We start from the raw sequence: 60,948 nt of genomic DNA on the forward strand, positions 1-60,948 counted from the left end.
GAAGACCGTAGCAAGCTAAGTCCATGTTTTCGCTATTCTAACTCATCGATCAAACTTCGCGGATTACAAACCGCGGAAAATTCATAGTAAACGTGTCGAGTTGGAAGACGGCCCAAAGGTACCTAAAACACGACTCGAGGCCCATCCTACGATTTCCTAACCAAAAGCTCGTAAAAACAGCATGGTTTACGCTTGGCCCACAAGGAAGGATAAATGTCAAGTTTCCGCGGATAAATATGGAAGTTTTGAAGATAATTGTGAAGATCGGGAAAAATGGAATATCTCCATTTTATGCTATGACGGCTTAAGGGCAGAAGAGTAAAAGCGTAAACCGACCTTGGAGCTAGTATATAAGAAGTCATAGGCGAGGAGCATGAGGGGGGGAACTCTTTTAGACTCAGAACTCTCTGCACTTAGAAACTTTGGCTTATTTCTCGACAAGTTCGGTTTCTATGACTGGCACTCAATCACTAGACGAACTCGCCTAGGAAGTTCGTTCTCTTGTCCAGCTCTACCAATTGAACTACGTTCGGCTTGATCCTCGAAAGGGGTACGTAGGCAGCCTTTCATAAGGTTCAGTCCGAAATCAATCAAAGCCTTTTAGATATCTTTTTCGTCTTTTGTTATCGAGCTGCGACTCAACTAGGATTAGGGTTTTATGTTGCTAGAACTAGGTAACTCGTTGACGGCCCCTGCGGCCAAAGCCTTTGTATTCTCTTGTAATGATCGCAACGCTCTTACGCGAATTCGAAATAAGATCTACTTTCTTTGTAAATTCGTTTTATCATGTTTTCTCATATTTTCCGCATTTATTTGGTTACTTGTCGTTGGCTCTTGCAGAGATCCGGGTCCTCTGGAAAATTATGGTTTTCCTAAGTTTCCTTATTTTACGGAAATCGACAGTGTGAATTTCGGTTCCCACATAGACTCTCTTTCAAAGAAAGGAATCCAGCAACGAAAGTCAGAGTGGCTTTATGAATGGCCGGAATCGGTAGAACCGGGCTGGCCTCACCCATCTCGACGTCGGAGTTCTTTTTTTCGTTTTGGGAGGAAGACATTCTTGCTTGAGAGAATGAAGAGAGAAAAGTTTGAAGGAATAAGATGTGTGAAGAATGGTAATTGATGAGTTGCTACTTATAAGGATATGAGGGTGACGTGGATTTCCGCAATAAAATAATCTCAAAAGACAATCTACGAGAAAACGTAATCTTAACCAAAAATTCCGATTAAAAACACTTCACTCGCCCGCAAAATCGTCTCGGAGTCTTGCAGGCTGGGGGGCTAACTGTTGGGGTCGAAAACGGTTATCTAAAAATCAACGGCTAAAATTATCATTTTAGCAAATTCTTTACGAAAGACTTCTCGAAAGAAAGATCGGAAGAATACAAATACTTATGGACGAGGGTCTCCGGAAAGATCGGTACGAAAAGAGACAGGTCAAGACCCGAGAGCCGGACCATTCTCACAACGTCACCTCACCCATGGGCGAGGACGACCAGCACCACGGTCACCTCGCCTATGGGCGAGGACGACCAGCACCACGGTCACCTCACCCATGGGCGAGGACGACCAGCACCACGGTCACCACGGTCACCACGGTCACCTCGCCCATGGGCGAGGACGACCATCACCAAGGTCACCTCGCCCATTGGTGAGGACGACCAGCACCACGGTCACCACGCCCATGGGCGAGGACGATCCGCGCCCGGTTCACCTCGTCCTAGGGTGAGGACAATCCAATCCTGGCCAGTCCGACTCGTTTCGACTCTCGTGTCCTCCGTATAGTTGTGATATCCGACTTTTGGATCATATACCTCTCATTTCATCTCGATCAGAGTTACTCTCGAAGTTTTACGACTAAAATCGTAGAAAAGCCCGAAGGCCTAAAAACGGCCCGAGAGGATCTAAACGTGTCTAGAGGCCGATCTACGATTTAGAAGGGACCTGAGCCCAATGGTAGTTATGACGGTTTATCCTAACTCGCGGAAGTAGGATAAACGTTAAGTTTCCGAAGATAAATATCAAGATTCGAGAATAACTACAAAGATCGACGAAAAATGGAATATTCCCAAAAGAGATAAGCTTGGGCCCAAAGGCAAAGGAGTAAATGCGCCACCGACCTAAAACAACTATATAAGGAGAGCTGGAGTAGAAGAAAAGGGATCCGAGAATTTAGACTAAGAGAACTCCTGCTAGCTTAGGGAACTTAGAACTTAGGTGGTTAGACTAGCAAGGCAAGGCTTATAACGTTTTGCCGCCTTTCTGTTCTGCTTTTGTCTAGTTAGCATATATCTACTCCTCTCGGAGAAGTCATGTATTTATTCTATTTCATTAATAAAACGCCTCCGAGTGACTATTTATCTTTATCTTGCTATCTATCTTTTTATGCTTTGAAAGTGATTACGCAGAGAATTCGGACCTTCAGGGAAAATCGGGTTTTCCTGGTTTTCCTCCATACTTATTCATTAAAATCGACGGTGTGAATTCCGGTTCCCACAAAAACGTATCGCACTGATGTGAAGAGAATGGAGTCAAAAGGCACCTTACCGCGCCTTACACCCCTCAACAAAAAGGTGTTGTCGAGAGAAGAAACCAAAATTTAATGGGAATGACAAGAAGTATGCTGAAGGCAATGAAGATGTCGAACTACTTGTGGGGGGAAGTTGTACGTCATTCAACTTACCTCAGCCAAAGAGTTCCTAAAAAAGCCTTGAAGAATCAAACGCCATACGAGTGCCTCGCATCAAGGAAACCAAATATCAAGCACCTAAGGATATTTGGTTTTGTAGCTAATGCGAAAATCACTGGACCTTATCTGAAGAAGTTGGATGAGAGATCAAAGAGTGTGATCAATCTTGGAACTGAGCCGGGTTCCAAAGCTTATAAACTCTATCCAGTCGTAAGAAAGGTGATGGTGAGTAGAGATGTGATTTTCGATGAGAAGAAAGCTTGGAATTGGATGTCTACAACAATCCAAGCTGATTGTGAACCAAGCATGCTTAAGCTTCCGCATGAGGGTGATAAAGAAGAAGGTAGTGATCAAGGTGATGATCATGCACATGAAGCTATAAACCAAGATGAGGAAGAAGAAGAAGATGCGGATCATAATGCAAACCAAGACGGTGGAGGTAAATTGTTGGTGACTAGACACGGCCGAACCATAACAAAACCAATATATCTCGATGATTATGTGTTACTTGCAGATCAAGAAAGTGCAATATTGTTGCTCACAATGAATGGCGAGCCAAAGAACTATCTTGAGGTTGAACACGTACGAGAATGGGTTGAACCGATGGTGGCCGAGTTGGAGTCTATCACAAGAAAAAATACATGTGAGGTTGTGGATCGACCAACTGGTGTTAAACCTATAGGGTTAAAATGGATCTACAAGATAAAGAGAAAGGCGGATTGTACAGTGAGCAAGTATAAGGCGAGACTTGTGGCAAAAGGCTATGTACAAAGAGAAGGAATAGATTTCGATGATGTATTTGCACCAGTGGCACAACTCAAAACTATTCGGCTATTAATAGACCTCACAGTAACAAACGGTTGGGAGATGCATCACATCGACGTGAAGATCGCTTTCTTGAATGGAGATCTAAAGGAGTTAGTGTATATAACTAAACCTGACGGGTTTTGAAAAGGAAGGAGAAGAGGATCAATTTTATGTGTTACATAAGGCTTTATATGGGTTACGGCAGGCACCCAGAGCATGGAATGTGAAATTCGATCAGGTTCTGAAGGAGATGATATTTAAGAAGTGCACGAAGAACCATCAGTGTAACACAAGACTGAAGAAGGAGATGTTTTGATCATAGCCATCTATGTTGATGATTTATTTGTGACGGGAACTTCGTTTAAGGTGATTAAGCAATTCAAGGAAGAGATGTCTAAGAAGTCCGTGATGTCAGGTCTAGGTAAGCTAACGTAATACCTTGGCATAGAGGTGATTCAAGGAGCAAACAGAATCAGAATAAAACAAGAAAGTCCCGCTCAAGGAATCATGTGTGATACAAAGATGGAAGCGTGTAAAGCGACTCAAGTTCCAATGGAGTCGACTTTGAAGATCTCAAAAACTGAAGATGAACGAGAGATAGATGCTACAAATTTCAGATGAATCATAGGATGTTTGAGGTATCTGCTTCAAACAAGACACGACTTGTGTCACGGAGTGGTGTTCTTAGTATATACATGCACAATCCGAGAGACTCTCACGAACAAGCCATCAATCACATATTGCAGTATGTGAAAGGAACAACAAACTTTGGTTTGTTCTTCAAGAGAGATGGGTCAAGGACCGTCGTTGGTTATAGTGACAGCAGTCACAATATTGATGTCGATGACGGGAGGAGCACACCAGGACATGCATTCTATTATGGTTTATCATTGGTTACTTGGAAGTCGCAGAAGCAGCAGACAGTTGGATTGTCAGCACGCGAAGCAGAGTTCATGGCAGCAACATAAGCAGCAAAGCAAGCTATATGGATGAAAGAGTTGTTGTGTGAGATACTAAGTGAAGAAGGCGAGAAGGTTAAGCTTAGGATCGATAACAAATCAGTCATTGCTCTCACTAAGAATCCGGTTTTCCATGGAAAGAGTAAGCACCTATTTTCAAGATATCATTTCATTCGAGAGTGTGTAGAGAATGGGCAAATTGAAGTGGAGCATGTCTCGGGTGTTGAGCAGAAGGCCGATATCCTTACCAAGCTATTAGCAAGGATTAAGTTCAAGCAAATGAGGAGCTTAATCGGAGTTCATGAAATTGATCTCCGTAATTCAAATTGGAATTAAGGGGGGTAATGTTGGAAATTTCCAAGCTTGTGGAAATTTAACATATTATTAGATGTTTTATATGTTAAGTTAAACATAATAAAGAAATCTAGAAATAGAAAAACAAAGTTTTTTATTTAGGTTAGGGTTATGTTTTTCATATCCCACATATTAAAAGGAACGGAGAAGTGTTCCAAAAAGATAAGATCTAAGAGAAAAACTTTGTGAGTTTTAGTTTTGAGTAGTTTTTAAAGTTAATAAGAAAAGTTGTTATTATAATTCTTGTGTTTCTAGAGATTTGATAAAAATAATGAAATTCATAAACAAAAAGTTGAAGTACAAAGAATTAAGCAAGAACATAAAATATTATTTGTGGATATGAAATATGTAGCTGATCTAGCGTCTCTTGCGTATATTGAAAATGAAAGAATAATAATTTTCTGAATAAGAGAATCGACAAACAAACATGAAGAGCATGGAGAACGGAAGTTTTGAAAACGCTCTCAGGCACGAGAAGCTAGAAAGGTCTTTACCTTTCTGACTTTTTACACAGTTACCCCTTACCCGATAGTCATTTCCCCTTTTGGTACAGATCTACTGTAGTTCTCCAAATCCTTCAAAATTTTCTCTTTTGGGTTTGGACCAGCGAATTTCACTACCCTCGAACTTCAACCCACCGGGTTCTTTCCCCGATCCGGGTCGGAGGGACCGTCTTCTGATATCACTCAAATTATCCTAAGGAGTGATTTATACTCTCTCAAATAAGAGGTCGAGTTATAGTACTTAGGGATCGAATCCACAGAGAGCTAGGGCACACAAAATATCTAATAGTTATACGATTAATCTAGGCTAATAGTTTATAAAACAGTAAAAATAGTAAATTGCAGTGGTGAGCAAGGTAGTTGCTCGGCTGATAAATTGAGGGTTGTTTGATGGAACGATGGTTGCTAGATCTAGGGTTTCTATTCAGGTAATCAGGATTATAATGATATAGAGGCTAATTGTTGTATGCAAGATATTAAAGAGCTCAACAATTAAGAACAAATCGATAGGCTCTCGCTTCTAGATTCGTCTATTGACTAGATCTAATGATCTCAACTATCGTTTGTCGATCAATTAGAAAGTGTCGATCAATGATTCTAGAGGAATATCGATCGATACACCTTTCACGACGTCGATCGATTATTCTATTGGAATATCGTTCGACACACTTATAGCAAGCTTTGCGCGCGGGTTGATAAAGTACTCACTAGGGTTCCTAGATCAGTTATCACATGTTTCTAGCAATCCTAGTTCAATGAGGATCTATTCAGAGAAAAGAGCAACCTATCGCGTGTACCTAATGATTCTAAGATCAGGGTTCTAGTTCGCGACTCTAGAACACAAGCAGTAAGAACATCCTAATGATGAATATCATAACCTAGCAATTCTATGTTTGGGGCTAATCTCTCATAACCTATTTGAACCCTAAGCCTAACATGTGGATCTATTCAAGCATGAAATTTGTCACAGAAATCATAGATGAATAGATTTAAAACTGTAATAGAATATATAAAAATCCAAAGGAGTTCCAGGAGGACTCTGAAGGAGTTTCTCCTTTCTCTCCTAACTTAGAACTATGAATTAAAGAAAGCTTAGATAGCGTAGCCGTCAACAATGGCTTATAAATAACATAAATATGGTTTTTGATCGTCCATGGGTATTTTGGTAACTTTGTGTGGCTTCTGGGCTTCACTCGGTCATAAAATATTCTCAGCGCATATTCTGGCATCACCGTCGATCGATGGCAAGGGTGCTTCGTCGATCGACAGTCCTTCATCTCCTCAACAGCTTTCTCTCGCGAGGCAGACTGACCACTCTTCAGTAAAACATGCATAAATTCTGCTACAGGATGCTGATTGACCTCAAACCGGCAGCATTGGAAAGCTAACTCAAAGCTCTATGTTGTGTCAAAAGATGGACTCAATCTAACGGTGGAAAGGATCCATCCATAGCGAAACGTCTGTGCAGTTCTGCACTCAAAAGGCTCCAAAATACACCAAAATCACCACTTTCCTCCAAATCGTCTCTGAACCTGTAAATACTCTAAATTGACCCTATATCCTAGTAAATATATATTAAAACACCTATATACCATGGCTAATAATGGGTAAAATCCATGGTATATCAACTTCCCCAGATTTACCCTTTTGCTTGTCCTCAAGCAAAACAGACGGACAGTGTCTCTGAAAGAGGTTTGAAAATAGCAGGGACTCACATGATTTAAAACTTAGAATCATCACCTCTGCAATATTGCAATCCACATATAAGAAGTCCTAATCACAAAAGCACATTATACCATATCTTAGCTTAGCAACCAAATTCACCTAGCCAACAACTTAGCAAATCATGTCTGACATTCCCTTCTACCAACCTCATTTCTTAACATAAATAAAAGTGCAGGCTTTACCTTGGGAGTATCGATCACATGATGCAAGGATTTTCAAACAAGTATCTGGATCTGCAGGTAAAAGTTAGTTCCTATCTTTTCTCTCTACTATTTTCTCTCTTAAGTCAAAGTCTGCTTGCATTGCAGGATCATTGACAAAGATTGGACATACTTCCATGAATCCAGCCTTAATGGTACTTTCCACCAAGTCCTGTTCACTTCTTTTTGACCAATATCCAAGAATTCATGTGAATCGAACCTTGATGATTGCCCCCACCAAGTCCCGTTCGAATTCTTTCTGTTGGAATCCTTATGAAGCAAACCTTAATGATTGTAGCCACCAAGTCTTGTTCGGATTCCACCTAACTAACACCTATTATATATATATATATATATATATTTCTTTTTTTTTATTTATATATATTTTTTTCTTTTTCTTTCTTTTTTTATTGGAAAATAAATATCTCTACCTATAAATCTAGGGTCGAAATAGAGAGAGAAAATGTGATAAATCTACACAAGGTTTTACCTTTCAGACTTGTTTGAAGAATCTGATCCCATGTATACCAAGCCCCAAGACAAGCAGTTGTGTCAGGTTTAGTGTTGGAGGTTAGCTTTGGTTCCTTCAAACAATCTCAGCAAGTGTGAATAGCTGACAGGTTGATCCACTTTAGTATCTTTAGTACTATCTGCAATCAGTAAGTCTAGAATGGTACTAAAGAGTGGTTAGATAACAAGCAAAAATCTAATAAATTCGTTATCCCCTTCTTGACTCAATAAATATATTTTTTTTAAAACATTTGATAAGACTCACAATAAACTAGGTATCAGTAAACCTCCTCCCAGACTTAAATTACACTGTCCCCAGTGTATATCTAGTCGGAGTTATAGTAATAACATAAACATAAGGACAGAATTTAACAAGTAAGAACGATAACCTGCTCGCTGATGTCAGTGTTGATCGACACAATGAAGGGAAAATCGATCGTTGTTGCTGAAGTGATGTCGATTGATGTCGACATGGTCTCATCGGTCGATGGCTAGAGCAATCATTCGACACAATGAAGACACAATCGATTGTTGGATCTGGAGTGTTGGCAATCCATATCGAGCTGGTCTCATCGGTCGATGTGCTGAGGAATCGTCTACTCGGATCTGTTGTTTTATTTTTTTTTATTTTTTATTTTTTTAAGACTCATCATAAAACACAATATTAGTAGAACCTACCCCAAACTTAAACAACACTATCTCCAGTGTTATAAAGTCTAAGATCAGTGGGGAAATAAATCATAAGGACAATATTTAATAAGGAAAAACGGTATACTTGACTTTGATGTGAGTGCCGACCAACATAGTTAAGTGGCGATCAATACTCGTGAAGCTCTGTTGCTTGACACAGTTAAGTGGCGATCGATCGATGCTAGTGATGCTCTGTCGATCGATGCTGCACAACCATCGTCGATCCTCATGCAAACTCGTCTTCCTCGGATCTTTTTTTTTTACCTGCAATAAATAAAAACTTTAATCAGTAACAATCTAAACTAAACAGAAAGAAATTACCTAATAGTGGGTTGCCTCCCACTCAGCGCTTTGTTATAGTCATTTAGCTTGACTTTGGATATCTGATTTAGTCCGGATGAGGATGAGAAATTGCTCCAAAACAAGTATCAATTTCTACTCTCTGAGGCTTTATCATTCTTGTGTGAAAGCATCCTCTATAGACTCTTCTATTTTGTCTATCATCTCAGCAATAAGGGCTGCTCGAAGCTTTGCAAATGGCTGTGAGAAGCATATGCTGCGCACTCTGGATTTCCTGACACCATCTGAGAAGTGAGGGATCAATGATACCTGAGGACCGTCCTTGATCCTTTTTCTCTTCTTCCAATTCCTCCTCTTCTTTCCCCCAGACTTGTCTGATCGTGTTGTGGTTTCTCCATCCCTAAGATTTCCACACACATCGAACTCCTTATGCTCTGATACGCGTCCAGTGTCGATCGATGGAGAAGTGGTAGCGTCGATCGATGTCGGCTTGTTGATGTCGTTCAATGGTATCCGGTTAGTGTCGATCAATGCTGCTTCTGCTGGGCCATTATCGACTTCATCTCTAAATCGCAACCCTTCTCTGAGAAGCTTCTACGTGCTGATGATCATCCAATACCCCATGGTAACTGCATACTTCTATCAGGTGGAATAGGAGGTTCAGCTTCAAATACAGTGCATGGAACCACAATCTTCACAGGATCATGTATCCTCTTCACTCTTTTGTGAAACCCATCAGCTTCTTCTGTCCAGATAGGTGGTCTCTGATGTTTAGGGAAAGCAAGGTGTGAGGCCTTAGACATGTACATCCTTTCCTCAACTTGTTCCAGCTCGACTATGTATCCTGGCAGTTCTTCCAACGATGGGTGTCGACCGATGCAATCGGGTGGGTGCCGATCGATGATGGAGGGTGGGTGTAGATCGATTCTATCTGCTGATTGTCGATCGATGATATAGGGTGGGCGTTGATCGATGATGTGGGGTTGTTGTCGATCGATCTCATCAGGTTGTTGTCGATCGATGCTAGCCTTTGGTGAAGTTTCCAGATCTCCTCTCGAAGTATGTTGATCGTCATCAAGCTTCTTCTTCGAATTCTGATCCATATCATCAAGCCATTCCTCCAGTTTTAAGAAGTCTTCCATAGTGACTTCTCTACTCGAATCCAAGTCTTCAAGCTTTTCTCCATCCTCCAACTCCAAGAACTCTTCTAGCTCCAAGAAATATTCCGTGGTGATTTCTCTGTTTCCATCTGAGGTAGGATCACAACTTGATATATCAATGCTCTTCAGTGTCGAGTCTGCAATGTCCTGAGGACAACTTGATTTTTCATAAATTACGAGTAGTATCGATCGATGACAAAAGTCGGTGTCGATCACTGCTGAGGTGCTGTCGATCGCTTCTGAGTTCGTACCGTCGATGGACGTTGAGGTCGTGCCGTTGGTCGATGTTGAGGTCGTATCGTCGATTTACGTTGAAGTCCTGCTGTCGGTAGACGTTTAGGTTGTACCGTTGATCGACGTTGAAGTCGTGCCGTCAGTAGACGTTGAAGTCGTACAGTCGATCGACATTCGGTAGACGTTGAGGTCGTACCGTCGATCGATGTTGAAGTCCTGCCGTCGGTAGACGTTGAGGTTGTACCACTAATGTCGGCTTCTTCTACTCTGCTCAGCTCTCCAGATACATGTTGTTCATCACCCTCTACCATATACCTCCTTATAGATTCCATCTCAATCTCTAGATTTGCTGCAGCATCATAGAGAAATTTGTTGAGGAAGGTGATATAACATGGATTTGACTCATTTTCATCTATGGTATATAAGTGTTTTACTATCTATATATTATATATTCTATCCTATTAGGTATGTTTTCGGGTTCAGGAGTATCTTGGAGTAATATGGAGCATTTAGGAGCTTAAAAGAGATTTCATCCGAGCTAACCATTAGAGGTCGATACGAAGAAGAAACAATCGTTTGATGCACATCCAGTGCCGTCGATCGATACAGAATAGAAGCCTCGACGATTGAAGATTATGATCGATCGAAGTACATCCTGTACCATCGATCGATGTCGAGACGCGAGATGCGCGACTTGGTTCCAGCCGACTTTAAACCCAAGGCTTCACCAAATTACAAGATTACCCCTGACGAGTTTTTAACCTAATAGTTATATACTTGCCTAAGTGTTAGGAGGCAGGAGAGCTTTTGGCCACCATTGTATTCTTATTTTCAGCAGAGAGTTTTAGGAGAGAAAATCATAGAGAGATTTGTGATTGGATCTCCATTGATTCATCTATTCTATTCTATGCAGTTTATATCTATATTTTGTGTCATGAATTACTTAGCTATGTCTGAGTAGTTCACTTGTTAGATTCAGGGTTCAAATAGGTTAGAGGGATTAGCCCCAACTACAGATTTGCTAAGTTGTGATATTCATTGATTGATTGTTCATTAATGCTTGTTTTAGCCTTGCTAACTAGAACATGAACCTAGGAATTAGCATGAGTCAAGCATCCTTGACCATCCTGTCCTGAATCTAATCTGTCATGCTAGGACTGCTAGAGAGATGCAAACCGCTGATCTAGGAGACTAGTGAGCATTATCAACGTGCGCCTAGGGCTTAGCTAGAAGCATCGATCGATATTGTCTTCTGAAAATCGATCGATATTGCAAAAGGTGTATCGATCAATATCCTTATAAGATCATCGATCGACACTTTCTTGTGATCAAAAGACGACGATTGAGATCCAAGATCTAGTTAGTTAACCAGTGAAACATTGCCATCGCCGATCACTGTGATTAAGGAGTTCAGCTCTAATATATCATGAATGCAACTGTTAGGCATCTATAGGATTATAATCTCCAACACCTGAATAGAAACCCTGCATCTAATATCTTCCAATAAGTTACACCCCCAATCATCTTGTTAGTCGAGCAATAGACTTGCTCAATTAGGATTGCTATTTACTTTTGAACCATAAAACAACAAACACTTAGAATTAATAATTTGACTAGATTTAATAGGTTCCCTAGCTCCTTGTGGATTCGATCCATAAGTACTGCAACAGAACCTCTTATTTGAGAGAGTAATTCACTCCTTAAGGTAATTTGAGTGGTACCAAATTTGGCGCCGTTGCCGGGGAGCTTTGATCGCCATTAGATTTAGTGTTATTAATTCTTATTCTTTTCTCTACCCCCATTCTGACATAAAAAATTTTTCTTGTCTTTTCAGGTGCATGCCCAGCAGTACCAGAAGCAACAAGGACAAACACCTTCTATTTTCAGAAGATCCTGCTCACTTGGAACGAACGATCCGCAAAGACCAACGTTCCACATCGCTCGACGCAGCAGCTTTCACGTCAACCGATCCTCACACCCAACCGTCGACCGACACCCGACCTTCATCGTCGACCGATCTACATCGTTTGACATCGATCGATACTACACCGCGTACATCGATCGATCATCAGTCGCGAAACATGGTTGCGATTGTTATTCTCAGACAGGACGAGACTGGAAACCTGTATGACCAGGATGGTCATCTGCGTAATGCAACTGGTCAGAAACTAGACGCTCAGGGGAATGTAATCCCTGATACTGATGCTACAGGAGCTGCTCAACCTATAGAAGAGGCTGCTCGATCAAGGGCACTGGCTGACTACAATCGTCCATATGAGTGCTACGCCAACATATCAGCTATTCGACTTCCAGAGATTCAGAAGCAGAATTTCGAGCTGAAGCCTCAGTACTACACACTCGTGTCACAGATACCCTACTTTGGGTTACCGCACGAGCATCCTATGGACCATCTAGAGAGGTTCGAGGATCTTATCGCTGTTATTCGTATGGATGGAGTCCCCGAGGACTACCTATTGTGCAAGCTCTTCAAGTATTCTCTGACTGGAGAAGTGATACACTGCCTTAAGCAGCTACCCACAGGATCTCTAACATCCTGGGCCGACATCAAGAATGCTTTCTTGCGAAACTTCTAAATTGAGGCACACACTGAAGACTTGAGGAGTAAAATTGCTATATTCGCGCAGGACACTGGATAGTCTTTCAAAGATGCGTGGATCAGATTCAAGTTCTTCCAGCGAGACTTTCCACACCACGGATTCAACGAAGTGCAACTGCTGAGCAGTTTCTTCAGAGGTCTCGCCTTGAGGTATCAGATGGCTCTTGATACAGCTAGCGAGGGAAACTTCAACACCAGGAATCCGGTGGAAGCTTTGAGACTGATAGAAAATCTAGCAAACAGCAGCAGCACCAAGAACACTGACTTTGAGAGGAAGAAGTCTGTTGCATCCCTAGGGAAAGAGCAGATGGACGAAGTTAAAGCAAAGTTAGATGTGGTTCATGAGCTTTTTAGAAAGCAGGTCTGCTCAGCTGAAGGAGAAGTAGCTATAGACATGGAAATTGTAGTAAATATAGTAAATTGCAGTGGTGAGAAAGACAGTTGCTCAGCTGATTGATTGAGGGTTGTTTAATGGAATGATGGTTGCTAGATCTAGGGTTTCTATTCAGGTAATCAGGCTTATAATGATATAGAGGCTAATTGTTGTATGCAAGATATTAAAGAGCTCAACAATTAATAACAAATCAATAGGCTCTCGCTTCTAAATTCGTCTATTGACTAGATCTAATGATCTCAACTATCGTTTGTCGATCAATTAGAAAGTGTCGATCAATGATTCTAGAGGAATATCGATCGATACACCTTTCACGACGTCGATCGATTATTCTATTGGAATATCAATCGACACGCTTCTAGCAAGCTTTGCGCGCGGGTTGATAAAGTACTCACTAGGGTTCCTAGATCAGTTATCACTTGTTTCTAGCAATCCTAGTTCAATGAGGATCTATTCAGAGAAAAGACCAAGCTATCGCTTGTGCCTAATGATTCTAAGATCATGGTTCTAGTACGCGACTCTAGAACACAAGCAGTAAGAACATCCTAAAGATGAATATCACAACCTAACAATTCTGTATTTGGGGCTAATCCCTCATAACCTATTTGAACCCTAAACCTAACAGGTGGATCTATTCAAGCATGAAATTTGTCCCAGAAATCGTAGATGAATAGATATAAAACTGTAATAGAATAGATAAAAAACCAAAGGAGTTCTAGGAGGACTCTGAAGGAGTTCCTCCTTTCTCTCCTAACTTAGAACTATGAATTAAGGAAAGCTTAGATAGTGTAGTCGTCAACAATGGCTTATAAATAACATAAATAAGGTTTCTGATCGTCCATGGGTATTTTGGTAACTTTGTGTGGCTTTTGGGCTTCAGTCGGTCATAAAATATGCTCAGCCCATATTCTGGCATCATCGTCGATCGATGGCAAGGGTTCTTCGTTGATCGACTGTCCTTCATCTCCTCGATAGTTTCGTCTCGCAAGGCAGACTGACCACTCTTCAGTAAAACGGACATAACTTCTGCTACAGGTTGCTGATTGACCTCAAATTGGCGGCATTAGAAAGATAACTAAAATATATATCCTGTGACAAAAGATAAACTCAATATAATGGTGGGAAGGTCTCCATCCGTAGCTAGACATCTGACGCATCTTTGAAGCTCTGCACTCAAAAGGCTCTAAAAGACACCAAAATCACCACTTTCCTCCAAATCGTCCCTGAACCTGTAAATACTCTAAATAGACTCTATATCCTAGTAAATATATATTAAAACACCTATATACCATGGCTAATAATGGGTGAAATCCATGGTATATCATCTTCCGCCTCTCATCTACAGGATTCCGACCTCTTCTCCTTTTCAGGCTACTCTCATCTCTCAACAGATTAGTTGCTATGGACCATGGTATGAACCTGCTGATGTTCCTCTAGATTGGATAACCTCCATAATTGCAAGATACCTTCTCTGTTTAGTCTCCCTCTGGCTATCTCCTACTTCAGACTGAAGTTCTTGTGGAATTCTTCCACTCGCTTGTGCTCCCGCATAACAAGTTCTATTGCTCTGCTGTTATTGGTGTTACCTCTGATTGAGGATTTGTCTCTTATTCTACTTCGGTTGTGCTTCTCTCTTTCCATCTGGTATCATGACTCAGCGTTTCTCCCAAATGGAAAAAGGAAAATGGAAGCCCGATACCCCTCAACGTCGCAGACAACCCATTAAGATTCCGCCGTCTGACAACTCAATTCTCATCAAAGACAATAAAATTTCTCTCATTGGGCGAGTGACATACCCCCCACATCCAGAAACCAAGGGTGGTTGTCGACTTCTTTGTCAACACTGGTCAGTGGTGGGTCGCATCACCGGGAGATATCTTGGTTCCGATCTCTTTCAGTTTCATTCCAAGTCTGAAAAAGACCTTCAGGTGATACTGAAAAAAGGTCCTTTCCACTTCAAGAGATGGATGCTCCTCCTTCAACGGTGGGAACCCAATGACTTCCATGCCCTGATCCCGTTCTGGATAAATATTCACGGGCTCCCACTCTACTACTGGACGGACCAAGCTCTAGAATCCATTGGATCTGAACTGGGGTTTGTAGAGGAGAAAAAAGCTACAAAATGTAGGGCACGCATCCAAGTTAATGGCCTTCGCCTCCTTGAAATGTCCCTCGAAATCAGCTTACCATCTGGTAAAGTTAAAAAAGTTGAAGTCAAATATGAAAACCTCGAGAAACATTTCTTTGGCTGCAAGTCTCTCTCTCATGGGTGGAGGAGTGTCCTTCTGGCAGGAGTTATAAGTCTACTCGAAACAACGAAATGGACATCAGCCAAAGGGTAATTAGAGAGAACCTATAAGCCTACCGTCGCGAAAAGGATCATCGAAAGATGGAGAAGGGGCAATATAGCGAGACTCAACTTCGTGATTTCTCCCGCGGTGGTCGTTGTCTGAACTCAGAACCCCAGCGTTCTCGCAGTGCCTATAGATATGAGGAAACTACCAGACAAAACAACTACCATCGTGAGATCTCTGGTATGGCTCAACGCCACCATCATGTTGCAAATCAGAGTAACATGAACCGCCAAGGTTTTGAACACTTTAATGACCGTACACTATCTGATAGACAGTTCACTCTGGTGTGATCTGGTACCACCACCAATCAAAGGCTACATCAACTCAGCTACTGTCAGCATCCCGTACTCTAAGCGTGCACTCAAGACTTAGTGGGTGAAGGTGGTTTGAGAAAGGAAAAGGCTTAGCCGTTCAAACTCAATTGGAATCTAAAGTTTTCCAATCCCATGGACCTCAACATTTCTCTTCCCAAACTCATCTTCCAGTGAACAGGAACATGAAGGAACAATGTCTCTCAAATGACAGACTCCCAGCTCTCCTAGGGTCCCCTTCTCCTGAATGGAGCAGCAAATTCAGACTCGGGTAGACTCCAGGATGTGAAGGTGCAATACCTGGAAGATAATTTCCCCCAGCACATCCTAAATAGCTCAGGACATGCCTCGACTTATATACTACCTGCGAAGGAGACTGTCTCTCCCAGATTCCCCCCCTATCAGATCTTTCAGCAAGGACAGAAGAGTGGTGGAGAAAAGTTTGAGAATCCCTGAGAACTCTTGACTCATCTTATCAACCTCCTCAAGTTCCAACGGGAGCCAAGAGGAAAAATGCACCAAGGGGTACTACTGGAAAGCCAAAAGCGGCTGCTACACGTAAAGCTCCAGAGAAGCCTCCCTCAAGGAAGCACACAGTGAGAAGTCCTATTAAAGGGGTAAGCTTAAAAAAAGCGAAGAGTAACTAAGAATAATTGTTTGTGGTTGTAAGCTTTCCCAGCAGCCTATAGCGAGTACCTCGGGTTTGAGGGTTCTGATCACAGACCGATCATGACCTACCTGGATAGGTCATCTCGTAAGAAAAGAGGTATCTTTCGATATGATAGAAGACTCTCAAAAAATCCTGAAATCAGAAGCATGGTAGAAGAGAATTGGAATTGATATACCATAGATTTTACCCATTATGAGCCATGGTTTATAAGTGTTTTCAGGTATATTTACTACTATATAGAGTCTATTTAGAGTAATTACAGGTTTAGGTACTAACTGGAAGAAAATGATGTATTTGGAGCTATTTGGAAATCTTTTGAGCTTTGCTGGAAATAGGCGATGGTCGACGGTCACCCAGAAATATCGACCGACGGTTACCAACAAATATCGATCGATGTTGAGCTCTTCTCATCGATCGACGGTGAAGCCACCCGAGAGTTAATGACAAATTAGAAGATTTCAAGTTCCACAAAAGTTTTAATAATTACATCTTAAGTCCCTAGCCGCCTGTTAGGCTATTTATTAGGGGTTTGTATCATTTTAGAGGCAGACTTGCCTAGAGACCTTTTAGACCTAATTTGGAGGAAGCAAGAGGCCACCATTAAAAGGAGAGAGCTTAGGATTGGAGAGATAGATCAATACTGCAAAACAAAGAAGATCTTGAACTCCCCTGCTTTCACTTATTATGTTGCTTACTTTTATTGTTTATTTTATTTAAATATTTTTCAGACCATCATAACTATGAGTTTCATGAATATGTCTGAGTAGTCCTTACTGTTAGATTTAGGTTTCTCAATAGGTTGATAAATGTATTACTGACACAAACAATTGTTAGGGTGTTTAAAAATATAGTTCTTCATCTAGTTGTGCTTAAAGCTAAGTTTATGATTAATCACCCTTTAAACTTAGATCTTAGAATTAATTGAGATCAAGCCATTGCTTGTCTCGATACCTGAAAATAAACTAGTATGATCTAACTGACTAGATACAGACGAGAGTTGATCTAGTTAGTTAGAGAATATAAATCAAACATGTTCGTAAAGCTTTCTAGAAGAAGCATCGATCGACGCAGCGATAGCCCTGTCGATCGATATTTTGAAAGGTGTATCGATCGATATTCGTAACGAATCATCGATCGACACTTTCTCGTGATTAACATACGAGAGTTGAAATCCGAGATCCAGATTATATAATCAGATTGATTATATCTTAGTTTGAATTCAAGAATAATTAATATCAATAAACCCCTAAAAACTCAATTTAAGTTTTACTTGTCATACCTGAGAACATACCTGAATCTAGCTATTCTCCCAACTAGTAACAACCTCAAAACAAATCAATCGAGCAATAAACTTGCTCACCAATCCATTTACTGCTTTAAAACTTATAAACCAATTAATCTAGATTTATTTCAAGACCATAATCTATTGTGTAATCCTAGAGTCTCTGTGGATTCGATCCCTAAGTACTACATCCAAACCTCTTATTTGAGAGAGTAATTCACTCCTTAGGGTAATTTGAGTGATATCAAATTTGGCGCCGTTGCCGGAGACTCTTTCTTATTACCATTAGATTAAGTTTAGAATTCATTCTAGATTTTGTTACTAAATTTGCTAAAAGTTTTCCCTCTTTTCCTGCTGACACAGGAACTTAAAGATGGAAAATATGGATTTCGGGCGGATATCGATCGACGAAACGACAACAACATCGAGCGACAAGTTGATGGCAAAATCGATCGATGCCGCACATCAAACATCGATCGTCGACACCCCGCCGGAAGCAGGTAATTTTTTTCTTACGTATAATGCTAATGAGGGAGTTGTCCTAGGAGAACCTAAAGGTTAACTAAGCAACGCAATTAACCAAATCATCAATGAACAGGGGACTGAAATCCCTGTTAAAATAAACTCGATCTCAAAAAGAGATCATGAAACAAAATTGCCTCTCCAAGACTACTTAAACCCTGGCAGGACCTATTCCAATAGGTCCGCCATTAAATTACCAAAAGATGATACCAAGAAATCCGGGGTCAGCCTCGAATACTTAGTATTGGTACGTCAAAACCCTTTCCGTGGAACCGTCTCAGAGCACCCACACGATCACATCGAATACTTAGAAGATATGATGGATGACGAGTACAATCGCTGTAAAATCTTTCCATTTTCCTTAGAAGGCGACGCCAGAAAATGGCTAGACCAACTACCTACGGGTTCTATAACCTGCTGGAAGGAGATAAGGAATACCTTCATTAATCAATTCTTCGATGATACGCGTTACTGGGATGTAAGGAAGAAAATCTCCACATTCCGTCAAGGTCCACGGAAATCATTCATAAACACATGGGAGAGATTCAAGAGCTACCAACTTGAATGTCCCCACCATCGTTATTCAGAACCACAAATCATTAATACCTCTTAAGGAGGTATTAACTTGCACTACCAAATCACGCTTGACACATCCAGTGAAGGGAGTTTCAGTACCAGGAACCCTGAAGAGGCAAAGCGTTTGATCAAGAATGTAGATACAGGTAGATCCTACGAAATGATGGACGTAGAGCGAGGAAGGAGAGTTGACTCAATGGATGTGCCACCTTTAGCCAAAATCAAAGAATCTCTAGATTCGCTTCATTCTGCTCTAAAGGGACAAAACCAATTTGAGATTTACCAAATTGACGATGATACCCTTTCTGAATTAGAACAACAAGTAGACTTCGTAGATATTCCAACCTTGAAAGATAGGTACCCTATCCCTACCCCGATAGCTTTACCCAAAATTACGATGCTACTGTTGGATCACGCCGAGGCAGATTGAAATTTAGATTAAACCAATCTTTCACGGGAAATCGCACAATGGCCACTGATCTGAACGGAAAGATAGACATAATCTACAGTGAGCTAATGAGGAAATTCGACGCTTTAAGTGGACACATTAAGATACTGGACGGTCAAGTCGCGGAAAACGCGACCTCCATCAAAAGGGTGACAGGACGTCTCCCTGGGTGAACTGACGCGAATCCGAAACGTCAAGTTAATGCTTTCTTACTAAGAAGCGGAAAATGCCTCAACCCGAGCGCAATAGAAATCAACTATGCAGAGAAACGTGCTCAAGTTGAGAAAACCGGTGAAAGTAGGTCACGACCAATAGCCCTCGATAGTCTCAACCCAGAATCAGAAACACCTCGAGAGAAAGAGTGGTCCAACGCTGAGGAAGCAACCATCAACCTCGAAGGGGAAGAAGAGGAGTTAGAAGAAGATGTAGATATCGATCGACAAGAAGGAACGAACGTCGATCGACCCAATACAGTAAAAATCGATTGACAAACTGAAACAACGTCGATCGACACTCAACTCCTGCTGAACAAGCCATAGAGAGAGTGTATAGGACTCTACCACCCTTTCCACCTAAAAAGACACATACTAAGAGAGAATTAGATGAAGCGATCTGCAAGAAAGCATTCGATAAAATCACGTTGGAAATGCCATTGAGTGCTGCCATAGAAGTTTCATCATCAATAAAGAAATATCTAAAGGACATGGTATCCAACAGCTTCCCAGCTGCTGAACACATTGTCATGATGGTTTCAGAGGAAGTAAGTGCAATAATCCAAGGTGAAACCCCGGTCAAGAGAATCCGGGCAGTTTTGTTCTAGATTGCAATATACGAAATAAAAGTTTTTCTTGATCCCTCTGTGATTTAGGTTCCAGTGTAAACCTCATGCCGCACTTTGTCGCGATATCCCTGGGATACGACAAGTTCAAGCTTACCAAAATAACTTTGGTTCTTGCCGATAGATCCGTTAGAGTATCTGAGGGAGTATGTGACGACGTGCCAATAAAGATTAACGACTGTCACGTACCAACGGATTTTGTTGTGCTGAAATACCAGAATGAACCGAAAGATCCCCTCATTTTGGTTAGACCATTTCTAGCTACAGCTGGTGTGATCATCGATGTCAAGGAAGGTAGGATACGTCTAAACATTGGAAACATTCCGATGACTTCGACATGGAAAACCTGGTAAGACGATCCTTAATCGATAAACAAACTTCCTACTTGGACGATATCTCTGAGTTGGCTGAAGAATCTTTCATAGACATGTGCTCAGATGATCCCCTGGAAAAAGTACTCACTTCCAGTGAAGAAGAAAAAATTAGTGTTGACAGCAGAGCTGAGGAATAAACACGATTGATGGACGCAAGTATGGAAGTAGCGAATGTTGATGACATAGAGGATGACGCTTCGAAAATCAACATCGATCGATATTTGAAAAAAAGCTGTCGATCGACAACCATCTCCCTTAGAAGATTGGGATCCCAAAAAAGCACCAAAGATTGAGTTAAAGCAACTACCCGCTGGACTCAAATATGCTTTTCTCTATAAAAATTATTACCCCGTAATCGTGAACGCCAACCTGACCAATGGAGAACTTGCGTTGTTATTAAACAAACTACGAAAATATAGGAAAGCCCTCGGATACCCTCTCGAGGATATTCCTGGTATTTCTCCAGATCTGTGCATGCACCAGATTCACCTAGAAGACGATTCAAAATCGTCAGTGGAGCACCAAAGGCGACTAAACCCAAACTTGAAAGAAGTTGTTAAAAAGGATATAATCAAACTTCTAGATGCTGGGGTCTTTTACCCGATTTCGTATAGTAACTGGGTTAGCCCTGTGCATGTCGTACCAAAAAAGGGCGGAATCACTGTGGTGAAGAATGATAAAAACGAGCTCATCCCTACGCGAACTGTCACCGGACATCGGATGTGCATCGACTATAGGAAGTTGAACGCTACCACAAGGAAAGATCACTTCCCTTTACCATTCATTGATCAAATGTTGGAAAGATTGGCAAATCACCAATATTATTGTTTTCTTGACGGTTACTCCGGATTTTTCCAAATCCCTGTACATCCTGACGATCAAGAAAAGACCACTTTTACATGCCCTTACGGAACATTCGCATACCACAGGATGCCTTTCGGTCTTTGTAATGCTCCCGCCACTTTCCAACGTTGCATGATGTCAATCTTCACAGATATGATAGAGGATATGAAGAAAAGAACCTCGTTCTGAATTGGGAAAAATGCCACTTTATGGTTATCGATGGGATCGTCCTAGGACATAAAGTTTCCGCTGCTGGCATAGAAGTAGATCGGGCGAAGATTGAGGTAATGACCAGCATGCCTGCACCCACGAACGTAAAAGATGTGAGAAGTTTTCTCGCGCACGCCGGATTTTACAGGAGGTTCATACAAGATTTTAGCAAAATCGCTAGACCTCTCACTTCCCTCCTCTGTAAAGAAGTTAAATTCGACTTCACACCAGAATGCGTAAAGTCTTTTGAGGAAATAAAGAAAGCCTTGATAACTGCCCCCATCGTACAAGCACCTGATTGGAATTTTCCTTTCGAAATCATGTGCGATGCGAGCGATTTCGCTGTAGGAGCAGTTCTAGGCGAAAGGAAAGACAAAAAGCTACATGCGGTTTACTACGCCAGTCGAACACTCGACGAGGCACAAAGGAATTACGCAACAACAGAAAAAGAACTGCTTGCTGTAGTTTATGCATTTGAAAAGTTCCGCCAATACATGGTCATCGTCCATACTAACCACGCTGCGATTAAATATTTAATGCAAAAGAAAGATGCGAAACCACGACTCCTGCGATGGATCCTTCTACTTCAAGAATTCGACATAGAGATTAAAGATAAAAGAGGAGTAGAAAACGGAGTTGCAGGTCATCTTTCCCGGATACGAATAGAAGATGACGTTCCTATCGATGACTTCTTACCAACGGAAAACGTTTACCAAACGGATTCATTCGTCGGGAATGTATGTCTCACTTCCGAAGAACTGTCCATCGACGACAACGATGCTATGTTGATCGACGACATAGATACTATGTCGATCGACACTCCAGATGATCTAAACAAAAAAATAAATCCCATAACACTCACCTTCGATATAAAAGTAAACGTCGCATACAACGAGCTGCACCCTGACCATGATTCACCCGTAGATGAAAGTCTGCATCGGGAAGTGCACGCAGTCGGAAACGGTTCAAGGAGCAGACCTTGGTACGCTGATATAGTGAACTATCTAGCTGCTGACATAGAACCCAAGGAGCTGAGAGGGTATACAAGCAAGAAGTTTTTAAGAAAAGTTAGGAGATATCACTGGGACGAACCATATATATCTCTACAAACACTGCTCTGACGGGATGTATAGACGCTAGACGCTGCGTCGCCGAAACTGAAACACCCGATATTTTATTCCAAAGCCATGGATCTGACTATGCTGGACATTTTGCAACCTTTAAAACGGTATCAAAAATTCTTCAAACAGGATTCTGGTGGCCGACTACGTTTTGCGATGCTCATGCATTCATAGCACAATGCGACAGATATCAACGAAGAGGAAAAATCAGTAAAAGACATGAAATGGACAGAAATATATTCTAGAAATAGAAGTATTTGACTGTTGGGGGATAGATTTCATGGGTCCTTTCCCTTCTTCCTTCGTGAATAAATACATCCTAGTCGCTGCTGATTATGTGCCAAAATGGGTCGAAGCAGTAGCTTCCCCAACGAACGACGCATCCGTAGGTATTAAGCTTTTCAAAAGCATTATCTTCCCGAGATTTGGAATTCCCCGAGTAGTCATAAGTGATGGTGGATCCCATTTCATTAACAAAAATTTTGAAGCACTACTCCAGAAGAACGGAGTGCATCATAGAGTTGCTACACCCTACCACCCGCAGACGAGCGGGCAGGAAGAAGTCTCAAATCGACAGATCAAAAAAATCTTAGAGAAGACTGTAGGAACATCTAGAAAAGATTGGTCTACAAAATTGGACAATGCACTCTGGGCTTACCGACTGCTTTCAAGACTCCGTTAGGAACCACCCCATTTCACCTGCTTTATGGAAAATCATGTCACTTACCGGTTGAGCTGGAACACAAAGCAGCCTGGGCTATTAAATTATTAAATTTTGACATCAAACCAGCAGCCGAAAGGAAGCTCATACAGCTTAACGAGCTGGATGAAATAAGACATTTAGCCTATGAGAGTTCGAAGATATACAAAGAAAAAACGAAAGCATATCATGATAAAAAGATCACCTCCAAACACTTTGAACCAAATGATCAAGTGCTGCTATATAACTCTCGGCTAACACTGTTTCCCGGAAAACTTCGATCTCGTTGGTCAGGTCCTTTTACTGTTGTGAACGTCAATCCATATGGAGCCATTACGCTTATAAATAATAAAGGAGACGAATTCACCGTGAATGGCCAACGAGTAAAACACTATTGGGGTAAACCACCAATTAGCGGGCCTATACACTTAGAACCCCCTTCCGATAATTAGAAAGATCGAATATCGAGTCAAGCTAAAGACTTAAAATAAGCGCTTTGAATGGTAGGCAACTCATTTCTAGTTTTAGAATATTAAAAAAAAAAAAAAAACTTCGGAAAACATAACGTCTGTTGATCGACGAAGACCCATCTTCATCGATCAACAGCAAATGAACAGCCACGCCCTCATATTAAGTCGACATTTAAGTCGACATTCACACAAACCCAAAAACTCTATGAAAACACTCCCCTCTCTTTTCTCTCTCGTTTTTCGGCCAAATCCAACTATTCTTGCGCTCAATCCACTCGATTTTTAACCCTCTATCCGCTTAGATCGCTTAACTCACGCATCATCATGGTATGAATATGAAATTTTCTAAATTTTCGTTCTTGCTAGGGTTGAAATAGAGAATGAGTTAGAACCGGGATTTTTGGGCCTATATCGATCGATTTGTGCTAAAGGAGTGATAGAATAGGGATTACTGATCGATTAAACCGATTATATATGCCATGCAAATCGAATTGCATCAATGGGTTTTTGCAGGTTCTCACGATAGAGATATCGATCGATGATACTCACTTTCATCGATCGATTTTATGATCGACCTGTCGATCGACATCGAGACATATCTGTCGATTGACAAAGACACTTACACCATCGAACTTCGCTGATTTATATCTCGTTTGTGAACTTTGTTTACAGACCGACGAAAGGCAAACGAAGAGGAGATTTGACACCCGCAGCACGGCTCTAGTCCGTGACAAACACCCTTGGCCGAGAGAGCGCGAGGACGAACCTATCCCGCTCTTTGACCACTTCGAGGACACACACAAAGCGGCGAAGAGCTCGGCATGCCGAAACCGTGTGATCGAGGACACGTGGGACGACTATGACAGCATATTCTACAATGAATGGCTGAAGGTTGCCATTGGACCGACACGGTTCGTCGACCCAGATGTGATCCGATCGTTGGGCATCAAATCGTACCTCGAGGACTTGTTAGAGGAGCTGGGTATGGGAACTTGGCCACTAACCCACAGGTTCTCTACCCGGAGCTGGTCCGTCAGTTCATGGCCACATTGAATGTCTACTATTCCAATGAGAGGGCAAAGAGAGCTAACGAGGGTGTCTTGACCTTCTTCATTCGCGGCATCCGCTACAGAGTCCCATTCTCGACTCTCTGCACTATCTATGGGTTCAAGAACGAGCATCAGCACGCCATCGTACCCGATTTCACGGGGATATCAACATTTTGGGGGCACATAGCCACCGGCTTCTTCGACTCCAGCAAGACTCTTCAGACGGACATCTGTCACCCGACTTTGCACTACTTCATGAAGGTCCTTGCCAACACTCTGTTGTGCAAGATGGAACCTAATAAGGTTCGGGTAAAGGAGCTCACATTGGTCTATTACGCGGTGAGGAGTTTGGTTCACATGGAGGACATTGAGGAGCCCACAGACAACGTGTGGCCCAACATTGGAGCCGTATTTGCTGAGCATCTGGTCAAGCTCAAGATGAAACCGTTCCAGTCAAAGGGAAGGAAGAAGGAGACGGTCGGGAGTCTACTTACCCCGATCTTCCGACATTACGGAGTCCCGGTAGACGATGCTGAGTCCCGGTAGACCATGACCGGATCATCTACATGGATGCAGCGCACCTCACGAGCGCACAGTGGCTCAAGGACGACCGCGACAGGTGCTTCAGGGACAAGGACGGCACACACTTGGTGAGGCTGCCACTTCGTACACTCACGGACTTCGACCATGGCCTTACCAGCATCCAGTTCCGCCCGGACCCGCGCCTCCTCCGAGCCCCAGCGACCATGCCGCGACGCTACACGGTCCAGCGACCTGGAGGACCTCAGCCGCATCAGCCCGAGGACGCACTCCCGCCGTTGCCACCTATGCCAGACATGTCTACACGCCCTGAGGGAGATTTCCAGCGCGTCGTAGTCGATGCTCTCACTGCCATCTGGGCTAGAGTATCGAGATGTCGCTGTTCGAGCAGGAGGAGTGTGTGAGCCAGCTCACCGTCAGAAGCAGGACCATCACGCCAGTGCAGAGGCACCTCCAGCGACGAGACCACCGATGAGGACTAGTCCTCATATCTCTATCCCTATCTACTTATGTTTTCTTTTACTTTCGTACTATCAGGATTTACTTTCGAACTTATTATTCTTTGTTATGACTGGAGTTTATCTATTTTGCTAACCTTGCATGTGTTTGGATTGCCTAACAGAGCTAACCTAGCTAACTGATATTGATTCTATGATGAGTTAGACAGCTAGCGCAGAAATTTTCTGTCTTTGCGCTATCGATTGACGAAGAGGTACTTACGTCGATCGACGGTGATGTGCTTATGTCGATCGATGGTGAGGTGTATATGTAGATCGACATTCAAGACAGAGGGGTATGGACATTCTTTTCTCTTGTCTAACATCTAACTTAGTACTTATTATTTATTCTCTAACCAACCAATCTTAGACTGAATATCACTGGGGACAGTGAAATTTAAGTCTGGGGGAGGTATTTACTGATATTAGTTTGTTATATGATTTCTAAAAAAATTCCAAAGAAAAAAATGTTTTATCGAGTCAAGAAGAGGATAATGAACTTCTTTTAAGTTTTATCTATTATCTAACCACTCTATTAGCGCCATTCTTAGACTACTGACTGCAGAAAGTACTAGAGATGATAAAGTGGATCAATCCGCCAACTTTGACAAAACTTCCTGAAACTGTTTGAAAAGAACCAAAGCTGACCTCCAACCTAACCTGACTCACCTGCTTGTCTTGGGGTTTGGTATACATTGGATCGGATTCCTCCTTCAGGTCTGCAAGGTACAAATCTGTAAATTTGTGGTTTCTTTCTCTCCTCTATTTGGCATCTCAAGAAAAAATAAAAGATTGAAATGATTTCCTGAAAGAGGCAGAGGGGTAGGAGTGTTTCCCATGACCCCATTATTCTAAGTCTGAAGGGAATGATCACAAATTGTGGAAACGAGGGGTAAGAGTGTCTACTATGACCCTGGTATTCCCTACACTTTGTTAAAAAAAAAAAAAAAAAAAATCATTATGATTATTTTAGAGATTCAGAGAAGAAAGATGCAGAGAAAAGAAACCAGAATAAGATTACCTGATTACTCAGATACCTGCTGGAGTAAGAAACCATGTGTACATTGATCGATACTCCCAAGATTTAGACTTTACCTTTTATTTATGCAAGAAATGAGGTTAGTAGAGGAGAAAGTCAGATAAGATATGTTGAGTTGCTGGCTAGTTGTGATTGGTTGCAATACTAGGATAATGTATGATGTGCTTCTAAAGTTAGGATTCCTTTGATATGGTTAGCAATATTATAGAGGTGATGATTCTAAGTTTAAAACTTAAGTGAATCCCCGTGTTTTTAAATCTCTCTTAGAGAGACTGCTCTAGTATGTTTTGTTTGAGGACAGGCAAAAGAGTAAGTCTGGGGGAGTTGATAGACCATGGATTTTACCCATTATTAGCCATGGTTTATAATTGTTTTAAGATATATTTACTACTATATAGAGTCTATTTAAAGTAATTACAGGTTCAGGTACTAACTGGAAGAAAATGATGTATTTGGAGCTATTTGGAGATCTTTTGAGCTTTGCTGGAAATACGAGATGGTCGACGGTCACCAAGAAATATCGACCAACGGTTACCAACAAATATCGATCGATGTTGAGCTCTTCTCATCGATCGACGGCGAAGACACCCAAGAGTTAATGACAAATTAGAAGATTTCAAGTTTCACAAAAGTTTCAATAATTACATCTTAAGTCCCTGGCCGCCTGTTAGGCTATTTATTTGGGTTTTGTATCATTTTAGAGGCAGACTTGCCTAGAGACCTCTTAGACCTAATTTGGAGGAAGCAAGAGGCCACCATTGAAAGGAGAGAGCTTAGGATTGGAGAGATAGATCAATACTGCAAAACAGAGAAGATCTTGAACTCTCTTGCTTTCACTTATTCTATTGCTTACTTTTATTGTTTATTTTATTTTAGTATTATTCAGACCATCATAACTATGTGTTTCATGAATATGTCTGAGTAGTCTTTACTGTTAGATAGGTTTCTCAATAGGTTGATAAATGTATTACTGATACAAACAATTGTTAGGGTGTTTAAAAATATAGTTCTTCATCTAGTTGTGCTTAAAGCTAAGTTTAGGATTGATCACCCTTTAAACTTAGATCTTAGGATTAATTGAGATCAAGCCATTGTTTGACTCAATACCTGAAAATAAACTAGTATGATCTAACTGACTAGATACAGGCGAGAGTTGATCTAGTGAGTTAGAGAATATAAATCAAACCTGTTCGTAAAGCTTTCTGGAAGAAGCATCGATCGACGCAGCGATAGCTCTATCGATCGATATTTTGAAAGGTGTATCGATCGATATTCGTAACGAATCATCGATCGACACTTTCTCGGATTAACATACGCGAGTTGAAATCCGAGATCCAGATTAGATAATCAGATTGATTATATCTTAGTTTGAATTCAAGAACAATTAATATCAATAAACCCCTAAAACCCCACCCTAATTTTACTTGTCATACCTGAGAACATACCTGAATCTAGCTATTCTCCCAACTGTTAACAACGTCAAAACAAATTAATCGAGCAATAAACTTGCTTACCAATCCATTTACTGCTTTAAAACTTATAAACCATTTAATCTAGATTTATTTCAAGACCATAATCTATTGTGTAATCCTAGAGTCTATGTGGATTCGATCCCTAAGTACTTCATCTGAACCTCTTATTTGAGAGAGTAATTCACTACTTAGGGTAATTTGAGTAATATCAGGAATACATATATGGAGAGGTCAGTTCTCACGAAGCTGTGTCGCGTCCGTCATAATATCATCTTATGGACCAGAGAACAGAATGTTCAAAGCAACAAGGCAATCAAGGAGGCACAACAGGAGTTGGATGGTGCCCTCTCTAGTTCAGTCCCGGATGAGGATCTAATTAACCTCATTATACAAAAGCTCGATAAGGCGTATGGTGAAGAAGAAAGTTACTGGAGACAACACAATAGAGTGTTATGGCTGCAATACGGTGACCGTAATACTAGCTACTTCCACGCAGTTACTAGGAGTCGGAAAGTGGTCAATAAATTTGCAGTAGTTGAAGCAGAAGATGGTGCCTTGGTTCATGAGGAAAAAGAAATTGCAGAGACAATAGCATCCTATTACAGGAAACTTTTTTGTCCACAGCTTCAGGCGATTATCAAGTTGTGGAGGAAGCTATCTCTCCTCAAATCTCGGAGGAAACAAATTTGAGGCTCATCCAAATACCAGATAACCAGGAGATAAAGAAGGCAGTATTTGCGATACATGGAGACAAAGCCCCTGGGCATGACGGTTTCTCCGCCAACTTCTTCCAATCGTTTTGGGATATCGTTGGTGATGAAGTGTGCAATGATACTAGACTGTTCTTCACCCAAGTTTCTATAAACAAGCGTTACAATGAGACCCACGTTGGAGTGATACCGAAGACCAAAAACCCCAAGAAAGTAATGGATTATCGGCCCATTGCCCTGTGTTCAACCCTGTACAAGATAATCGCAAAAATCCTTTGCAACCGCTTGAAGCCTCTGTGCCTGACATCATATCTCCACACCAATCAGCATTTGTGATTAACAGAGCAATTTAAGACAATGTTCTAATCTCTCATGAAGTCCTCCACTATCTCAGCCACTCCAAAGCTCGAATGCACTGTTCAATGGCTATCAAGACTGATATGAGTAAGGCATATGACAGAATCGAATGGGAGTTTCTTCGCCAAGTCCTCCTCCGGTTTGGTTTCCACAGGGTGTGGACTGAATGGATTATGGTGTGCGTTTAGACGGCCTCATACTCTTTTCTGATTAATGGTGGGGCTCAAGGAAAGGTTCTACCATCTAGAGGACTCCGGCAAGGCAACCCGCTGTCCTCTTACCTGTTTATTTTGTGCTCGGAATTTCTCTCAGGCTTATACTCAAAAGCTGTAGAGGAAGGAAAGATCCAAGGAATAAAGGTGGCTAGGAATTGTCCTCAGTTCAGCCATCTTTTGTTTGCAGATGATACACTCTTTTTCAGCCGTACTGACCAGTCCTGCTGTGAGGAGCTCTTGACCATTCTGAATAGATATGAGGCAACTTCAGGACAATGTATAAACCTGGCAAAATCGGCGATTACTTTCTCTGCCAAAATCCCAACCCCGTGAAGCTGCGAGTAAAGGCGTTCCTAAAGATTGAAGGTGAAGGGGGTAAGGGGAAATATTTGGGCCTACCAGAAAACTTTAATAGAAGGAAAAGGGATATCTTTGCTGAGCTGGTAGATCGCATTCGCCAACGCTCACATAGCTGGTCTACAAAATTCCTTAATGGAGCCGGGAAGCATGTTTTGCTGAAGGCAGTTCTTGCAGCCTTGCCCTTATATTCTATGTCTTGTTTTATGTTGCCTATCTCTCTGTGTCGTCAAATAAAGTCTCTGCTCACCCAGTTTTGGTGGGATGCAAAACCGGATCTCAAAAAGATGGCGTGGGTGGCCTGGAATAAGCTTACCCTCCCAAAATCTTTAGGTGGACTTGGTTTTCGCAATTTAGAGTTGTTCAATGATGCTCTCTTGGGGAAATTGGCGTGGCAAAATTTTAAAAATCCCTCTTCCGTCCTTGCGCAAAATCTACTAGGCAAGTATGCTCATAAATCCTCTTTCCTGGATGCAAAAGCTCCAAAGTCACCTTCACATCGATGGCGCAGCATGCTAGTAGGCAGAGAGGTGTTGCGCAAAGGTTTGGGATGGATCGTGGGATCAGGGTCGAGCATAAGAGTTTGGGAGGAACCTTGGCTCTCAACGGAGCAACCTCTCTCTCCAATGGGACCGCCCATTGTTGACTCTGTAGACCTCCTAGTCTCGGACCTGATGCTACCCCAGACTATGGAATGGAATGTACCCTTTATTAGGGAAATGTTACCTCAGTATGAGGAGACCATACGGAAAATCATCACGAGCTCCTTCCACATGCAGGATGAAATGATATGGGTGCTAGATAAAACTGGAATCTATTCGACTAAGACAGCGTATGCAGCTCAAAAGATTCTAGCGGATGTACCGGAGCAACCATTTGATTGGAAAAAAATTGATTTGGCAGGTAAAAGCATCCCCAAAACTAAAGCACTTTTTGTGGAAAATCAAGAGCAGAGCTGTCGTGTCCCCGATCCGAGATAGGATCGTCCGAGACGAGCCATGGTGCGAGGAGACGCACCAGTCAGGTCACACGACCTAAAGACAAGCGTATCATGGCTCAAAGACATGGTTAAGGGTATCAGGAAGCTGAGACTTAACCAGAACAGGGTAAAGGCAACCTCAAGGGAGCTGGACGAGTGTGGCGGTGGCTGGGCGATGCGATGGTCTAGCTCAGTCAGCTCGGTGAAGCTCGATGGTAGCTCAGTCAGTGTACATCAGCTAGTGGAGCTGGAAGGACTAGCTCACTCAGCTGGAGGCAGCTAGCAATAAGTTCAACTCAGCTGGGCTGAGTGTTCATGTCTGAGGCGGTTAGACGGTCCGAGCGGTTACATGGGCGGTTATGGCGGCTTGGCTAGATGGTGAGGCCGTGGTGTTGGACGATCAGCCTAAGGGCTCTGGCCTTGGAGCCAGACTTGGAAACCGATAGAGACAAAGCAGTTGGGGTCGGTTATGGGCAGCTAGAGGCGAAAGGATGTAAGGGGGAAGTTACCCCTTTTTGGCCACAACTCCCACCCTTTCGCCCAAGGGCAGTTTGCGATCTCTCTCCCTATAAATACAGACCCTAGGGGTCGGTTTTGGACACACAATTCCTTAGGGAAACCTCTGCCAAAATCGTGAGAGAGAATCCCAAAGAAAGAAAGAGAGAGAGACCGGCAGTTGAGAGAGAAGCCGTGTGGAGGCTTGGGCAGTTTCCGGTGAAGGCTTGACCGTGAGAGACAGGGCTTGAAGAGATGGATACCAAACAGAAGGAGAAAGGGAAGGAGAAGGACATGGTGCCAGGAGAGAGAACACCTAAGGTTAGTGGTGTAAACCGCAAGCCATCGGCCTTAGCCGGCAGTTGATCCAAGGGCTTGTGGCCGGTTTGGCAAGCGGTTACATCCATCAACCTATCTATTCTGAATCACCTTCTTTCTCTTATTATATGTTGGATTCGGATTGATCAGACAGGTAACACTGAACCTAGGCCTTGGTTGGTTCAGGAATGGAGTCCTTGGCCCTTGGCCGGACTTAGGCATGATCGGAAACACCAAGGCATGATGGAATGGTCTAGATCGCCTTGTGTGTGAACCGCTTGTGGCCTTGCTTTGGCGCGCTTGATTCTATTAAGAATCTAAGTTTGTCTGATTGTTATATGTGTTGTTAGGATGTGTTTCTGAGTAGAGAACTCTAGGAACCGGACCATGCATGATTAGATCTTGTTGACTTATGTTTTTTTTTCGATTGGTAGAATCGCATGGTACGGAACGTAGAATGGATTAGATACTTAGATTGGGTCTTTGTAGGGACCCTAAGTATTGGTGGTGTGGAAACACACGTAATTTTCGATACTGGAGGTACACATAGTTTTGTGAGTCCAGAGTTGATCGGAAAGGGCTTGTTCCAGATTGGAACGGGGGATGATCCCTGAACAGTGAGTTCGGCCGGAGGGCAAGTGATGCATAAACTAGGGCTGGTAAGGGACGTCCCAGTGATGATCCTGGACAGGGTTATGCATGTGGATCTGGTTGTTGGCCACCTTAAGAATCATGAGGTAATCTTAGGCATGGACTGGCTTGGAAAGAACGGGCCACCTTAGATTGTCGTCGAGGAAGGGTGCAGTTTGAGAATGGGTGTGGACCCCCGATCAGGTTCCAAGATATGTGTCCGACCTCTGGGAGCTTAGTGGTTTCAGCGATCCATGCGGAAAGGATGCTTATCAAGGGTTGTGAGGCTTATATAGCCACAATCACCACTAATGAGGTCGTAGGGGGTGGTGACCCATACGGGATTCCGCTGGTCAGAGAGTTTGAGGATGTGTTTCGGGCGCTACAGGGCATTCCCCTTGATAGGGCTGACCCGTTCATAATAGAACTAGAACCAGGGATGGCCCCATTGTCTAAAAGTCCCTATCGTATGGCTCCTGCCGAGATGGCCGAGCTAAAGAAACAACTCGAAGAGTTGTTGGACAAATGGTTTATACGCCTGAGTGTCTCGCCTTGGGGAGCACCAGTCCTGTTTGTTAAGAAAAATGATGGTAGCTTTAGGCTGTGTATTGATTACCGAGGGTTGAATAGGATGACTGTGAAGAACAAGTACCCATTACCTCGGATTGATGAGCTGTTGGATCAGCTCAAGGGAGCTAAGTGGTTTTCTAAGAATGATTTGGTCTCAGAGTATCATCAGATCCCAATTGAGCCCAATGATATAAGGAAGACGGCGTTCCGGACCAGGTACGGCCACTATGAGTTTGTGGTTATGCCGTTTGGTCTGACCAATGCCCCAGCAGCGTTCATGAAAATGATGAATGGTATCTTCTGAGACTTCTTGGATGAATTTGTAATTATCTTCATAGATGACATACTTGTATATTCCAAAAGCAAACAAGACCATGAGAGGCATCTCAAGGCGGTGTTGGAACGGCTTAGGGAACAGAAGCTCTTTGCTAAGTTGAGCAAGTGCAGTTTCTGGCAGAGAAGTATTGGTTTCCTTGGACACATTGTGTCTGATCAGAGCGTGTCCGCAGACCCGGAAAAGATTAAGTCTATACGAGACCGGCCACAACCTAAGAATGCTACTGAGGTAAGAAGCTTCTTGGGATTGGCTGGTTATTACCGAAAGTTTGTCAAGGGGTTCACGAGCCTGGCTCAGCCCATAACACAACTAACGGGAAAGGATGTGAAGTTCGCCTGGTCGGAAGGATGTGAGGAGAGCTTCTCTGCATTGAAGAACATGTTGACCTGTGCACCGGTCCTGATCTTGCCGGAGGCAGATCAGCCATACGTGGTGTACAAAGACGCGTATATCACTGGATTGAGTTGCGTTCTGACTTAACATGGAAACATGATTACTTATGCTTCCAGACAATTGAGGAAACATGAGGGTAATTGAAGAAACCTAAGATAGGAGGATCACTTTTGCTGGGTGTTGGATATGATCCGAGATGGCAATGACACTTCTGGAACTGAGATGGATTGAAACGATCGTCAAGAGATGCGGAATGGCTCTTGATATACCCACGATCTAAGCCTAACCACCTAAGAAAGAATGAATGTGTTGGCTGACCACCAAACAACACACAAAGATGAATTGGCTGACCACCAAATCAACAAGCCGGTTCACACCAATGAACTAGCTAAATAACTCTCTCTCTCACTCAGAGAAGAAACGAAAATAAACTAAAAAACATGGACTCATTTTATTCATAGAATGAGACTACATATTTATAGTGTTTGTAGTCAAAGACTAATAAAGAAAATACACGGAAAATAATGCATATAGAATACAAATTTGACCATATCTGAATTAATAAGTCAAAGACTCAGTCTTCCATGCAGATTGGTCAAATATGGCCCTTCAGATAATGTTCAGGTTCATCCGAACCAGATGGATGCACGGGGTAAAGATAAGGACGCTTGCGGGACTGTCCAGATGGTCCGCCGGATGAGAATGCATGTCCGTCTTCGGTTTCTTCACGACCCAAGCTAAGTCTGGCTCAACTGTGGGTCTTAGAATGTCGAGTGGGTCGGGTGATGTGATATTGGGCTCATATGTGATGCTATGAACATGGAAGACATTCAGAAATTGACCCAAGATGTTAGCTAACATGTCCAGCCCATTTTTATCAAGTTACAAGCCCAAGAAGATTAAAAATCAAATGTTTTTTTTGCTCTCCAAAGAAAGTGACGAAAATTAGATGGTTAATTGCATGAAAAGCTTCTCTCTCCTACATGCAAGGAATGCTTGTTTCAAGAACACTTTCTCTCCTCCATGCACTAATTTATCATTTCCCATGTATAATAAATATCTAGCTTTGTGAGTAAGTTTAGTTTCATTATAAATAAGTTGTAATAGCTATTGAAATGAATAAGAGTTGAGTTTTTATTTTTGGAACCTTGAGAGTGATTCTCAAACCTTTTTTCGATCATGGTGTGTCATATCCATTGGTCAAAACTTTTATGATTGTTGGTCTAGTCTAGTGTGTCATATCTAGAGGCGACCATTATAGGGTAGTATCAAGAGATATTCCACACCTCTTGTGTCACCTTTCGATCCACATCCCTTGATCATTTCTTGCTTTCGGGCTCAAACGGTGAAAGACTTATCCCTTACCAATTTCAGAGTGTATTCTTTGGGAGGTTTTCATCATTGGGGAAGACGAGCTCCGGTACGGTCAGTGTGGGAACCGAAATTCGCACTGTCGATTTCCGTTTAAATTAGGAAAGTTAGGAAAACCCTAATTTCCCAGAGGTCCCGGATATCTGTTAAACCACACGCTAAGCAATCAGAACACGCAATTAAAGACGAAAAGAAATAAGAAATCGTAAAAGAGAGCAAAAGAAGTTTTATTCCGAATCCGCGTATGAGCGTTACAACAAGGTAGAAGCCTTGGCCACGAGAGCTGTCGGCGAGATTCCTAGTTCTAACAACCTAAGACTGCAAAACCTAGTTGAGTCGCAGCTCGAAATAACAAAAACGGAAAGTTGCCTAATTGCTCTAAGTGCTAAGTTTTCTCTCAAAAAAATTTCCTCCATGCCTCTCGCCTAAGACCCCTTATATACTGGCTCTAAGGTCAGTTTACGCATTTCCTCTTCTGCCATTAAGCCGCCATAGCATAAAAATGGAGATATTCCATTTTTTCCGATCTTCGTAATTATCTTCGAAATTTCGTATTTATCCGCGGAAACTTGACATTTATCTTCCCTTGCGGACCAAGCGTAAACCGACATGCGGTTTACGGGCTGTTGGTTAAGAAACCGCAAGTTGGGCCTCGAGTCGTGTCTTAGGTCCCTTTGGGCCGTCTTTCGACTCGAAGCGTTTATTACGGCTTCTTTCGATAAAGAATGAACTTTCTGCGGTTTTTACAGTAAAGTTTGATTGATAACTTAGAAATGGCGGGGAACGTGAGATGGGTTCGCTACGGTATTCGGGAGATAGCATCGAAGGGTAGACGAGAATGCATGGACTGATGTCGTATCGACGTTTCGGAAGAGCTCGGTAGCGACCGAGCGAAATGGGCGTTTGGTCGCTATGTAGCGACTGAGCTTTGGCTCGAACTCGGTTACTACGTAGCGACCGAGCGGAGCACGCGTTTGGTCGCTGCGTAACGATCCTTCTCGAGCTCTTGTCCGATGATTCGCGTTTCTTCCGCAAAGGTTTTTCGTATTCGAAAAAGTATTTGTCGGAGAAGTTTCCTACGTTTTTCTTCTTCGGGGATTTTGGACGTTAACTTCGTCGTAACCGTTTTTGACCCCAATAGTTAGCCCCCTAGCTCGTTAGAGTCGAGACTCTTGCGGGCGGTTTAACGATTTTGGCGAAGTTAGGCGTTTTGAACGAAGTTTACTTCAAATTCCGCGGAAGAGAATTCTCGAGAAAACTTATAAAAAATTATATAAAATTCTGAGTCCCCATTTCTATAAGTAGTGAGCTCTTGTCATTCATTTGCTTCACACCTTTCTTTCTTTAAACCTTCAAAAACTCTCTAGCTCCAAATCTCTCTCTTTTTTTTTAACATGTCTTCTTCCCATGGTGACAAGCGAAGTTCCGATGTGGAGATGGGCGAGGCTACATCTCCGGCGCCGATTCCGACTTCTCCGGTCGAAGCGCCGGCTTGCGTTGCCGATCATCTCTCCTTTCGAGAGAAATTAGTTCGTCGCCAAGCCGAGAAAGAAAAGGTTCGAGGCGGCGCCGAGTTACCGTCCTCTTCTGCCCTGGCCGTTGCTCCGCGTCTGGGACCGAAGGCGTAACTCCGCAAGATACGGGAACTCTCGCAGGCTCGGTTGTTCCGGATGCTTCGGCTTTACCTGCTGGATCGTCCACGACTCCGATTCTCGTCGAAGATAAGGAGAGGGCCGCTGACTCTATGCCGCCTCCTCCGGCCAGGAAGGAGATCGTTCTAGCGCTGCACGCTCCTAGTTTTGTTCCGGTTACTCAGCCTAAGGGCCGGAAGAGGAAGTTTACCAAGGGCGGTGACGGGGAATCTTCGCAGCAAGGAGGCTCCAGCATAGCGTCGGGGCTTCGCGGAAAGGTTTGTCGCTCACTCACTTCCTTGATCGTTGTATATTTTTCTAAAAGACAAAGAATCTCTAACTTTCTTCTCGTTTCGCAGTTCGTGTCATTGATCGACGGGATGATCAGTGAGTGCGGTTCTGAGACCAGTCGTCTTGCCGGGGAGTTGTTGGAACTTCAGGGTAGATGGTCCGAAACCGAGGCCATGCTGACGGCTGTCAAGGGTTCTCACTCCGTGAAAGTGTCGAAACTTGAGATCGCGATAGGGGAGCTCGAGAGGGACCTCGGGAAGACGGCGAGTTCATTGCTCAAGGAGAAGAAAGCCAGGAAGGCCAAATCTTTGGAGGTTCGTCGTCTTCAGCATCAGATTGAGAGCGATGCAGGATTAGTGAGCTGCGGGATTCGAGAGGCCAAGGACGCTCTTAGTTCTGAGCTCCAAGCTCGCTTGGCGAAGATCTCCGCCTTTCTGGGCTCTCTCGAGTGCATTCGGAACAGGGATTTAGCCTTGGCGACGATTGAGGGCGGGATGGCCGCGGTTCAGTCATTCCAAAGTGAGACTCCTCCAAACTTAGAGGCCGAAGAGGCCCGACTATCTGGCTGCAAGGGAGATTTGGCAGTCGTGGATGGAGATTTCGATCTCATCCTAGCTGACCTGAAATCCGCGTGCCTCCTTCCGACGTGTTCAGAAGGCCCTGAGGGGAAGGATCCGGTACTCGGGGGTGAAGCGGCTCCAGGTTAAGATGAAGCGACGGGTGAAGAGGGAGCGTGAGCTCTGAGGATGACTTTGGTTAGATCCCTTGCGGGAGATTTTTTTTTATGTTTGATGTTTCGGCCTTAAATGGCCTTATTTCGTGTTTCGGGACTGGCCGTGTGTGGCTTTGAATCCCCGCCGCTCTGCGGCTTTTATGACAAGATGGTCGAGTTGCATTTTTCATAAGCTTACGTATGGAGTGGAAGAAAGGTGATGAGTTGTCGTCTTATATCCTTTTTCGATGTGAAATGTTTTGTTCGAGATCTGTTTCGAGAGTTTTTCCGTGAGGTATCGACTTCGCGGGATATCTGAAGATGTCGAACATAAACATAGAGGCATGGTTTTGGGATCTCGTATCTTTTGGATATCATGCCTTGAGATGTTAGAGACCAGTGCGCTGGGTTTAGGGCAAGACCTAGCTTTACTTTCGGTTTAAGATTTTGTGCGTTGACTAGCCGGCTATTGATTTATCTGTTGCGATTTTAACCTGATTCGTACCGATTTAAAGTCCGCGATAGGTTCTCGGCTTATATGACTTGTTAGATACAAATCAAGCATCTCTCCGGAGACAATTTTTAAGCCAACCGGAAGTGCTGGACCAAAATTTCGGGTTTCTTTTATAGCGCTATTATCCTTGTGGCGGATGTACGAGAGTCATCTTTGTAAGATGGCTATGTCTATTTAGGACGTTCGAGAGTTTGATGTGATCAGCATCGAACTTGGCGGCGAATGCCGTTGTTTAGAGTTTTTGCGCGAGATATGTGTTAAAACGTTCATCATTTTTTTACGGAGTGTCCGTTTTCGTCGTTCGGAAGAAGTAATCCTTGAGGCATCTCTCGCGACGTCTCGCGATGCCAATGGCTGCTTCTTCCTAGCGGCTGATTTATTTTCGAAATTCGAAAATGTTTTGCGGATAAAAGGTGATTTTGCTTGGTCGAAATATGTCGGAAACATCGAAGGCGTGGTGGGATGTTTTCGAGTTTGACAGTATACGAGTATACGTATCCACTCCCCCCCCCCTTTCTTTGATGAGGGGGGGACAGCTGAATTTGCCTTTTGACAAACTGCCTACATACTCCTTATGGAGATCAAGCCGTCTCGTAGTTCGGTGATTGCGAGTTGGTCAGTGATAGTATTTTTTGAGATGCATCGCGTTCCACGTCCTTGGAATTTTTATGCCTTGCATGTTGGCAATTTCGTAGGAGCCTGGTCGGACGATTTTTTTGATTTTATAGGGTCCTTCCCAGTTTGCTCCGAGTTTTCCCGCGTTTCGTTCAGCGGTGTTTTGGAAGACTTTGCGAAGGACTAGATCTCCCTGATTAAATCTGTGATTCCGTACGTTGGAATTGTAGTACTTCGCGGCTGCGTGTTGGTAATTTTGGATCCGGGTGAGCGCTTGATCCCGGAACCAAAATTCACACTGTCGATTTCCGTTTAAATTAGGAAAGTTAGGAAAACCCTAATTTCCCAGAGGTCCCGGATATCTGTTAAACCACACGCTAAGCAATCAGAACACGCAATTAAAGACGAAAAGAAATAAGAAATCGTAAACGAGAGCAAAAGGAGTTTTATTCCGAATCCGCGTATGAGCGTTACAACAAGGTAGAAGCCTTGGCCACAAGAGCTGTCGGCGAGATTCCTAGTTCTAACAACCTAAGACTGCAAAACCTAGTTGAGTCGCAGCTCGAAATAACAAAAACGGAAAGTTGCCTAATTGCTCTAAGTGCTAAGTTTTCTCTCAAAAAAATTTCCTCCATGCCTCTCGCCTAAGACCCCTTATATACTGGCTCCAAGGTCGTTTTACGCCTTTCCTCTTCTGCCCTTAAGCCGCCATAGCATAAAAATGGAGATATTCCATTTTTTCCGATCTTCGTAATTATCTTCGAAATTTCGTATTTATGCGCGGAAACTTGACATTTATCTTCCCTTGCGGACTAAGCGTAAACCGACATGCGGTTTACGGGCTGTTGGTTAAAAAAATCGCAAGTTGGGCCTCGAGTCGTGTCTTAGGTCCCTTTGGGCCGTCTTTCGACTCGAAGCGTTTATTACGGCTTCTTTCGATAAAGAATGAACTTTCTGCGGTTTTTACGGTAAAGTTTGATTGATAACTTAGAAATGGCGGGGAACGTGAGATGGGTTCGCTGCGGTATTCGGGAGATAGCATCGAAGGGTAGACGAGAATGCATGGACTGATGTTGTATTGACGTTTCGGAAGAACTCGGTCTCTACGTAGCGACCGAGCGGAATGGGCGTTTGGTCGCTATGTAGCGACTGAGCTTTGGCTCGAACTCGGTTGCTACGTAGCGACCGAGCGGAGCACGCATTTGGTTGCTGCGTAACGATCCTTCTCGAGCTCTTGTCTGATGATTCGCGTTTCTTCCGCAAAGGTTTTTCGTAAAGAAGAATCTATTTCGAAAAACTATTTGTCGGAGAAGTTTCCTACGTTTTTCTTCTTCGGGGATTTTGGACGTTAACTTCGTCGTAACCGTTTTCGACCCCAACAGTCAGTTCGGTCGTCTGGTCATGGTTCCAGCCAAAGCTCCAATCGAGACACATACGGGACGGTTCGGTCAGTCTGATCGGTACAGTCGGATGAACGAACCTCGGTCAAATTGTTCAGAACCACCTGATCTCCATGCTGGTCGGCTCCAATGGACTGATCCACGAACTGGGGCACATCATTCACTTCCTCTTCAAAAAGATTTGTCCTCAAATATGAAACATTAAAAGGAAAAGGATTATAAGCAAAAGAACCATAATCAGCACAATGCTCACTTTGAGTTCGGTCCGTTTTATTAATGGAAGATGATTCTTCTTGGTTGGCTTGATGACCACGAATTTTTTCTTCATCTAGCTCCTCCATTGGCTCATATGTGAAGTCATCGAAAATTAGCAATGGGTCTTCTTTTTCTGGCTCGGTTTCAACGTTCTCATTCTCCAAAGTCACCAACGGTCTTTGGTTTTGACACTTGTTAGCATAATGACTGATTCTATGGCATTTGAAGCACCTGATAGAATGAGCTTTGCTTGTGGGTTTCACAGCTTTGCTTTTATCAGAAGACAACACATTAGTTTTCAAATCAGAATTTGAAAGAGAAGAAAAATTACTTTGATGTTTTGGTGCACGAGAAGTGTTGGTGTTTCCCTTCTTTTTGAGTTGCCGGATAGCATGAATTGCCTTATGCAACATCTTATCCAAGCTGACAGCTCATTCTGATCAAACACATCACGGTTGCTTCTCTTGGCTTTGGTGAAGGGACGATCACCACTTTTGACCCACTTCTCATCATCATCGAACATGTTTTGTCTCTTCCTTTGGTTTCTTTGTTTCTGCACAAAATCAAACCCATTAGAAGCAAATTGTTTCTTATTTCCAAAAATCATTTGCTCTTTTTCTAACACGGTTTTAAAAGGAAAGTAAACGTTTTGTTGTGGTTTTGATTTCTTGAGAAGTCCAAACATCCTGAAATCACTTAACAAAAGAGTTAGCAAATAAAAATCCTCACACTCTCAAAGTGTTGAGCTCACGATTTTTAGGTGATCACTCAGAGTTGTTTCCACTGGTTCAAAGGATGATAGGTAGTCAAAATTCAGCAATCAAAACCCAAAACAAACTTTTGTGGGAAAAAGAAAAGAGAAAGAAGGATGAAGAAATTTTTGATATGGATCCGCCTTAACTGTCCTAAGGTTGGGTTTCTCTTCAGCCAGCAGGGTTTCTCTTCCACCACTCCCCCTGGATTTCTCTTCAGAAGTGATTCAGGCCAAAACTTCTTTTTTTTTCATCGATATATATATATATATTTGTTTTTATAATAGGCTATCACAATGGAGTAAAAGAACAGTCTGGATCCAATAAATAAGAAAAGAAAAATGTGGAGAGATGAGAAGATGAAAAGATGAAATGAAAACAAACCAGCCAAAGTGGCTCTGATACCACTTGAAGAACCCTAAGATAGGAGGATCACTTTAGCTGGGTGTTGGATATGATTCGAGAAGGCAATGACACTTCTGGAACTAAGATAAATTGAAAGGATCGTCAAGAGATGCGGAATGGCTCTTGATATACCCACGATCTAAGCCTAATCACCTAAGAAAGAATGAATGTGTTGGCTAACCACCAAACAACACACAAAGATGAATTGGCTGACCACCAAATCAACAAGCCGGTTCACACCAATGAACTAGCTAAAGAACTCTCTCTCTCACTCAGAGAAGAAAAGAAAATAAACTCAAAAACATGGACTCATTTTATTCATAGAATGAGACTACATATTTATAGTGTTTATAGTCAAAGACTAATAAAGAAAATACACAGAAAATAATGCATGTAAAATACAAATTTGACCAGATCTGAATTAATGAGTTAATGACTCAGTCTTCCATGCAGATTGGTCAAAGATGGCCTTTTAGATAATGTCCAGGTTCATCCGAACCAGATGGATGCACAGGGTAAAGATAAGGACGCTTGCAGGACTGTCCGGATGGTCCGCCTGATGAGAATGCATGTCCGTCTTCGGTTTCTTCACGACCCAAGCTAAGTCTGGCTCGACCGTGGGTCATAGAATGTCGAGTTGGTCGGGGAAGACGAACTCCGGTACGGTCAGTTCGGTCGTCTGGTCATGGTTCCAGCCGAAGCTCCAATCGGGACGCACGCGGGACGGCTCAGTCAATCTGATCGGTACAGTCGGATGAACGAACCTCGGTCAAATTGTTCAGAACGTCCTGATATCCATGCTGGTCGGCTCCACTGGACTGATCCACGAACCGGGGCACATCATTAATTACCCAACACACGACCTGGAGATGGCGGCCGTGGTGTTCGCCCTAAAGATATGGAGATCATATCTGTACGGAGCCAAAGTCCAGATCCTCACCGACCATAAGAGTCTTAAGTACATTTTCACTCAGCCTGAGTTGAATTTGAGTCAAAGAAGATGGATGGAGTTCGTGGCTGACTATGATCTGGACATAGCTTACCATCCAGGTAAAGCTAATCTGGTGGCCGACGCACTGAGTCGGAGACGGGCAGAGGTATCGGCCGAACGGGAAGCTGATGTGCTGGAAGGGATGGTCCGGTCTTTGCATCTAAACACATTGGCCAGCGAAGACGAGCCTTTGGGTTTGGAGGCAGTGAACCAGGCTGATCTCCTTACCAGGATCAAGCAAGCACAAGGCTTGGATGAGAATCTACAGAAGGTTGCTCGGAACGAGTTGACTGAGTACCAGATCACACCAGATGGAACCATTCTGGTGCGAGGACGGGTAACAGTACCCAGTGATAAGAATCTGAAGAAGGAGATCATGAGAGAAGCTCATAAATCAAAATTCTCGATACATCCTGGTGACACAAAGATGTATCAGGACCTCAAAAGGTATTATCATTGGATACGAATGAAGGTAGACATAGCTGAGTGGGTGGCTAAGTGTGCTACTTGTCAGTTAGTCAAGGCAGAGCATCAGGTTCTGAGTGGGTTGCTGCAAAGCTTACCCATTCTGGAATGGAAGTGGGATCACATTACAATGGACTTTGTAACGGGTTTTCCCACAACCAGGAAGAAGAATGATGCGGTTTGGATGATAGTGGATAGACTCACCAAATCAGCACACTTCTTGCCTTTGAAGAAGTCGGATAGAGTCGACCAGATCGTGACCCGGTACATGGAGGAGATTGTACGGTTACATGGTGTTCCATCTAGCATCGTGCCGGATAGAGATCTGAGGTTTGCTTCTCGTTTCTGGAAGGCTTTTAAGAAGGCCTTAGGGACAAGGGTAAACATGAGTACAACATATCATCCCCAGACGGATGGACAGTCCGAACGCACGATTCGGACACAGGAGGATATGCTACAGGCATGTGTCCTAGATTGGGGCGATTCATGGGAGAAACATTTGCCCTTGGTGGAGTTTGCATACAAATATAGTTACCACCGAAGTATTGGCATGTCCCCCTACGAAGCTTTGTATGGGCAGACATGCAGGACACCATTATGCTGGACCCAAGTGGGGGAGCGCAGCATGATTGGGCCAGAGATAGTTGAGGAAACAACTGAGAAGATCAAGTTCATCCAAGATAAGATGAAGACATCACAAGACCGTCAGAAGCATTATGCTGATAAACGAAGAAAGGAACTTGAATTCGAAGTTGGTGATATAGTGTATCTGAAGATGATTACCTTTAAGGGAAGGGTAAGAATCTCAGGAAGAAGAAAGTTAGATCCGAGATACTTGGGTCCATTCCGGATCATTGAGAGAGTGGGGGCGGTGGCTTACAAGCTGGACCTGCTGTCCAAGATGGAAGATTTAACAATGTGTTCCATGTCTCTAAACTAAGAAAGTGTTTATCGGATAAGGACGTCTTTATTCCAGAGGATCCATCTGATCTAGGGACGAACCTCACCTTGGAAACGAGGCCAGTTCGGATCGTAGACAGGATGGAGAAAGCAACAAGGAATAAAACAACCCAAATGATTAAGGTGATTTGGGAGTGCAACGGACGAGAGGAGACAACATGGGAGACTGAGGCAAGGAAGAAAGCCGAGTTTCCTGAGTGGTTTAAACAGTTTGAAGAGGAAGTACTTGGTGCGGATTCGAGGACGAATCCATATCAAGTGGCGGAGACTTGTAGCATCCCCGATCCTAGATAGGATCGTCCGGGACGAGCCATGGTGCGAGGAGACGCACCAGTCAGGTCATCAGACCTAAAGACAAGTGTATCATGGCTCAAAGACATGGTTAAGGGTATCAATAGGCTGAGACTTAACCAGAACGAGGAAGGGACAAGCTCAACAGAGTTGGACGAGTGTTCCGGTAGCTGGGCAAGGCCATGGTCGAGCTCAGTCAGCTCGGGGAAGCTCAATGGTAGCTCAGTCAGTGTACATCAGCTAGTGGAGCTGGATGTACTAGCTCACTCAGCTGGAGGTAGCTAGGAATCAGCTCAACTCAGCTGGGCTCATTGTTCATGTCCGAGGCGGTTAGGCGGTTACATAGGCGGTTATGGCGGCTTGGGTAGATGGTGTGGCTGTGGTGTTGAACGATCAGTCTAATGGTTCAGGCCTTGGAGACAGCAGGATCAGGAGCAGTTGGAAGCAGTTGGGGACCGGTTAGAGACAGTTGATGGCGAAAGGATGCAAGAGAGAGAATGGCACATTTTCGGCCACAACTCCCACCCCTTCGCCCCTTGGGCGGTTCCGACTCCCTCTCTCTATAAATATAAGGCCTTGGGGTAAGATTTGGACACACAATTCCTTAGGGAAACCTCTGCCAAAATCGTGAGAGAGAATCCCAAGAAAGAAAGAGAGAGAGACCGGCGGTTAAGAGAGAGAGAGCCGTGAGAAGGCTTGGCGGTTCCGGTGAAGGCTTGATCGTGGGAGACAGGGCTTGAAGAGATGGATACCAGAAAGAAAGAGAAGGAGAAAGACAACGAGAAGGAGATGGCGCTAGGAGAGAGAACGCCTAAGGTCAGTGGTGTACACGTCAAGCAAACGGCCCTAGCCGGCAGTTGATCCGATCGGGCTTGTGGCTGGTTTGAGAACCGGTTACATCCATTCTCTCTATCTCTTCTGAATCACCCTCTCTTCTATATATTGTGTTGTATCTTGATTGATCAGACCGGGAATGATGAACCAGGCCTTGGCCGGTTCAGGAACAGAGTCTTTGGCCTTTGGTCGGACTGTCCATGATCGAGATCTAACACTTCTTGGCGGATTTGTTGGAAACCGATTATGGGAATCTCTTAGTGGGGATTTATCAGGAATTATCATGAATTTTAATTAGTTTTTGGAATTCATATGAAAGATGTCATTTTGAACAGAATCTAGTTCTTAAGGATCCGAACCATGCATGATTAGAAATTGATGTTAGGATATCGGATTGTTATTGATGGATGTGTATGGGTTGGTTTCAGGATCTGACTTGGATCGTGGTAAAGCTAAGGAACCGTGAAGACTCAGGCCATGGGAAGATGTGTGGTGTATGGGTACACTCTGTTAGGAATGAACTTATGATAGCCTATTGTGCAAACTAAATGATATGAACCTATGTATGAATCTCATTTGATATTAATACAATCGATTTGCCCTTTATGTTCATTCTGTTATCTGGATTGTTTATAAACCTAAATTGAATTGACTTGAAATGAACTTAGAAATTATGGACTCAAAACCGGAATCAACTAGACATGAATAAGGAACGAGGGCCGCCGATCAGTTTGGGCCTAAGGGTCGGGATCGGGGCTTACAGATTATGTCGTTCGGAAAGGAGATGAGTAGATTCCCATCTCCATACACCCTTACCATGATCGTGTACACCCTTTTAACAACAATCTCATATCGAAAGATCCGACTGCTAGAGACTAACCCTCTTATGACCACACCACAATAGAACAAGCTGTCCGGATGATCAAATATCGCTTGGAAGCAGAGCCCACACCACCATATGAGAACAATCCATAACGCACAGATTATTCATGAGAGAAAGGAGACGAGAAGCACTGGGTTAAAGCGAGAAGACCAACTCTGAAAGACATGAGCATTGCTCGGAAGAGCCAAACCATAAGTGCTTGTATTAACAGGTGCCACCTGTGAGATTTTGAGAAGAATAAGAGAATAATCTTGACAGAAAGAGAAGAATAATTCTCCTTACTTTTAATTCAAAATAGATTACATATTTATGCAATATACAAGAGAAGCCCTAGATCAAATACTGAACATGCAAAGAATAGACAACAAAGGCTTAACATGCAGAAGACTTTAGTTTCCCAGAACATGCATAATTGATGAATCTCCAACGGCTAGTCGTGGACTATACTATCTGATAATAAAAATAGTATAGTAATTCTTCATCTTAACACTCCCTCTCAAGCTTGGCCATATGAACTAGTCAAGCTTGGAAATCATAAAAACCTCCCTCGTTAAAAACCTTAGTAAGAAAAATCATGTGGGAAAAAAATTTACAAAGGAAAAAAGAGTGGAGACTCCATGACTAGAGGACTATGGTCGAGAAAGATCAATGAGTCCCAACCTTGAATGAATAGACTCAATGTCTTCTGTATTGATGCTTTTGTAAGCACATCAGCAAGCTGATCTTCACTTCTTGTGTAGCACGGAAGGATAACACCTTGAACCATCAACTGTCTGACCTTGTGACAATCGACCTCTATATGTTTGGTCCTCTCATGGAACACTGAATTTGAAGCAATGTAGATGACAACTTGATTGTCACAATGAATGGTGATGGGAGTGTTAAATTCAATGCCCAAATCCTTGAGAAGTCCTTTGATCCATACTAACTCAGTTGAAAGCTTTCTCATTAACAAGACACAAGCTTATGCTTCTTGCTCTTCTAAGTAACAAGATTGCCTCCAATGAAGGTACAATACTCTGTGGTTGAACTTTTATCCACTCTATCACCAGCCCAATCAACATCAATATATCCAACGATCTAAGTGGTCTTATTACATCCCATCCAGACACCTTGACCTAGAGCTCCATTAAGATAACTCAAGATTCGGTCCACCATGTTCCAGTGATGCATCTTTGGAGCTTGCATATATTGGCTTGCCTGATTCACAGCAATAGAAATGTCAGGTCTAGTAATAGTTAAATAATCAGCTTACTGTCCTCCGATAGAGTTTGAAATCCTCAAATGGTTGATTATCTTCAATCTTCCCCTCACGTAAAATTGTGTACCCATCTTCAAGTGGAGTTTAGTTGACATTCCTCCAAGTTTTCCTGTAACTTTCAGTAAATCAAATGTGTACTTTCTTTGGGACATGACTAATCCTTCCTTGGATCTACAAATCTCAATTCCAAGAAAGTATTTTAGTTCATCCAAATCCTTAATATAGAAAAACAGATTTAATACCGGATGGTGAAGAGAGAGTGAATAGAGTATTGTCGATTTAGACTTCTTTAACCCTCTTCCATTGGGAGTTATGCTCAACTTATTGTATCAGGCTCTAGGAGATTGCTTGAGACCGTAGATAGCTTTCTTCAACCTTAACACATTCCCTGGTTTAACCAAATACTCAACACCAGGAGGACGATGCATATAGACTTCATCTTCTTGTTCACCTTGAAGAAAGGCATTCTCCACATGCCACATATCCTATTCAAGGTTGGTTGCAAGAGAAAGCACAATCCAAATTGTATGAAGCTTATCCACTGGAGCAAAAGTAACCAAATATTCTTCTCCATAAGTTTGAGTAAAACCTCTAGCAACAAGTTATGATTTGCATCTGTTAATCTTTCTATTTCTCAGGTACTTAATGGTGAAGATCACTCTGCTTGTAATAGCCTTCTTTCCTTTTGGAAATTCGGACTCATACCAAGTATAAAGTATCATTTTGGACCATATCATCTATTTCATCACCCACAGAGTCTCTCCAAACCTTATGTTTAGTCGCTTCTTCAAAAGTCTCTAGGATTTGCTATTCATCCAAACTGCTTACGTAGACTTGGTGTTCAATGGGAAATTGTGCAAAAGAACATGTTGCATGAGCTGGATGCACCACGGCCTGAGCATTGTAGTAGACCCTTGTGTTCTTTAATCTTGTGCTTCTTCTTAGAGCTTGAGGTTGATCTTGTTGAGGTTCAGTTACAGGTTCAATAGCCTCTTCTTGGGTTCCATCTTGATCATGAACATCTTCTTCATTGATAGATTCTGATTCATGGATACCTTCTTCGTGGATAGCTTTTGGTTCTCATTGATTCCCCCCCCCCCCACCCCCCCCATGATCATGATGGATAGCTTCCAAGACTTTCCAAAATGATTCTCAGATTGTTTGCCTTATCTAAGGGAGCATGGGAGAGATCTCTAAGGTTTTCCAAACTCTTCTCGTCATAGTACCCCTTGGATTCCACAAACTTTACTTCTCTTGACACCAAAATTTTTCCAGCAACATGGTTATAACCCTTGTAGCCATTCTGAGTTGTTGAGTGTCCAAGAACATTGCTTTCGAACTTTTTGCCTCAAGCTTGTTTCTCTATTTTCCTGGTATCAGAACATAACAAAGACACCCAAATACACGCAAATGATCTAAAAGTGTTTTGCTTTTGTTTAATACCTCAAATGGAGAGATGTCACCGAAAATATTGGTTGAAATTCGACTGATAAGATAGCAAGCTGAGATAACAACATCACTCCAAAATCTCTTTGGAACATTCGTGTGAAACATCATGGACCTTGCAACCTCCATCAGGTGCCTATTTTTTCCTTTCAGCACCACCATTCTGCTTTGTAGTATAAGGACAACTAGTTTGATGAATGATTTCTTGTTGAGCCAAATGTTCCTTGAAGGCATTGCTTGTGTACACTCCACCATTATATTTTAAATGTCTCAAGAACCCTATCTGTAGACTTAAGCAGAGTTATCCAAGTGCATTTCGATTTTTTCATCAATGAAGGTGACATAGTACTTCTGATTTTCTCTAGACACACATGGAGCAATCCAAACATCATAATGAACAAGATCAAAACAATTTTCATAGATTGTACTAGATCCTGGAAAGACAGTTTTGCAATATTTTCCTAAAATGCAATCTTCACAATCTTTATTTTTAACATAAACACCAAGAAGCAATAAGTTCAAAGCTCTAACATGAGGATGACTATATTGCATGCCACAAAGTTCATTTATTCAAAACAGAAGCAAAATTAAAAACAAAAGTAAGATAAAAAAGAGATTTAGTGTCTTCAAGCAAGTACAAAAACTATTTTGCAACTCTCTTTCTGATCAACTTACTGCTCTCAATATCATGAAACTTAACATCATTAGGACTGAAAATAATTTGCAGTTCAAATCAGTAGTAACTTTTTTTACAGATAAAAGATTTGATGTGAAATGAAGCATGTAAAAAGCTCTATATTCCTTATCAAACAGTTTCAGGTTTTTTACTCCATTAATTGGTGTTCTATCACCATTTGTAATGATCTGCAACATGTTCAATATTCTTAATAAATCTAGTGTCACTTATCATGTGATGAGATGCACCAGAATCAACAATTAAGGATTTATACATGATTAAAGCAATAAGAGAGAAACTAAGAGTGTTACAAGTGTTTTCCTTGAGAGAATCAACATCAGACCTCCTCATCATCTTATCTTCAGTACTCCTCAAGGCAAAAGAAGAACCAGTTTTCTTAGAGACATCAATCTCAGATGAGATCTAGCTTCCCAGTCCTTAAACTTGCTTGGCTTAAGATGTAAATAAAGAATCCAACATTTATCCTAAACATGCCTCTTTATCTTGCAGTGATCAGAGATCCATGCCTTTTTCTTGTGTATAAGTTTGTTAGACTGAAATTCCTCAGCCTTATTTGCTATAAAAAAAATCACTTTTCCAGCAAACAAACCCATGGACCTTTGCTCCTTTTGAATTTGAGCAAAGACATCTTCAAGAGTAGGAAGTTTCTCAGACCTCAAGATATATTTGATGAGATCATTGTAGGTTGGATTCAAGGTTAGAAACAACCTAAACACTTTATCCTGCTCATGCCTTTCATTGAGAACATCAGGATCCGTAGAGCTTGGTCTTAGCATTTCAAACTCAGCCCTAAGAGATCTGAACTTCCTGAAATGTTTAGTGAACTTTATATCCTCTTGAGTCAGAGTGTTGATAGCCTTCTTAACTTCAAACACACAACTGAGAATAGACATGTTACCATATACCTTTTGAAGTGTATCCCATAGATATTTGGCTGTCTCATAGTAAGAGTAAGCCTCCAAAATAGATGGTTCCAGAGAATTTTGGATGATGGACAGAACAATCAGATCCTCTTGAATCCATTTGTCTTCATCAACCACAACAATTTTCTGGTTGTCTTGTTTGACAGTCTGCTGTGGAGACCACATCAAATAATTGATCCCTTTAAGAACAAGAGAGATCGATAAAGCCTTGTTGTTTTCCATTAAAAAAAAAGCGAATTGCAGAAACAGAGTTTTGTAGAAACAGATTTTGCGGAAGAGAATGATTTAATCGAGCAAGGCTCTGATAACATGTGAGATTTCGAGAAAAATAAGAAAATAATCTTGACATAATGATGAAGAACAATTGAGAGAGAGGGAGAGAAGTATGGAAGAGAGAAGAATAATTCTCTTTACTTTATTATTCATAATAGATTACAAATTTATACAATATACAATAGGTGACCCTAAATCACATAATGAACATGCAGAGTATAGACAATAAAAGCTTAACATGCAGAATGATTTAGTTTCCCATAACATGCATAACTAATGCATCTCCAACGGCTAGTCTTGGACTATACTATCTGATAACAAGAATAATATAGTATTTCTTCATCTCAATACCACCACCACGGGCCACTGCTCAACCCACGCATGTTGCCACTAGAGCTCACCGGAAAAGTTCCTGCATGCCTACCGGAGATCACCGTAAGAAGAAGAAGAACGATACCAAGATCTGCAAAATCTTAGCATCCACCTGAAGCTGAGAACAGGTACCCACCACTGGTGCGCCAGTACCAGATCAAAGGAGCACACCGAAAGCAGCCAAAGGTCCTCCACTACCACCACACTCCAAAACTCAAACCGAATCCAACCACAACAAGGAAAATTTCCCAAACAAAGACTACACTATCGAATAAGAATAGAACCGTAGAGGAGCAAACACCATCCTCTCGCACCGCCACCACCTAAAATCCTACTCAAAGACCTTGAGTCGCCGAATCTGAAACTCGAGAAGAACCGTAGACAAATTGGAGAAACCGTAGAAGAGAAACAAAGAGGACGACGAAGGAGAGACGAAGAAGCAACAAAAAAAGACAAATGGAGGGGAGGTCTGGCGGTCGCCTGAAAGCATGGCAGCAACCGCTGGAAAAGGAGGAGCTGGCGGCTGAAACCCTTAGAAGATCTAGAGAGAGGCTGGAGAGAATGGGCTTAGTGAGAGAATGAATGAGAAGCGACGTAGAGGGATTCTATGAAGACTCTGCAAACTAAAATGGTAACTTTCACTACAAGAAATATGAGTATTGTTAGCGGTTCGCGGTAGCACGAATTCACGAACTGCTACCAAAAGTGTCAAAATCGGATCACAAACTCTATCGTAGCACAAAATTAGCGCTAGAAAAGAATTTTGTTAAATGGTGAAACAAATATCACAGATTTTGTTTACAATAACACTTTTGTATGAAAATTTTAGTTTGTCGGCCCAACACTTAAAATTTCTTTGCCACCAAAACACTCAAGACAATTATTTTTTTATTTCTCTCTTCTTTCTCTCCATCTTCGACACATCTCTCTTCCATCTTCTGTTTTTCTATTTTCAGATTTCATCTCCTCAATCTATGTTCTTACTCATCGCGCGCGCGCGCGCGCACACACACATCTCTCTCTATCTTACTCTCCTAATCTCTCTCTCTCTCTCACACGCGACACATCGATCTCAAACCTAGAACTCGGGAACCCTAAACTGCGCTCGCACCGGATATAACTGCGCTCGCACCGGATTCGTGAGCCGTCTCGAAGTTCCCAAAAGCATTCCGGTTCGTAGCCAAACATTGATTCGTACTGGTTTGAGATTATTCGAGTAGAATGTTTCCAGATTGGTAGTGCTTAAGTGAGATTTTGTGCAGATTTACTCGTTCTTCTAGTGATTACTCTGTTGAGATTGTTAGTGGATGAGTGAGATATCGTTGTTGATTTTGAGTGAGTTTAGGTTTATCTTGTAGTTTTAGTGCTTATTGCTCTCTTGTTTCTTGATCATGTTTGTGATGTGTATGCTAAACAAAATCTTTTGACAGATATGTGATTCGAAACACTCGGATCTTATACGGTGTTTGGATAGAGATCTTCACCACCAGTTGAAACTGAGACTCAACTTATCTCTTTGTTTTCTCTCTTCTTGAGTTTATAGGATACTGCATATTTTCAGTGGCTTTGTTTGTTTATTGAGTTCTAAAGGTTGTAGGTTTAATGGTGTTTGTTGTGCAGGAGAATGATTTACTCCTTTTGGAGGTGATTTGATGCGAGAGTTTAAGAATGCACTTTTGAAGCAGAGAACGAACAGAGCATCAGGCTCTCGATTGGCAAAATTGCAGGATAATCAGAATAAGAGTCTTATCCAACGCCGCTTATCCGAACTTGAAGGTTGCATTCCATATTTATTCTCTTAATTTACTTAAACCATTCACAAGTTATAATCTTTCTTTTTGCAAAACAATTTTCAACTATCTTTGTTCAAGAGGAATGCACCTGCTGATATTGTTGTCGTGTGTTTATATCAGAACTACCTTCCACCAAAATCACTTCTCATCAATTGCTTATACTCTCCTCACTGTCTTTCACCGTCTTTTACTTGCTCATTTATTTTTTTCTTAGTTGGTCTCGGTGAACATACATGATTTAACATGTGGAACTTATCTGAATACTGAGTTGCTGTTGCCTAAAAGGAGCAATGAAGTCCCATTAAATTGTGATATATAACTTTTTTATTTGGTTCTAAATTCAGGCGGAAAGGTAAAGTCAAGTCTTAATTAGCAACACTGAGTTGCAGTTTGAAAGAAGGTTGGCTTGATGGTGGAAGCTTTGCTTTTTCTGTTTTACTTGTCATTGTTTTTACAGGTATGACCATGCTTTATTTATGTTCACTGTCAAATTCTTAATCCATTGAAGATGACTTTTCTAATGTCTGTTTGTAAAGATGACTTTTTTAATGTCTGTCCGTAATATGCTGGTATGTCTTTCGTCCTATTCTGACCTCTGATATTATGTGATCTTTGCTGAGTTATGGTTTGGTTGGAGTTAACATTTGAATGTTGGCTCATTGTGGATGTTCTCTGAATGTGTTTTAGGTTAACTTTCTCTCTCTCTCTCTCTCTCTTAGTGTTCTGATTCTGGTTCTGTTTTTGTGTTCTTAGTTAAACAAGGTGGAGGAGGCTGAAGAAGCTTGATGGTGGTGGTCTCGCTACCGACGCCATATCAGAAGAAGCATCGCTCGAGATGAGAGAGAAGACAAAGGGCTGGTGATTCAAGATTCAAGCGATTCAAGAACATAAAATAACTCATGCTCTGTTTTTTTCTGTGTGTGTGTTTTTTATTTACTTGGGACAAAGTTTAATGAAATACCATTACAAGATATTAATAACATTATGTATTTTTGGATAACTTTATGGAATAGAAAATTTTGTATTTTGTAATTTAAAGAGAAAAAACAAAACCCTAAACCCCAAACATGTTTTTAAAATCTAAACCTCAGACTTATAATATAAATTTTAAAATTTAACTCCAAGTATATTTTAAAACTCAAACGATATATTTAATTCTAAATCTTAAACATTAAATCTTAAATCTTATATCAAATTTAAAATCTAAATCTTAAACATTAAATCTTAAAATCTAAGTCTAGATTAAAAATATTATATCAAATTTAAAATATAAATCTTAAACACTAAATCTTAAATCTACACCTTAATCCTAATACCCTAAACCCTAAACTTAAACCTACACATAAAGTCATGAATCTAATATTTTCAAACTTATAATATAAATTTAAAACTTAAAATCCAAATATATTCTAAAACTTAATCATATACTTCATTCTATATCTTAACCCTAAACCATAAACCAAATACCTCATACTAACATATATCATAATACATTAAATCTTAATTTTAAATAAATTATATTCATACAAGAAAAATATACTACTCCAAACTAATAACATTTCAAATTATACATTTACAAAATAAAATTAAACCAACAAATTTATATAAACCAAAAAATACAATCTAATCTTTTCAATCAAACCCTGAACCATATATATATATATATCATACCCCAAATTCAAACCCTACATACAAAGTCATAAATCTAATCACTATAAATAATATAATTACTAAAGTAGAATCTATTCCTTATATAAACAATAACTTTATTAATTTTATTTTCAATTATCTATCTTAACCACAATTCTATTTCACAAACCTCAAACCATATACTTTATACTTAACTACAATTATATAAACTAATAGTCAACAATAGTATTATTAATTAACAGATTGTCAAAATCAAACTGTAAGATATTGATTATAAAATCTTAATTTTATATCAAACATCAATTTTTAAAAATTAAAAACCAAAAGTCATCAAAATGAAAATAGAATCACAAAAGATAGGAAAAAAAACAAAAAGGAAAAAATCTATTGGAAAACTATTAAAAAAAGGAAAACGATAGGCCAATCAACTCTCATCACGCGGATCACCATTTGAACCGCAGGATCCAATTAAATCAATGGATGAGATTTTTTTATTTTCTTTTCTCATTTTCTTTTTTTCTCTTTCTCTCGCTCTCTCCACTTACCTCGTCGTGACCTCTGATTCTTCTCTTTCACTCTCTTTGTATTTGTCTCTATCTCTCATCTTCTTCTACATGCTTTAAACAATTTTTTTTCTCAACCACTATTACCATAAACGAACCTGTCTCAACCATCATCACCCTAACCTAATCTGTCTCAACCCCATCAGCTCAAGCGAAATCTGTCTTCTCTATTTGTTTATTTCTGAATTTATGTAAGTTGTTTTCGTTTAGACTCTCTCTATTCATCGTTGATTCTATCCTTAGATATGTTGATAACATTCATTTTGTATGTGTTTACATACTGATTTGTTTTTTTGGAATGTGGAGGAGACATGAGATTTTATGGAGGAGACAGAAGATTTGGCGGAGGAGAAGGAGGCGTGACGAGCTGATCGAACGGTGGCTTCAGCACCAGATTGAATCCTTGCTTCAGCCATAGCATCCAGAGCTGGTTGAGGCATCGGTGTAGAAGAAGTGGTATGTGACTGAAAGATGGTGACGTTGGAGCGCTGTGGTGACGGAGACGGAGCCGCAGCTGATATGCGCCGACTTAGGTTTAGGTTTAGTTAATTAGGTTTGGTATAATGTGTTTTAATTAGTTTTGGTTTAATGTGTTCTGGTGTATTTAACTTTTTAATTCTGGTTTAGTGTTACATTTATTTGTAATTTAAGTTTAATTAATAAAAAAACATTTATTTGTAATTTAAGTTTAATTAATAAATAAAAATTTATTTTTAATTACCATTAATTTTTGCATTTAATTTTAAATTATTTTCTAAAATTAATCAAATTTAATTAATTAATCAATATTAATTAATTAAATTGAAGTATTTTATTTTAAATTATAGCATTATATTTATGTCATTATAAAATATTTTACAGCACTAAGAAAAAGCCATAGAAAATCACATAATAGCACAAATCAAATGCTATAAATGACTATCGTATAAGTCACGATTAACGCTACAAAATCTCTATCTAACATAGCACACGAAAAAAATGCTACGATAGGGAAGGGGTCTATTATAGCTGCAGCTGTCACGGCGTTCTTCGAAACGCTACGAAAACGATACGATAGTACATTCTCGACGCTACTAATGTCGATATTTCTTGTAGTGTTTGCATTCATATGAACAACAAAAGACATTTGACTCCTTGAACTTCACGCAAGACTATCCGCCTTACAGCGTTTAGAATATATGAATGAACTCGGAGTAATGAAAATTTCCTTGAAGAATCGTAATGTCATCAAAATAATTCGCAAAGGTTGGACATTCCTCTGGTGCAGAAACCATCTTCACCAATTGAACACAATCCGTTGAGGGCTTACATCTCCGAGTGTAACATGATATTGACGCAAGTGTCTCATACTTTGCATTGTCCATATGAGGGCTTACATCTCCGAGTGTAATGGCGAAAGGCTTGCTCTCGTATTCCTTGCGTCCATCAGGCCTCAAAACCTTGTAGCGTATTATACCATCCATGTCCCGAGTACATCTTTTGATCTTTCCATGATCCTAAAACACCAGAAACCTGGAATTGAAGATAAACTAGTCCTTTCCTTCTTGCTCGAGATTCGACATTTGACTGAAGTCTGAGCCCATGCCCAAAGTAAAGATTCAGTTTATGCCAGTTTTAGAGTATTTCTAGGATTGCTGGGGTCAAAAACGGTTACGACGAAGTTAATGTCAAAATCTCCGTTAAAATCAGCGTAAACTTTTTTAACGAAAGTTATTCTTCGTAAAAAGAATCTTCACAAAGAGCCTTGCGGTAAAATCTGGTTCTAATCTCAATCGAACCACTAAATACCAATTGTCCGGAGGCAAAGAACACGTATCCAAATCGGCCGCGGACAAGCTCAAGTGTGGCCATCGGACCACGCACAAGCCAAGCTCGGTCGCTACGTAGCGACCGAGCACGCACACGGCTCATACGCGAATTCGGAATAAGACACCTTTTGCTCTTTTTTACGATTTCTGATTTCTTCTCATCTTTACTTTCGTGTTCTGATTGCTTGGCGTGTGGTTTAGCAGATATCCGGGACCTCGGGAGATTAGGGTTTTCCTAACTTTCCTAATTTAAACAGAAATCGGCAGTGCGAATTTCGGTTCCCACAGTTTGGCACTAGAAGGAGGGGGTGCGAACTTCGCGAATCTAACTCATAGCCGCAAAACGCTCTAAATCATAGCCGCAAAACGCTTTTACGACGTAGATATCTTCACGGATTACTCGGTTACGTGATTACTCTTGCCGGGGCACCGACGCTTAATCAAAACAATGTCTGGAAATACAAAAGACAAAATCGCAGTTCGCAACAACACTGGTAAGACAACTCCAGCTGCCGCTGCGCCTATGGCCAACGCTTACGCAAATGCCACAGTTCTTGAGAAAATCGAAAACCTTGCTGCGACTTTTCGCCACAGGAAGTGCAATGAAACGAGCTCGCGATTTCTCTTTCTAAACATAAAGGGAAACGATAAATCTTATCAAACCCCGTATGTTTGGCTCATTGCCGAACTAAAGAAATCTCAACGTGTAAGGGTTTTACCAAAACACGTTTCCTGAAAAGTTTTCGGAAAAGTAAAACTTCCTCTCCCCAAAACCGCAAAAAAAACCCTAGGTTATTCGTGAAAAAAGGAAGCACATCAAATCGGGTACATAACTCACCGCTGTACTTCTTCCGACTATCTTGCGAAAAAACCCTAGGTTAGTCGCGGAAAAAAGGAAGCACAGCAAATCAGATACATAACTCGCCGCTGTACTTCTTCCGACTATCTTGCGGACAAACCCTAGGTTAGTCGCGGAAAAAGGAAACACAACAAATCGGGTACATGACTCGCCGCTGTACTTCTTCCGACTATCTTTCGGAAAAACCCTAGATTTATCGTAGAAAAAGGAAGCGCAACAACTCGGTTATGAAACCCCCACGGCTGTACTTCTTCCAAATAACTTTCAGAGAAATAAAGTTAATTTCTATAGAATCACTCGAAACCTAAAACGGCTGACGAAAACTAAATAAAGCAAAACGGGAGATCGTATCCCCACCACTAAAACGTTTTCTGAAGCCTAAGGTTTCGTAAGAATTCAAGTATCACTTCCATAGTAACAAATTCCGCGAGTTGTCGATGTTTGTCACCTAAATCTTATTTCGGAAAAAACTACTCGAAACTTCCACGGATCAATCCCACGGATATGAGAAAAACTTTTGATTAAGTTTGGTTGCAATAATTAACCTCGTCACGGCTCTCGTACAACCAAAACTTGAAAACTTCTTTACGGAACAAATCTCGTAAAATTATGCTCGACAACATCTTGCGAAATAACCTTTGCAAAAATTAAGCTCGACAACCTTTTACGAAACAACTTTCGTAAAATTAAAATCGATAACATTTTGCAGAATAAATTTCGTAAAATTAAACTCGATATTATTTTTCGAAAAAACTTCCGTAAAACTAAAGTTGGCAACATTTGACAACCTTCGTAAATCTAACAACAATCGTAGAAAAAGAATCTCGGACAAGGAAAGAGATGGAGCGAAATCCGAGAATCAAAATTTCGCCCATCCGCCTCTCTCCACGGTCTCACCATCCTTCCTCTCAAGCCTCGATCAGTCGCTAAAATCTCATCACCTGGCAAGTTTTCCTGATCATCCTTGGCGCCTCTTGATCATCCCTGGCTATTCCTAAACGCTAAAAAAGTTTTCGATGAGATGCTCATTCATTTTCGTAAATCCAATGATACTAAGATTGAAACATGGATCACGAAAACCGCAAATATTGGCAGCAGCCTAAACGCAGCTAGAAAAGCAGAGAAGTCCAGGAAGAATCAATATCCTTGCTATTTGAAATGGGCAGACAGTCACGAAAAGAGTAAGAGCAAATGAGCAAGCAAAACGGAGAAGAGGCTAACCCGAATCTTCGAGAGAACTAAGGTATTTCCGACTCGAAATCATGCTTGTAATTCTCGTATGAAATTACTAAGAAATAGAAACGCCTTTAAGACTGCCGTAGAACTTTAAGGAACTTAAAACCTAGGCGGATAGTCTAGCAAAATAAGTCTTAGGCGATTTTTCCTGTCTCGGTATATTATTACATGACTGTTTAGGCAGATCTTGCAAACCGATCTAAACTCCCTCAAAATCGAGAAACGATCGCCACACATATTCAGATCAGTTCCTAAAGAAAAAAAGAACTAGAGACACGAACGTCGCCTTAAAACTGATTCGTTTCTAGCGATTTTCTTAAAGCCGACATATCCCAAGTCGTCAACATCCAAATCACAGTCCCAGCGTCGTCTTTAAATCGACCAAGACTGTCGATCATTCCAATCCTCGGAAGAAGAAACGTACACAACCCTTCAAGGTATCAGTTCAACTGTTTTCTTTCGTAAAAAAGGGGGGGAGGGGGGAGTAGGTACATATACTATACACGTATACTCCCAAACTTACTTCCAAACTTCAAAAACTTTTGCCTTGTCATCAAGAAAACGCTTTCGTCAAAGAAAACTCTCGCAACAATAGGCAGAAAAACATTTAGGCAATACGATGCCTCCATAAATCGTCCCAAAAAAGCAAACGACAATCTAAAATTCGTCTAGACGCTAGCAACATATCCTGACAATCATGAACATAATCTCAAAAAAGACTTTACAACATTTCTTGTCGCAATCATGCGTATAGAAAACCTGTACCAATATCAAACTGAAACTCGACGGTTAGCCAAAATCTTGAAGCCCTTTCCGGCTTTATAAAGCCATTTTCGTATAAAACTTTCTACGAAAAATCTTCAAGCATCAAAGCATTTCTTTCAGTTTCTGTTGAACTAAGTGAGTCAAGGAAAAGCATTGAGAACATTTGTGACGAAGAAAACTCGAGAATAAATGTAGCATCAAGCACATTAAAGGGGACACTTTCTTCCCGACCGCTGGCTAGATCTACCTCTGGTTGACCAATTTGTTCCAGAAACGAATGTGTCATGAGAATCCTCTCAAAAAACCAATGAAAAACGTTCTGCGACTAGATCGTAGTGAAATAAACTTCGGTAACACTCCATGAGTAACTCCAAGCAACTTTCACCTAAGATCGAAATCACAGCAGACACGTTTCTCGTAAAACCCGCAGAAAAACGCTACTTTGACATGTGTATACATATCACCGATTTACAATCTTCGTAAAACCGGTCCCCATTACTTACACGAAAAATCCTTCGTACAATCAGACCAAGTCTTACGAAGAAACTTTTGAAAGTAAACATAACTGGTTTTACGAAGAAGTATATTTTGTAGAGCAAACACAAAGCTGTAAAATCTGACTTTGGATGACCAATCTAAAGTGAGAGATCTTCGCATTACGATTTAATAGATCTCATATTTTAGCCATGCGGCTCAGTGGCTTCTGCCCTTCGTTCCCCTCGGTCACATCCGAGCAGGCAATCGTCCCGCAACTGACTCCGCACTGGTTTTGTATCAAACCTCTTAGGCTACGTCTTCCTCAGACAAAAACGAATCAATTTTCATAAGACTATAGGTAACATTATACAAAACATTCATCCTAAAGCATAGAATCGTTTTCTGTGACGATCAGCCGTCTTAACACGGATAACTCTGGCAAACTTGGCCTATCAATCTCGACAAGCGCTCTTTGGCCCTCGGTCAGTTACGCCTTCCAGTAAAGGTCCAAACCAGAATTTGCCATCCCCTTTAAGGACGATCGTAAACTAACATGACTTTTTATGTTAAAGTACCATGGTCTAATCCTTGACCTACAACATCCTTGGCTATCTGAGTGAACACATCCTTCACGCC

General features: G+C 41.6%; 2 protein-coding genes and 2 long non-coding RNA genes across 5 annotated transcripts; all 4 read left to right on the top strand.

Moving 5' to 3' along the window:
• Positions 1–19,325: 19,325 nt before the first annotated feature.
• LOC125585872 lies at positions 19,326–20,496 on the top strand. Its single transcript, XM_048755583.1, has 4 exons — positions 19,326–19,474; positions 19,526–19,778; positions 19,886–20,084; positions 20,174–20,496. The coding sequence occupies exons 1-4, from the start codon at positions 19,326–19,328 to the stop codon at positions 20,494–20,496; spliced, it is 924 nt and encodes a 307-aa protein (XP_048611540.1).
• Positions 20,497–33,403: 12,907 nt separating this feature from the next.
• Positions 33,404–33,906, top strand: LOC125585873 (uncharacterized mitochondrial protein AtMg00860-like). Its single transcript, XM_048755584.1, has 2 exons — positions 33,404–33,411; positions 33,453–33,906. Exons 1-2 carry the CDS (start codon positions 33,404–33,406, stop codon positions 33,904–33,906), a joined length of 462 nt encoding a protein of 153 aa, XP_048611541.1.
• A 17,948-nt stretch (positions 33,907–51,854) lies between these two features.
• On the top strand, positions 51,855–53,986 carry LOC106391478. 2 transcript variants are annotated; one of them, XR_007322728.1, is made up of 4 exons: positions 51,855–52,333; positions 52,592–52,937; positions 53,299–53,411; positions 53,708–53,986. It is a non-coding gene; the product is annotated as an uncharacterized LOC106391478 (long non-coding RNA). The 2 variants fall into 2 exon arrangements; XR_007322729.1 differs by having other exon boundaries at positions 51,857–52,333; positions 53,344–53,411.
• A 196-nt stretch (positions 53,987–54,182) lies between these two features.
• On the top strand, positions 54,183–55,884 carry LOC106394707. The gene is made up of 2 exons (XR_001278967.3): positions 54,183–55,358; positions 55,477–55,884. It is a non-coding gene; the product is annotated as an uncharacterized LOC106394707 (long non-coding RNA).
• The last annotated feature ends 5,064 nt before the right edge of the window (positions 55,885–60,948 follow it).

The sequence above is a fragment of the Brassica napus genome, chromosome C4, assembly GCF_020379485.1.
Source record: "Brassica napus cultivar Da-Ae chromosome C4, Da-Ae, whole genome shotgun sequence".
In the NCBI taxonomy this organism is placed as follows: Eukaryota; Viridiplantae; Streptophyta; class Magnoliopsida; order Brassicales; family Brassicaceae; genus Brassica; species Brassica napus.

What these genes read in the sequence shown, in the direction of transcription:
- LOC125585872 (XM_048755583.1), top strand. Translation starts at nt 19,326, where the DNA reads ATGGCCACTGATCTGAACGGAAAGATAGACATAATCTACAGTGAGCTA. An exon ending in ACGTCGATCGACCCAATACA is followed by an intron (nt 19,779 to 19,885) that starts GTAAAAATCGAT and finishes CCACCTAAAAAG; the next exon opens with ACACATACTAAGAGAGAATT. An exon ending in AGTAAGTGCAATAATCCAAG is followed by an intron (nt 20,085 to 20,173) that starts GTGAAACCCCGG and finishes TCTGTGATTTAG; the next exon opens with GTTCCAGTGTAAACCTCATG.